At 39.2% G+C, this 72,089-nt stretch overlaps 2 pseudogenes; both read right to left on the bottom strand.

Moving 5' to 3' along the window:
• Nucleotides 1-22,598: 22,598 nt before the first annotated feature.
• LOC118653596 lies at nucleotides 22,599-29,510 on the bottom strand (annotated as a pseudogene).
• A 14,668-nt stretch (nucleotides 29,511-44,178) lies between these two features.
• Nucleotides 44,179-45,046, bottom strand: LOC118653333 (annotated as a pseudogene).
• Nucleotides 45,047-72,089: the final 27,043 nt, after the last annotated feature.

The raw sequence follows: 72,089 nt of genomic DNA, 5'->3' as shown, positions 1-72,089 counted from the left end.
CCCCAGCCCCCTTTAAACCAAGACCCCCCCACACACAGACTCACACCACCCCCCAAACCCCATTAGACCAAGATCCACCCCACACACACCGACTCACACCCCCCCAAGCCCCCATTAGTCAATACCCCACCCCCACACACCGACTCACACCATGACCCCCATTAGACCAAGACCCCACCCCCACACACCGTCTCACACCCCCAGCCCCCTTTAAACCAAGACCCCCCCCACACAGACTCACACCACCCCCCAAACCCCATTAGACCAAGATCCACCCCACACACACCGACTCACACCCCCCCAAGCCCCCATTAGTCAATACCCCACCCCCACACACCGACTCACACCATGACCCCCATTAGACCAAGACCCCACCCCCACACACCGACTCACACCGTAACCCCAATGCCATTAGACCATGACTCACCCCCCTCAGTCTTCTCCGGGTCTTCTACTCCACTCCTTGACCACAAATGAAGACTGGGATTTCTCTCTTTGACCGGAGTCCTAAGAGCCTCAGAGGAAAGTCTTCACTCCCGGAAACGCCGGAGAATTATAGAACGTTGGCCTCAACAGTCAGCTCTCAAGCCTATGAGCACGCATGCGCACGGGGCGGGGGAGGCGGGGCGGGTCAGGGCGTCGTGGGAGGGGGAAGAGGAGGCGGGGCGGGCCACGCGGGGGTCTCGCGCTGCATTCTGGGAAGTCCCCGTGGTTGGGAGCCTGGGAGTCCCATTTCCGCAGGTCTGAGAGCCCGCACCTGGTTGCTCAGCATCGCTTCTCTCCTCCAAGACCTGGGACCCTGGAGGGGGAAGTCAGCCGGCACCTCATGCTGACAGCTCTGTCCAGGGCTTTCTGGGATTAAAAGCTTGCCTGGGGCTCTGTGCAGTCCTTCTGTTCTTTGTGGGTTGTCCTGTTAGTCCTCCACGGGGAGGTAGGGAGGAGGTTGACCTCTTGGCTGCTCCCTGACAGGCTCCCTGGGAAATACCAGTTCTGAAACTGAGCGGTTTCCCTACTACAAATCTTTTGCAGAAAATGGGTAAGTGCCCCAGGTTAGATGTGAGAAGGGGAAATCTCAGTGCAAGACAGGGTCCGAGGATGGGTGATGGGCTGTAAGGAAAACACACTGATCCATCATAGCATTTGTTCACCAGCAAAACAGTCTTTAAGAGCCTTCTATGCTAAAGGATCTCCTTTCATTTTTTTTTAAATTTTTTAATTGTTGCTAGTATCACAGATATCTCCCATTTTCCCCCTCCTCCCAGCCCAACCGGCCCGCCCCCCTGCCCCCCGCCCCAGGTCTTCACTACCTTATTGCAAGTGTCCATGGGCTATGCATATAAGTATATAAGTCCTTTGGTTTATCTCTTCTTGCCCCCCCAACACCACATCAAGGTATGTCATTCTGTTCCATGCCTCCCTGCTTCAGGTCTTAATTTTGTTGATCTTTAGATTCCACAGACAAATGAGATCATGTGATATTTGTCTCTGAGTTAGCAGCAGCATTTACGATAGCTAAGATCTGGAAACAGTCCAAGTGCCCATCAGCAGATGAGTGGATAAAAAAGCTGTGGTACCTTTACACAATGGAATACCATGCGGCTGTTAAAAAAAAGACGGATTTCTTACCCTTTGGGACAGCATGGAAGGACCAGGAAAATATTATGTTCAGTGAAATAAGCCAAACTGAGAGAGGATCTCTTTTTTAAGGGGAAGAGGCTGTGCTACATGATTTTGGGGACCCAGATAATTTGACATTATCTAACAATGCTCCATCTGGCGTGGAGACTTTTATTTTTGACCCTCATTCATAGTAAGAAATATACTCATATCTCTAACAAGTGTGTGTGTGTGTGTGTGTGTGTGTGTGTGTGTGTGTGTGTATTTTTCATGAAACAATGCATATCCATGTTTGTGATACATTTTTTCCATTCCTTATATTTGAGAATAATATTAATTTTAAAAGCCTGTCCCTGCCCACTAAAGAGGTATCAGGTGGTTATTGCACAGCTTCTGGATTCATACTGTTTCAAACAACCCCAAACTTTGGTTCCACCCTGATATTATCCCATGGCCCTGGCATGCAGGCTCTGAGGAGCTGCTCTGGGTTTCTTCAGTGAAGCAGGAGAAATTCATTGCCCCAGGGCCTGCTGAGAAAAGCAGGGCTGAACTTTAAAATCTTTCCTCCAACAAATCCTGTCATCTGTCTCTCTTGCAGGCTACAGACCTGGCTCAACTCCAGGGCATGCCCACTAGTTCACTATAGAGTCTCTCCCTGGGTTTCTCATTTATGCTGTTTTGCTGTGGGTGATATTATTCTTTCATTCCCCCTTTCACAGTTTGTCAGGGTTGATTTCCCGAAACAGCAGCCCAAGCCGGGTAGCCATCTTTGAAGCTACATGTGAGGCAATGTCTTCATCAGTGTGGGCAAAGGAATAACAAAATACCACAATTGGGGTATCTTAAGAGAAATTGTTTTTTCTTCACAGTTCTGGAGGCTAGTAGTCCCAGACCAAGGTGCTGGCAGATACACATTCTGTTAAGAGCTCTCTTTTTGGCTTTGCATATGGCCATCTTCTTGTATTGTCCTCACATGGACTCTTGTCCATAAATGCACACAGAGAGAGTGACCTCTGGTATCTTCCTGTTCTTATAGGGACATGAACCCTATTGAATTAGGGCCCCACCCTTATAACCTCATTTAACCTCATTTAAGCCCCTGAAAGACCCTAGTTCCAAATACAGTCACATTGGGGATTAGGACTCAACATATGAAAAGGAGGGGGGAGGACAAATTTCAGTCCAGTCAGGTAGAAAATCTATAAATAAGGAGAATTGACATCTTGACAATATTCTTTTCCTCACGAATAAAAATAGTGGACTCCTGTATTTATTTGTGACTTCTTCCCTTAAATCTGTCAGTACATTTTAATAGTTACCTCCAAAAAGATGGTGTATATTTTTCTCAGGCTTCTTTTTATGTAAATTTTGGATAGTGCTGCTGTTTTGGAAGGGAATATTTTCTATTAATTTTCTTAATTAGTTACTGCTTTTGTGTGGCTAGGCTCCTGCTTTTGGCATGGTAATATTCTATACAATAGCTTTTGGAGTCTCTTATTCATTTGAATAGTTTGTGCCCTGGTTCATTTGGATTTTCTAATTAGAAGACCATATTGTCACCATTTATTATCTCTGTCCTTTCAATATTCCTTCTTCTTATTTATTTTGATACTTTTATTTCTCTGTTATATATTCCAGTCAACTTTTATTTATTTTTTCTTGATAAGAAAGGTATATTTTTAAAGTATACATTATTTTTTCTCTTCTAAATATAATATCAATTTTTTAAATTAAATGTATTGGGATGACATTGGTCAACATGATCATATAGGTTTCAGGTGTGGGTTTCTATGTTACAATCTCTGTATATTGTACCATGTGTTCACTACCCAAAGTCAAATCTTCTGTCGGCATATATTAGGATCCTTTCTATCCCCACACCCTTCCCTCTGGCAACCATCACACTGCTGTTTATGTTCATGAGTTTCAGTTTAATATCCCACATATGAGTGAAATCATATGGTTCTTAGCTTTTTCTAACTGACATATCACTTAGCATAATGTTCTCAAGGTTCATCCACGTTTTTGAAAATGGCACTATTTCATCCTTTCTTTTGGCTGAGTGGTATACCATTGTGTATATGTATCACATCTTTACCTAGTCCTCTATCTCAGGACACTTTGGTTGTTTCCATGTCTTGGCCACCGTGAATAACACTGCAATGAACATGGGGTGCCTCTACCTTTGCAAATACTTGATTTTGAGGTTTTTGGGTATATACTGAGGAGAGGAATTGCTAGGATGTATGGTATCTCTATTCTCATTTTTTTGAGGAATTGCCAGACTGCTTTCCATAGTGGTTGTACCAGTCTACATTCCCACCAGCAGTGAATGAGGATTCCCTTTTATCCACAACCTCTCCAACACTTGGTATTGCTTGTCTTGTTGATAATGGCCACTCTAACAGGTGTAAGGTGGTATCACATCATTGTTTTGATTTGCATTTCCTTAATTGCCAGGGAGGTTGAACATCTTTTCATACATCTATTGGCTGTTCATATGTCTTCTTTGGGAGAGGTGTATTTTCAGGTCCTCTGCCTATTTTTTGATTGGGTTGTTTGTTTATTTGGTGTTCTTTTCTTTATATATTTTGGAAATGAAACCTTTGGCAGAACTACTGTTTGCAGCTACCATCTCCCATCTGGTTGGCTGCCTCTTTATTTTGTTGTCAGTTTCTTTAATTGTACAGAAGCTTTTTAGTTTGATCTAGAACCATTCATTTACTTTTGCCTTTACTTCCCCTTGGGGTCAAGTTCATAAAATGTTCTCTATGACCAAGGCCCATAAGTTTGGTACCTATATTTTCTTCTATGTAACTTATTATTTCAGATCTTATAGTTAGGGCTTTGATCCATTTTGAATTATTTTTTGTACATGGGGACACACTGTAATCCAGTTTCATTCATTTGCATGTGACTTTCCAGTTTTCTCAGCACCATTTATTGAAGAGACAATCTTAACTCCATTGTGTGCTTCTGGCTCCTTTCTCAAAAATTATTCGTCCATTTACATGTGGTTTTATAGCTGGGCTTTCCATTCTGTTCCATTGATCTATGTGTCTGATTCTCTGCCAATACCACACTGTTTTGATTATTGTAGCTTTGTAGTATAATTTGAAGTCAGGCAGCGTGATACCTCTAGCTTCGTTCCTTTTTTAACAGGATTGCTTTGGCTATTTGGGATCTTTTGTGGTTCCAGACAAATCTTATCATTTCTCATTCAATTTCTTTAAAAAATGACATTGGGATCTTGATGGGGATTGCATTAAATCTGTATACTGCTTTGGGTTATATGGCCATTTGAACTCTGTTGCTTCTTCCAATCCATGAACACGGAATATTTTTCCATTTTTTTGTATCTTTTTCAATCTCTTTTAAATAATGCTTTGTAATTTTCAATATCTAGGTCTTTTGCGTTCTTTGTTAAGTTTATTCCCAGTTATTTTATTCTTTTGCTTGCAATTGCAAAATTATTTTTTTTTTCATTTCTTTTTCTGATGTTTTGTTGTTAGTATACAGGAAGGCAATGGACTTTTACACATTGACTCTGTACCTGAAATTTTACTGTATTTGTTTCTAATCATTTTTTTTACTGGAGCCTTTAGGGTTTTCTATATATAGAATCATGTCATCTGCAAAAAGTGATAGTTTATTTCTTCATTCCCTATTTGGATGCCTTTTATTTCTTTCTCCTGCCTTATTGTTCTGGCTAGGACTTCCAGCACTATGCTGAATAAGAGTGGTGAGGGTGGACATCCTCGTCTTGTTCCTGATCTTAGAGGAAAAGCTTTCAGTTTTTCACCATTGAGGGTTTATCATAGATGCCTTTATTATGTTGAGGTACTTTCCTTCTATTCCTATTTTATTGAGTGTTTTAATCATAAATGGATATTGTATCTTATCAAATGCTTTTTCTGCATCTGTTGATAAGATCACATGATTTTATCCTTTCTTTTGTTAATGTGGTATATTATGATTGATTTGCATTTGTTGAATCATCCTTTTGCCCCTGGAATGAACCCCACTTAATCATGATGCATTAATTTTTAAATGTACTGTTGTATTCGATTTTCTAGTATTTTGTTTAGGATTTTTGCATCTGTATTTATCTGATATTGGCCTGTATTTTTATTTTTTTGTGTTATCTTTGCCAGGTTTTGGTATCAGGGTTATATTGGTGTCATAGAATGCGTTAGGAAGGATTGCCTCTTCTTCAGTTTTTTGGGACAGTTTGTGAAGGATGGGTTTTAAATCTTCCCAAGTTGCAAGATCAATGCCCAGAAGGGGCACATGCAATCTCAACTGATTGATGTTTCTCTCTCACATCAATGCTCCTCTCTCTCTCTCTCTCTCTCTCTCTCTCTCTCTCTCTCTCTCTCTCCCCTTTCCCTCCCTCCCTTCCTCTCTCTAATGGTGCAGCCACTGTGGAGAACAGTATGGAGCTACCTCAGAAGACTAAAAATGGAACTCCCATTTGACCCAGTGATCCCACTACTAGGAATATATCCCAAGAAACCAGAAACGCCAATCAGAGAGGATATATGCACCCCTATGTTCATAGCAGCACAATTCACCATAGCTAAGATTTGGAAACAGCCTAAGTGCCCATCAGCAGATGAGTGGATTAGAAAACTGTGGTACATATACACAATGGAATACTATGCTGCGGTAAAAAAAAAGGAACTCTTGCCTTTTGCAACAGCATGGATGGAACTGGAGAGCATTATGCTAAGTGAAATAAGCCAGTCAGAGAAAGATAAATACCACATGATCTCACTCATTTGTGGATTATAGAGAACAACATAGACTGATGAAAAGGGACAGACTCAAAGACTGAGAAACAGCAATCAGGCTATCAATCCCCAGAAGGAAAGTAGGGGAGGGCGGGGGTAAGGGGAAGAGATCAACCGAAGGACTTGTATACATGTATATAAGCCATACCAATGGACATGGACAACAGGGGGATGGGAGCATGAGTGTGTGTGGGGGGGAGGTTGGGGGTTAATGGGGGGGATGAGGACACATTTGTAATACCTTAACTAATAATAAAAAAAAGAAAGAGAACGGAATCTTGCCTTTTCAACAAGTCAGTCAGAAAAAGACAAATACCTCATGATTTCACTTACATGTGGAATCTAAAGAACAAAATAAACAACAAACAAAATAGAAACAGACTCATGGATATAGAGAAGAGACTGATGGTTGTCAGAGGGGAGGGTGGTTGGGGAACTGGGTGAAAAAGGTGAAGGGACTGAGAAGTACAGATCGGTAGTTACAAATTGTCATGGGGATATAAAGTACAGCGTAGGAAATGTAGCCATTGTGATAACTCTGTATGGTGCCAGGTGGGTCCTGAAAATATTAGGGGGGGAACAGTTTGTAAAGTATATGATTGTCTAACTACTATGCTGTACTCCTGAAACTGATAGAAAATAACACTGACTATAAAAATGCAATTGAAAAAAAATGTTTAAAATTACCATAGATATTATATATTTTAGCTTAAAAATAAAACAAAATAGTGGCATATTGATAAATGGTAGTCTGTTCAATCAATTCTGATTTGGCAGTCCAGGGTAGAAACTTTCATATAAGTGATAAATATCTTACTGAAAGTGAATATGTAGTATGTATTCTGGAAAGCACAGGTAATTATTATATTGTCGTAGGCCTTCTTTATGAATATAACTGTCAGTTATTGCTGCCCAGACTGCATTGGGAAGCTTTGTAAGAGATACTTTTCTAGTTGTTTTTACAATACTGCTACAAACCGAACACTCATTTCATTTTTTTTCTTAATGCGAAATAAAAGATAAAGTGTCTGGACAGGGTCTGCCCTTGTGCAATTAAATGAGAACATTCAGAGATGAAGGAGCATAAATGCTGAAGGTCATATAGTTTGAATATGCCAGACCAGAAACATCTTCTGACTGTTTGTATTTGACTGTTGCTTCCAAAATATCTGTGTCCAGGACCACGCCCAGAGATGATGTCCTCCTCCCCTTCCCTAGTTGTTGCAATACACAACCTTTCTCCCCCTGTACTGAGCTGGTTTGCTTCCATTTGAGGTAGGAAGGATGACTCTGACCCTTGACAGATTTAGAACAGGATTTTATTTCTATTCTTGTCTCACAGGGGTGAGATTTAAAATACTATTTAAATACTTCTTAAATTAAATGTGCCAAAATAATATAAAGTTAGAAACTCTTTAAATGGGTGGTAATTCCAAGCAATCAAACATACTAGGAAATATAGATGAAGTCATTTTTCAAAGTTAAAAGTGTAAGAACACAACGTGTCTAATATAAACATTAATATTTTTTGTGTTTGTAATGAAATAAGTTCTCCTCTTCCTTTTTTCCTATACTATGTTCTGTCCGCCTCTTACTTCACAGTAATATATTCAGATATCCATCACAGGAGGTATGTTTATGAACCTCCTTAACTGAGCCAGGTGGTCTTGGAGGCAGATTGCCTGAAGAAGTGGCGAGAATTCCATCACAAATAATTAGGATTAAAGGTAGTGCTTGTGAGGATGCTCCTTAAAGCCCCAGAAGACATTAGGCAATGTCTGAAGACATTTTCAGTTGTCATAACTAGACCAGAGGTGCTTCTGTCATCTAGAGGGTAGAGGCCAGGGCTGTTGCTAAATATCTTCTATACACAGGATACCTGCCCCCTGCATTCCTCCCTCGCACACACACCAAATAATTATCTGACTTAAACTGTCAGTAGTACCAAGATTGAGAAAATGACCTAGGTAGGCATGGACCTCATTTTCTATTATGAAAATCTTGTAAAAAGCTTTGTATGATTAACCTCCTAGCAAGCTCTAACCAATTGGCAATGAGATAGATTTATGATTGAGATAAACTAACACACTGCCTACTATAGTAGTTGTTAGCAACATGTAATTATTTAAATTTAAGGTAAATTCATTATTGAACAAAGTTAAAGTTCCTTGGTCACACTAGTCAGATTTTGAGTGCTCATTAACCAAAGGTGGCTACTTTACTTTATTGGAACATTTCCATCATTACAGAAAGTTCTATTGCACAGTTCTAAGCTAGAGACTCCACATATGTACTGCATTAAGGGTAAAATATATGGTGGAGCCCTAGCTGGTTTGGCTCAGTGGATAGAGCATTGGCCTACGAACTAAAGGGTCCCAGGTTCAATTCCAGTCAAGGGTACATGCCCGGGTTGCGGGCTCCATCCCCAGTGGGGAGCATGCAGGAAGAAGCTGATCAATGATTTTCTCTCATCATTGACGTTTCTATCTCTCTCTCCTTCTACCTTCCTCTCTGAAATCAATAAAATATATTTAAATATATTTTGTGTCATATATATATATATATGACACAAAGATATCTCATGTGTGAGGGGAAGTGGAGGTGGCAAATACTATCTCTTCTGAATTTATAATTTTACTTTTAATGATCAAGCATGTACAGTGGGGCCTTGACTTACGAGTGTCCCTACTAACGAGTTTTTTGAGATATCAGCTGTCTCTCGGCCGATTTTTTGCATTGAGTTGATAGAGTAATTTGAGTTAACGAGCTCCTTAACGAGCTCTTTAACGAGCTCGGTCTCGGAACGAATTAAACTCGTAAGTCAAGGCCCCACTATACCTACAACAATATCTAGAAAGGTTATAAGAAATTGAGCAAGATAACCAAAATAAAGTAAAATGAAAATAAAGTTTTCCTGAGAATGATTGGAGCCAAAATCTAGAATTCAAACTGCAAAAAATTTAATACACACATGTATGTTCAACAGCTTATAAAGAATATATCATATGTTTTGAACAATTTTTATTTCCTTCTCAGGTAGTGAATTAGGATAATAATTAAGCAAGTGGCTTCCCCTTCTGAGTGTCTTTAAAAAAATATGTTTTTATTGATTTCAGAGAGGATGGGAGAGGGAGAGAGAGAGAAACATCAATGATGAGAGAGAATCATTGATCAGCTGTCTCCTGCATGCACCAAACTGGGGATGGAGCCCACAACCTGGGCATATGCCCTGACGGGGAATAAAACCGTGTCCTCCTGGTTCATAGGTCTATGCTCAACCACTGAGCCATGCCAGCTGGGCTCTTCTGAGTGTCAAAAGCTGCTTTGGGCCCACCTCATGCAATTTGCACCAGGATATAGATCTCTGCTTCATAGCTCTGATTGTGCAAACCTTACTGGATTTTCTAAGAATAGACTTTAATCATAAAGTCTGTATAATTTCCTTCTAAAAAATTACTGCATTCCTCTGATATGTTTGGTTTAACCTTGATTTTGGTCCTTTGTATAGCTGCAATATCTGAACTTATTTCACATAAAATTAGGGAGAAACAGCATTTGGTGTGCTATAAATGAAAAATCGCACCTGACCAGTTAAATAGGTAAAGAATATATTCAAGACTATTGCCTAGGTGGGAGAGAGATTTAATTCAACTCCACTGAAACAAAAGGTAGGAGGATTTTAAAGGCTGAGATGAGCTAATGGAAAAATACTAGAGGGCATTACAGGGAAGAGTGTCAATGTCATTGGGCTATCTGAGTTTGCTAATTGGTGCTTATCTAAGTTAAGTCTCCAACTATCAAAAAGTCTGGGAGAAAGGGGTGCTTTCTTGATGATTACATTTAAAGGGATGGCTCCCAGGTCCTTGAGAAAAACATTCTTTGGTTATAGAAGATTTATATCTCAAAGGGGCAGTGGAAAAAGTTTACAATTGCACGTTTTCAAAAGTAAATGCTCTACAAAAAGGAAGTCAGGCCTATTGTCAGGAAAAAGCCTGTTTAAAGTTTAGTTAAGCCCAGGGGAACATTAAGAACATCATGGTCAATGCACAGTGAACTACGACATTTACAAAATACTCTTCAGTGTTTGATTTTTTTTATTAAAGTAGAGTCGGCATACAGTATTATATTAGTTTCAGGTGTACAACATTGGGATTTGACATTTATATATCTTACAATGTGCTCACTACACTAAGTCTCATCACCATCTGCCACCATGTGAAGTTATCACACTATTATTATCTATATTCTTCTTCACCTTTTCCACCCATCTTCCCTGTGGCAACCGCAAGTTTATTCTTTATTTCTACGAGTCTTTTTTGTTTTTTTTCATTTGTTTTGATTTTTCAATTTTTAAAATCTCTTTAAATGAAATTTATTGGAGTGACATCAGTTAATAAGGTTACATAAGTTTCAAGTGTACAATTCCATAATTCATCATCTGTATATTGCATTGTGTACAAGTGATGGTTTGATACACGTAGTTTTTGTAAACTGATTACCACAAGGTTAGTTAATACATCCTTCACCTGACCTAATAACCATTTAAAAAACTATTTTACTGTTTCTCTGGAGAAGCCTGACTAATACACTCCCTTCAAAGCCCGCAGAAGGAACCAGCCTCGCTGACACACAGACTTCAGCCCAGTGGGACTGATTTTAAACTTTTGAACTCAGAATCGTAAGAGAATACATTGTGCTGTTTTAAGCTGCTAAGTTTGCAGTAGTTTGTTACAGCAACAATAGGAAACTAATAAATATGGGTAATAAATTATGTCAAATGCTGAATTGTGTTGTTCAGTGACTCTGTCTTGGAGGAGTACAGAAAAGCTACTCCAGAAAGTACCACTTTGGCATGCAGATTACAGTTGTTTCCCCTGATCCACGTTTTTGCTTCATGAGGTTTTATTCACTCATGGTCCATCACGATCCAAAAATATTCACCAAAAAAATTCCAAAAGTAAGTTTTAAATTGATTGCCGTTCTGAGTAACATGATGAAATCTAACACCGTCCTGCTCTGTCCCACCTTGAACATAAATCAGCATATCCATGCTATATATGATACCCGCCAATTAGCCACTTAGTAACCATCTAGGTTATCAGATTGACTGTTGTGGTATTGCAGTGCTTGTGTTCATTTAGCCTTTATTTAACTTAATAATGACCACAAGGGGCAAGAGTAGTGATGCTGGTAGTTAGGATATGCCAAAGGGAAGATTATATATATATATATATATATATATATATATATATATATATGAAAAAAAATAATATAAATAAGATTTGGGACTACCCATGGTTTTAGGCATCCACTTGGGGGAGGGAACTATTTAGATGGTTAATTAATTTAGCAATTATTTATATACATATGTATGCATATGAAATGTCTATTTTTTGTTAAATAGTATTTCTGTTGTATAGCGTATTGTATTTTGTGTTGGGATTACTTTTTTCTAAAACAAAAATGAGTGTTTAATGTATGTTTCTTTTATAAGTATGGTATATAATATGTTCATTGTAAGTTTTAAAAAAAACCGTGATATTCTTATATTAACCAACTCTCTCTCTCTCTTTCTCTCTCTATCTCTCTCTTCCTCCTTCCCTTTTCTCTTTCTGTCTTTCTCCATCTGTCTTTCTCTCTGTCTTTGTGATTCTGGATGAAATATGAATCTATTACTTTAACAGGCCTATATCCAGATGTCTAGTACTTTTAACAACTTATGAAAAGTTTGCATTTTTCTTATTTTTTAAAATTTTCCTATTTTCATTGTAATTCCTATGATTATATTTGCTCAATATATACCATATAATGTCTATTATATTGTCCAGGGTTCAGCAAACTACCTCCCATTGGACAAATCAATCCCACCACTTGTTTTTGTTACTAAAATTGTATTAGAACACAGCCACGCCAGTTCATTTGCACATTATCTCTGGCTGATTATATACCAGAATGACAGACAGAATTGAGTAGCTGTGACAAAGATCATGTGGCCTGCAGAACCTAAAGTATTTACTATCTGGCCCTTTGCTGCACAAGTTTGCTGTCTCCTATCCATTGATTGATAAACAGCTGGTGTGGAATATGAATATATATATATTCATATCTTAATTAAATGAATAGATGAATAGTTGCATACATGGGGAATGATAGAGAGATGTAGGCTTTTATAAGAGGAAACCACTTCACTTCATTTAGCATGTTGGGATCAAAATTGCTGTCTGGAACATGAATTAGTTATATTATGGTTAGAGAGAAAAGAGAATGTATCTCTTTTAAAAAAATATTTTTTTTTTTGATTACAGAGAGGAAGGGAGAGGGAGAGAGAGATAGAAACATCAATGATGAGAGAGAATCATTGATCCGTTGTCTCCTGCACGCCCCACACTGGGAATTGAGCCAGCAGTCTGCAACTTGAGCAGGTGCTCTGACTGGGAATTGAACTGTGACCTCCTCGTTCATAGGTTGATGCTCAACCACTGAGCCATACCAGCCGGACAGAGAATGCATCTCTTCATAGAAGCAATAAATATTGGGACAAGGTGGTAAAGTAAATGGAAAGATTTAATTCCTTGACTGTTGTAAAGAAAATTTAATTTCAAATTAGAAGAGTGTACTAATTCCTGGTTGCCTCCAGTTCTCAAAAACTGAATGCTCCAGAAGATCATTAAGTGTTATAGAGTTCACTATTACCTAATTTAAGAAATTTTCACGCCCCATTATGTTCTTTATCTTGAGGTAATTTCATTACTACTTCTATCTTCTCTGTGGAACTGTTAACTAGTCAAAACTGAAAATAAACAGTCTTAATGAATTTCTTTCTAAATGTTTCTATAAATTTTTTTAAGTGGAAGAGCTTGCAATGCTGGGGATTTTTTAATTATCAGAAGTGTATTACAGTCCTTTGAAATATAGATAAATGAGAGCTGCCTGAATAAGAAGTCTAATGGAAATTACACAGCAGAAATCCAGAGAAGGAGAAAGAATATAATTTCTTCAGTTAGTGAAACTTAATTTCTTGCATTTCTCAAATAAATAGTTCCCAGACTAGAATCCCTAGAGAAGTGGCTGGAGACCAGAAATTTTCATGGTTGATAGGAATTCATTTTCTTTGGTCATCTACAAAGCAATCTTAAAGATAGGCAAATACTAATGAAATGAAACTCTTAATCTTGATGTTTAAATTATATTGCTCTTGTGGCTTTAAAGCAGGTTTATAATTTTATATTATAATATATCTAGTATAAAAATAGAATGAATTATTGGATTCTTCAAAATATAGAACTGATATTTGTCTTATTTCCACACGTAGAATCCCTTATTTCAGTTTTTCCATTTAAATGCTCTCTGCCATGCTGTTTTACATTCATTTTATCTGCTGTTTTATTTCTATTTATACTTGTCTATGAAAATAGAAAATGCATAATAAAGGATGTGGTTAGCAATAAATATGCTGTGAGACTGCATATTTTGTAACCAGAGAAGCTCGGGGCATGAAGCAGAAGCCCTGAGCTTAAACCTCCCCTCTCTCTGGCCGCGGGGGACCACTGCATTACCTCCTGAATAAAAGAAGACTGGGTTGCGGAGCTGGGAGGACTAGAAAAATCTCTCTTCCCAAGCGCAGTGCTCCATTTGCAAGTTAAAGTGGAATATAGCTAGACAATAAATTTAAGAAGCAAATCTACCTGCCATAAAAAGCATTACTGCTTTTCAATCAAGGCCAGAGAAAGTAATAGTTGGGAAAGTCCTGATCTTAGAAATCGGCATTTGGAATACAAATGATTAACCCTGGAGAGAGAAATGCCATGCATAATGCTTGTATCAAACCACTTGGTTTGATGGATGAGGAAATCGGGCATATTTAGGCATGAGGTATTTGTGGGACAAAAAAGAAAAATATCACTTGTTAGAGTATCTTCCATTCTCCTCCAAATGGTAGAATTCAAGAAACCTTGCAAATGAAGAAAAAGAGACTGAATTGTCAAAAACAACCTACAACAGAACTGGCTTCTCTGTTTTCTTCTTTCTTTCCTCCCTCCCCCCTTCCCTTTCCCCCAATCCAAGCTGGTCCCCCCATGTCATGCTCTGCCTACTCCTAAACCAAAACTTGGCTGACTAAAATGGAAGGTCCACTTTTCATTTCATGTATCTTTACTTTATCGCTGCTATTGCTAATTTAAACTTTTGCCATATTCCCGTGTAGTTGGTTATTTAGGATAGTACTGCAAGGACATCTTTGGAAGATTGAGTTGGCTAGACATCAGTTCATAATGATTTGTTCTGACAGGTTCATTGTGTTAGCAATAGTCAGGATGAAACACACACACACACACACACACACACACACACACACTCACACACGGCCCCCTTGTGACCAAGTTCTGTTAAGGTAGCTTTATTGTGAACTACATATGTTGGCCTTGACACATTGGACTAGGAAGCTCCTCTCGAGCAAGCTTTCTGAACCTTGGCACTATTAACATTTTGGACTGAATAATTATTTGTTATTTGGACTCTTGCCGGAGCTGACTGGCAGACCCTGAGCGATGGGTGAATGATTCCTCCGACACACGTTTCTGTGAAAGAGAGGACTAAGCGACTGCCTGGCTAAACAAACCAGACAGCCCGGTTCGCCTGCCTGCTTAGGGTTTATTGTAGCAACAGCTTGGACTAAAATTAACTATTAGATACTATCAGCAGGGTAAGCATCCTTGAGAAAACACGTGCGTCTGCAGTGCCCTTTAAGCAAGGACATCTAAAGAACAAACATAAAGATTTCAGCAAAACACCCAGGGGCTCAGACTTGTTTGGAAATGCCAAGGCAGGGTCTGCCGCCTTCTCCAAGGTCCCCGTAGAGGCCTCCGACCTTTGGGGGAATCCTCCTCACAGACCTTCCAACCAAGTCCCATGCTTCCCCACAAACTCTGTCCTGTGCGCTGTAGAATGTGTAGCCACACCTTTGCCTCTGCCTACTAGATGCCAGTATTAATGTCATCAAGGTTCATTCATGTTGTACCATGTCCCAGAATTTCTTTACTTTTTATACCACATTGTTATGCATTGATGGCTGAGTTGCTTGCATATTTTGGCTATTGATGCTGCTTTAAACGTGGGTGTACAAGTTTGAGACTGCAATTATTATTATTATTTTTAATATATTTTGATTTATTTCAGAAAGGAAAGGAGAGGGAGTGAGATAGAAACATCAATGATGAGAGAGAATCATTGATTGGCTGTCTCCTGCATGCCCCCGACTGGGGATTGAGCCTGCAACTGGGGCATGTGCCCTTGACTGGAATCGAACCTGGGACCCTTCAGCCTGCAGGCCGATGCTCTATCCACTAAGCCAAACTAGCTAGGGTGAGACTGCAATTATTTTGGCTGTATATATATCCCAAAGTGGGATTACTGGGTCACATAATAACTCTATTACTTTTTCTATCTTCACTCAAGAACATTTTCATTGATTTTGTTTTAGAGAGAAGGGAAGGGAGAGAGAGAGAAATATGGATCAGTTGCCTCCCACACATGTCTCAACTGGGGCCAGGGATTGAAGCCACAACACAGGTATGTGCCCCGACTGGGAATCAAACCTACCAGTATGACCTTTCAGTGTATGGGACGATGCTCCTACTAACGGAGCCACACCAGACAGGGCTAGTAATTTCATTAAAAAATTTTAAGGAACTTTCATACTGTTTTCCATAGCAGATATACTATTTTACATTCTTACTAACAGTGCACAAGAACTCTAATTTATCCACATCTTTGACAATTGTTATTATTATTTGTATGGTAGCCATCTTAATAGGTATGAAATGGTATCTCATTGTGACTTTAATTTGAATTTCCCTAATGATTAGTGCAGTTGAACACCTTTTCATGTGCTTGTTGGCCATTCACATTTCTTCTTTGGAGAAATATCTATTCAAATCCTTTACCTGTTTTTATTTTTTTAAAATTTTTTAAACATATTTTATTGATTTTTTACAGAGAGGAAGGGAGAGGGATAGAGAGTTAGAAACATCGATGAGAGAGAAACATCGATCAGCTGCCTCTTGCACACCCCCTACTGGGGATGTGCCCCCAACCAAGGTACATGCCCTTAGCCAGAATCGAACCTGGGACCCTTGAGTCCGCAGGCTGACGCTCTATTCACTGAGCCAAAGCGGTTAGGGCGATCCTTTACCTGTTTTTAAATCAGATTGTTTAGTTGTTGGGTTGCAGTTTTTTTTAGTATATTCTGGATATTAACCCCTTATCAGACATGTGATAATTTGCAAACATTTCCTCCTCTTCTGTGGGTTGCTTTTTCACTATGTTGATTGTGTCCTTTGATGCACAGTTTTGAATTTTGATGTAATCTAATTTATCAACTTTCAGTTTTTATTTTATATCTCAAATCTAAATCCAATGATTTGCATCATTGATCTTCAAACTATGTCATGGAAGAAGTCTAGGAAATCAGCCAAGAATGTTATATTAGTATATGTTTGTCTAGTTTGCCTAAATATATATATATATATATATATATATATATATATATATATATATATATATCTATAACACACACACATGTTAATGTTGTCTATACCCAGTTTTCAAGCCCTGGCTAGAGACCAGTCAGTTCCTCTTCTTGAGCAGCTAATTAAGTCCACACACCAAACACTTCTCTTTTTATTTATTTATTTTTGTTAATTCTCACCCGAAGATATTTGATATTTTTCCATTGATTGTCAGAAAGAGTAGAAGGGAGAGGCAGAGACAGAGATAGAGAAACATCGATGTGAGAGAGACACATCTATCTGTTGCCTCCTGCATGTGTCCCGACCAAGGCCAGGGATCGAGCCTGCAACTGAGGTACATGCCCTTGACTGGTAATCGAACTCGGGAGCCTTCAGTCCTCGGGCCGACAGTCTATCCACTGAGCCAAACAGGCTAGAGCACACTTCTCTTTTTAGCTCTCACACTTTGAGCCACTATGCACCAGCCCCAATCACTCTGTGTTCAGGTACCAGACAACTAGTGCAGCGCCTACCCCGGAGTCCTTGAAATTATTCAAATTACCCAATCCACAGGGAGTTTGAGAAATCTAGTTAACCTCACCCTGCTTGTCATACATAAACAGCCTCCTATAGTTCAAGCTTGCTGTTACCCTGTCCCTAGTGTAACCTTTTGTGTGCCCCTGCCTGGCAGCCTTCTTTCATTTGAAGTTGTAAGTAACAAAAGTTCTGCCTTTCAGTACCATCCAAGTGTTTTTGTGTTCTGTCCTAACCATCAAAAGAACCTTTATATCTTATAATTACTGACCAGGAAAAAGGAGGGTGCCATCAAATCCTAAATTAATGATGTCATGGTAAAAATGTCAATTCTGGTCATGACAATAGAGAAAACATATGATGCATTTTCCATACTTCAAAAACATAAAAAAAATTTAAAAGTAGAAAATAAAAAAAACAGCAAGCTTAAGGAAGCTTAAAGTACATACATTCATTCATGGACCAACGATGAAACAAAAAATATTAAGCTTATGCCATGAACCTGCTAGTCTACAAGCCTGGAGGCAATAACTAGTGGTTATATGTCCACATCTTGTAAGATAATGTTGTCAAATTATGCTCTACCTAGATGGATCAAAACCTAACAAAGGCAGTGAAAATATGTCTCTAATGGATAGTGTCATAAAAATCTTTAGCAATATATTAGCAAGTTGAAATCAACTCTTTGAAAAAATACTGAATAAACAAATGTTATTTATCCAAGGAATAGCAAAAAATAAAAAAGCTCAAGATCATTAGTCAGCTAAGAAATTACAATTAACATCACAATGAGATCCTACTAAAGCCTACCAGAATGGTTAAGTTCAGATTGATAGCACTTAATTTGTCAAGAATGTGTAACAACTTGAACATTCATTGTTGGGTAAGGGTGTAAAATGTCACCCTTGGAAAAAAGGGTGACAAGTACCTTGGAAAAAAGATCAGGCAGTTTTAGTTGAAACTAAAGATATGCCTATGCTGCAATCAGGAAGTGTACTACCAGATATTTACCCAAGTTATATGAGATCATGTTTATACAAATCCTTGTACAAGAATGTACACAGAGCTTCATTCATAACAGCCAAAACTAGAAACACAGTGTGGATCAATAGAATAAATAGAGTGCAATATATTCATATAATGAAATACTACTTAGTACTGTATTACAAAGTAAGATCTTTACACAGAGAGATGATTGTCAAAAATATAATGCTGAGTGAAAGAAGCCGTAGAGAAGAGTTCATAGAGTATGATACAATTCTTAGGAAGTGCTGGAACAAGCAGAGAAAACTAATTTATGATGGAAAAAAGTCAGAACAGTGGTGACCTCTGAAAGGAGGGGTAGGGGTTGAGACTGAGCAGAAAGGGGCATATGAAAACTTCTCTGGGGTGAAGAAAATGCTCTATATTGTGAAAGAAGTTGTGTTATTTGTCAAAACTCATCAAATCATATGCTTGGAATTTGTACATATCATTTTAAGTAAACGTTGCTTCACATTAAAAAACTGCAAACAAGTACTGAACTTGCTAACATGTTTAGGACTGGATTATACTGATGTGTGCAACTTATGATAAAATGCCTACAAAAAATAAGATGGCTTGATGAATAGGGGGATGGGCAGATAAAAAGATATGTGATAAAACAAGTATAGCAAAATGTTAATTGTCGGCTATTGGTGTTGGGTATGTGAATGTTCACTATAAAATTCTTTCAAATTTTCTGCATGCTGGAGATCTTTCATAATATAATGTTGGGCAATAAGTTGTGAGCCTGAGTCCTTTAAAAACTATATACCCTTAACAACAGAAAGTGGCAACATTTTCTCTGGTTCTATGACTAAATCTGTTACCCACCATTTCTGCAGAGGCTGGGACACTGAATCATCAACATGATGGAAGATTTATGCAGGGCCACTGAGATGGCAACTGCTAATGCGAGTCTAGAAGAAAGAAAAAGAAGAAAAAATCTCATTCAAAAGAAAACTCCTAATCAAATGAAAACATGAATAAATGGTATGTTAGGAAATAAAACCACCAAATCGAACATTCAAAATAGTAGTTCAATAAATTCCACGAGGGAGTCTGCAAAGCCCTAATGAAAGACAATCAGGTACTCTTGATGGTTTTTATTCCTTCTAAGAAAAAAAAAGTATAAATTGCACATTAAATTGTCATTTTACAGCATGACGTGTTCCTGATGGGACTTTGGATTGATAATACTATTTTAAGTATAAAAAGAAAGGTACCAGAGTGGGTGGGTGGGAAGACATCAATTAAGGACCTTGTATGCATATATATGAATAACCCATGGACACAGACAATAGGGTGGTGAAGGCCTGGGGCTAGATGGGGTCAATGGGGGAATAAAGGGGACAAATGTAATACTTTCAACAATAAAGATTTTAAAAAGAAAGAGAGAACGTTAACAGAGAAACAAATATATCCAATTATGAATTGTTCTTGGAATACTTCAGAGACTATTCAACTCTTGCTGGATTAAATCAGTGCATTCATTCCCTCAATAAATATTTATGAAATACTTAGAATGATCCAGGTACTGTCCCTGGTATGCAGTGATGCATAAAGCAGCCAATGGCAAGGCCCATAATGAGAGTACTTTCTGGAGACTTAGCTTTACTTCTGAGGCATGGTGGAGGACAAATGCATGAAGGGATGAAGGGTTAGGCTAGAAATAAAATACTTATTGGGCCTCCAGCATTAGCTAATCTAGTTAGCCAGAATAATGTTTGCAATCTAAATATGTTAGATGTTCTTTTTTAAAAAAATATATTTTTATAGATTTCCGAGAGGAAGGGAGAGGGAGAGAGAGATAGAAACATCAATGATGAGAGAGAATCATTGATCACCTGTCTCCTGCACACTCCACAGTGAGGATTGAGCCTGCACCCCGGGCATGTGCCCTGACCGGGAGTTGAGCTGTGACCTCCTGGTTCATAGGTAGATGCTCAACCACTGAGCCACGCCGGCTGAGCAGATGTTCTTTTTCATTTTGTCTCTACATGAGGCTAACAAGATATTGGCGTGGACTCCTGGCTGCCATTGAATGCAAAAAACATTTTTATTGGGAGACCTTAAGATAGTGATTTCTTATATGAAGTCAGGAAGGATTTTTATGAGTGGGATATATGGTTTCTCAAATAGTTATGGTGTTGACAAAATCAGAGATTTTATTAATTAATAATCTACATGTTGAAAGAGAAATGTAATGCTCTTCCCTCAACTAGCTTCAATACAGACCTCACTATATCTTCATTTTTCCTCCACATCATACAGTCATGTCAAAATCATTTATCTATTTAAAAAGATTATTAATCAGTAACCATTTTCTCTGCTAAGGTTTCTCTGCTAAAAGATAGGAACACACTTGTGATTAAAGTTGATATGATTCTAGACTTAATGGGGTTTATATTCTTTAGAGGAATACTGACAATAACTAAAGAGACAAAACCCAAGATAACTATGATATGTGCTGATTTATATGTAATAAATAAATTATGTGGTACCTACTGACTAGAGGAGCCTTCTTACTTTGATGCAGATTAATCCAGCAGAGGATTTTTGAGGCCCCTTTTTTCGCCCCTCAAAAAGAGAAACAGGAAGACTTTTCTTTATTTTAAACATCGGATCTCTGGTGTTATGAACTCACTTGACCCATGATATTAAGGCAATATTTCTAGGCAACTCTCAAAAGTTACCAACAATATATAGCAAATGAAGTAAGTAAAAATGTGAAAATATCTTCTAGCGGGTTTGGCTCAGTGGATAGAGCATTGGACTGTGGACCAAAGGGTCCCAGGTTCAATTCCAGTCAAGGGCTCCTCCCCAGCCCCCGATCGGGGCACAACCAATCAATGTTTTTCTCTCACATGGATATTTCTTTCTGTCTTTCCCTCTCTCTAAAAATATCAATGGAAAAATACCCTAGCCTGAGGATTTAAATAAATAAATAGATAAAATAAAGAAAACTAAATAAAACCTTTCTGAGTAGAGTTATTGATAATAAGGTAAGGGACACGTGTGTCAATACCACCAAGTGCTCACATTTTGCCACATTAAACAGGTAGAATTCATCTCACCATTTTACTGTGGCATAAATTCTTTCTTACATTACATGTATCACTAGAGAAAAAGTAAAAATGTGAGCATTAGTTCTAATACTAGTTCAGTCAATAATTTATTTGGTGAGCTTGGATAAATTGTGTAATCTCTGTGAGTCTCAGTTTCCTCATTGTCAAAATGGAGACTTTAAAAATTGTGTTTATACTAGAGGCCTGATGCACGAAATTCATGCAAGGGGCTTGGCCCTCGCAGCCCCAGTTTCATCTGGAAGGTTGTCTGGACGGCCGTTCTGCTGTTTAGTCTAATCAGCATATTAGCTCTTTATTATATAGGATTCTCTATTTCTTGCCTTTGAAAGTTTCTTATTCTTCATGTATTTTGATGTTCACACAAAGCTTGGCACAGAATAGACATTTACTACTAACAAATAATTGTTAGAAAAACTGGTTGAATTAATGAATAGTTATTTACCTGAGGGATTGTCATGAAGAATATATAAGGTAAGATAAACAAAGTAAATGTTACAATACCTGACTTATCACAGTTGCTCATAAATATTAGTTTTCTTCCCTTCCTTTTCCTGGTGTTGAGACACAGACCATTTAGTGTACCTGATGCTTTGTCCACCATTTCTCACTCTGAGTCTTCGTTATTCAAATCCTTCCAGAATTCTCTTTAAGAAATCTTCGATGATTAATCCCTTAGATACAAAATCAGCTTCACTGTGTGTGCATAGCACGGTGCTAGAATACCTTGCTCTTCTTTGAATGTCCCTATGTGGTTTTTCATATTTGCTTGTCCTCTCTCCTGCTAAGGTTTCATTTCCTACAGTGTCTACTACTGCCTATGACACAATGCACATTCATTAAATGGGATAATGATTCTCAGACTTAAAAAAATGTACCTGCTTGGAACAAATTGGAATCTTCCCTTCCCTGGTTTAAAGAGAAGTTCATATCTACTCAGTTGTGCTCTTCATATCCACCCCGCCCCCCCGGCAGGTTTTACTAGAACTCAATGAGGACATTCACCCATGGGGGGTTGTGAGGTTGAAAATCAAATGTGATGGTCACTTGTGGTGGAATCACACATTCCGGCTGTGCTGAATGAAAGGGAGCCAGGCGCCAGGTTGGCTGGTAGCTGCAAGGCCTGACTTTGCTGCTGGTTGCATCTGCACTGGAAGTGGGGGTGGGGTGGGGGGAGGCAAGGAGTGAAGAGGCTGGATTTGGAGCTTGGGATGCATGGAGTACAGGGAGGATGAGTCAGAGAAGCCAGTCTGCTGGTTAGCACATTCCATTTGCTTTTGCAAGATCAGGGCACCCACCACCAGGCTGGACACACCCTGTCTGGGTGGGATGAAAGTGGCTGTGCATGGCTTAGGGCTGTGGCTGTGGCTGAGACAAGGGCTGCACTACAGGAAATGCTGAAGGCGCTCTGAGCAGCTGACTAGGTCTATAGGATTGTTGAGTGGGTCCAGAGTGAGGTGGGAGCTGAGTAGGCCCATAGGCACTGCCTGGGCTGCGTTGGCATTGCCTGTGCTCTGGGTTCCCTGTGAAAGCCGCTGGGTCCACAGAATGCCGGGTGGTAAGCACTTGGAGTGGGGACATCTGTTAGGCTCCATCAGTGCCATGAGGGTGCCTGCAGGGCAACTGAGTGTTCCGGGGCGCCCCTGCACGCTGAGGAAATGAGTTCCTGTGTGTCTGCAGCTGAGGTCAGAGTGGTCAGACCACTCTGCTCTTTTCGCCTCTTCATCTATAACTTTTTCTTCCTCATCTACAACTTTCTTCAGCTGCAAGAAAAGCAGGTGCGTCTCTTCCTGTAGGGCCCAGAGCTCCTCTTGCAACTTCCGGATTCGTTCCTTGGTCTCTGCTAGTGACAGCCTCTCTTCCATCTCCTTTTTCTTCCTTCTCTCCTGTGCTTCCTTCATCTTCTCTTTCCTCACCTTGTCCATCTCTTCTTTCTCTTGCTGTTTGTGCTCCAGCTCCATGGCGATGTGCAATGCTTGGGGCGCTCCAGGAGCCCAGGCCAGGTGCTGCCTGCAGGGTCACGTGTCTAGCCCCTGCCCCCAGGCCCAGCCACCGGAGGAGGAGTCTGTAGCCTGGGCATTCCTGCTCTTTCCAAGCCAGCCTGGCCTCCAGACCTTCCCTCCCAATATCCATTGATTTTTAGAGAGAGTGGAAGGGAGGGAGGAAGAGAGAGAGAGAGAAACATTGATTTGACAGAGACACATGGATTGATTGCCTCCCACAGGATCCTGACCAGGACTGGGGATTGAGCCTGAAATCAAAGTATGTGCCCTTGACTGGAATCAAACCAGGGACTCTTCAAACCACAGGCTCACGCTCTATCCACTGAGCCAAACCTTGAGGGCAGAAAACTTAGTATTAAAAACTTGTTCCTAAGCATAATGGGTATTGAAATAGCAGTTCATTGTGCTTTTAATCTGCATTTTATTGACGTTTAATTGGCATTTCTCTAATAACTAGTGAATTTGAACATCTTTCCATGTGTTTATTAGCTGTTTGAGTTTCCATTCTGTGAAGTCTCCCATCTTGTGATTTGTACTTAATTTCGTCTATGGAATTTTTATACATTTAATTTTTTTAACATTGGAGATTTTTTTCCTCATCTTGTTCATACACCCAAAATTTCAACTTTCTTCAATTTTTTCAAATCTTATATGTATAGAAACCCAAGTATTTAGTAGACAAGAAGCACCCTAGTCTTTGGAGCCTATACATTTTAGAAAGTGCTCAGTTTTAAGATTTAAAATGGAATCTTCTGCATAGCACAATTTTTCAATTTAGATAGATGTCAGATAAATAATGTAGATTTTGTCAAGTGTATTTGGTTTCCATTTACTCACCACAAGGATAGACAATGTGTGCAGTATGCCATAGAAAACAAAATGGGGGAGATTGAAGCCTGAGTTGGAGAAATTCTGGAGAGATTTTTAGAAAACACACACACACACACACACAAAACAGCACAGATATTCCATTATTTGCTTTAACTTTTTTATTGCAGCTCTGTAAATCCCCCCATCTGCCCCATATTTCATTAAATTTTGCTACACAGCACTCTGATGTGAATGAAGGATAAAAACGGACTTCTATAGCTCAGCTAACATGATGTAGAACAGGAAAAGCATGAATGACTCTTTAGGTGATCATCACCTGCATCAGTTTAGGGGAGAAACAGATTTTAGGGTCAGAAGTGACCACGAGAACACGACCTGAGGAGCTTCATAGAAATGGAAATTGGGCTTTCTACATGCCATTTCCATGGATTTAAGATTATCCTATATAATAAAAGGCTAATGTGCTAAGTGTCCGACCATTCGACCATTTGACCATTCTACCAGTCGCTATGATGTGCACTGACCACCACGGGGCAGATGGCCGATCGGGACCTGGGCGAGATTGGTCGGACATGCCCTGGAGCCCTCCCGTGGTCCCTCCCTGACCCCAATCTTGCACCGGTGGGGTCCATTAGCCTAGCCTGCACCTTCTCACAATCCGGGACCCCTTGGGGGATGTCAGAGAGCTGATTTTGGCGCTATCCCGCAGGCCAGGCCGAGGGACCCCACTGGTGAAAGAATCCATGCACCAGGCCTCTAGTTTTGTTTGTTTGTTTGTTTGTTTTTTAAATATATTTTATTGATTTTTTACAGAGAGGAAGGGAGAGAGATAGAGAGTTAGAAACATCGATGAGAGAGAAACATTGATCAGCTGCCTCCTGCACATCTCCCACTGGGGATGTGCCCGCAACCCAGGTACATGCCCCTGACCGGAATCGAACCTGGGACCTTTCAGTCCGCAGGCCGACGCTCTATCCACTGAGCCAAACCGGTTTCGGCCTCTAGTTTTTATTATATTTGGAGGAACAGGGCAACTCCAGATTTGGTTCACTACATTTAGTTTTCCACACCCAAGATCAGAGAAGAGTTGAGATATCTAAGTAATGCGACAGAGTAGTGGAGTGTTTTAATTCTATTCAAATAAAGATTTTTGTATGTTATTAGGCATCAAACCATTCCGTTCACCTCATCTTAGTATAAGCTGCTTTAATTAAGTTTTATGCCTAGACACACAGAAAGAAAAAAAATACTTTAAAACTGATCATAGAGACCAAAATGTCAGTGAAAGGGAAAATTATAGTTAAAGGTGATAAGAAGAAATGAATTCCAAAACAATCCACCCCACACAACACAAATGAAATGTACATAATATTAGGGGAAGAACGGGATTGGAATCTGAGCTATTCTCCTTTAGATCTTGTGGGACAGGTAGATTTTAATAATCCTATCCTTTTCAAGCACAATATTCACTAAAATTGCAACTACCTATTATATAACTCAACCTCAGTATTTCTCAAATCTGGTTTTATTTTATTATTTTATTTTTAAAATATGTTTTTATTGATTTCAGAGAGAGGGAGAGAGAGATAGAAACATCAATGATGAGAGAGAATCATTGATTGGCTTCCCCCCTGCATGCTCCTATTGGCGATCCAGCCAGCAACCCAGGCATGTGCCCTGACTGGGAATCGAACCAAGACCTCCTGGTTCATAATTCCATGCTCAACCACTGAGACACATGGGCCAGGCATCAAATCTGGTTTTATTTTAGAACCACATAGGAATTCTTTAAAAATAAAAATAGCTAGGCCCTATTACATATCAATTAAATAATTTCCTCTGGGTCTTATGCATTAGTATTTTTCAAGCTTCCTAGATGATTGTAGTATGAAGAGTTAACAATTAACAACCCAAGTCTTCCAGGCTGAGCAAACCTGGGCAGGGGAATAAGCATTCTGGAAATTTCTCTGCATTTGGATATTTTGTAGACTTTGCGCACAAACCACCTTCCTGGAAGGTGAGCAGAGCTCACTGGTGGCAGTAAACATTTGCTTGCAGGTTCCATAGTTAAAGTGAAATAAATTAATTTAGAGAAGTGTTTCTCAAATTTGGGTTTTCTAAAGAAACAGCTAAGGAGCTTGTTAAAAACACATTAAGGGGTCTACCCAGAATCTACTAAATCAAAATCTTTAGGGATCTTCAAGAGAGGAGTCCTGAACTTGCATTTAAAACAAATATCCTAGGTAAATCTCATGGTGAGGCAAATTTGCTAAACACTGCTTTAAAAGAATCACTATTACAATTAGGATGTTGGACTATCAATTCCACTTGTCTTCCCAAGAGGGCATCCTATTATCTCCTCGGTATATGGGCTCAGTCTACCCTCCCTAATATCTAGCAATTTTTTGAGGTAAAGCTAAGACAGATAAACAGTCAAAAGGCAAGTGGGATGCTACCTTCTCTTTAGGGTTTAGCAATATTTTCAGGGCTGTGTTAACAAATATGACTAATTCCTTTTTGGGCACCTATTCCAAAGAGAACGACCAAGCTAGTTTCATTTGTAAACACTACTGAAAAATGTATGCATGCACTGCACTGTCTGTATCAATTAATAGTTGAAAACAGCAGTGGGCTAACCCCAATAATAACCAATTTTTCCTAATTCCTCACAATTGAAGTGGGGTCATTTGCATAGTCACACAACCAGATATCTTCCTTGAATGCTAAGGACTTAAATGAGTCTAATTTCAAATAATATATGAGACCTGAGCTAGTGGAGAAATGATGCTGAACCCCCAGTTGGGAGTCATCCCCTGCATGAGTAACTATATCTGGCCAATGGGGAGACTCACCTGGCATCAGATTTAAATATACAGATGCCTGAGCTAAGGAAGAATAAACAAAACTCAACAGCAACAACAGCAATGAAACTAAAAGTAAGAAGGCAAAATATTACAAATTTATTATAGAAATTTCCAAGCATATGCGAAGTTTGAGAAACTAGAATATTAAACAAAGTCCTAAGATCATTGTCCACTTTTTAAAAATTTATTTGTTTACTTATTTAGTTAGTTCGTTAGTTATTTATTTAGTTAGTTAATCTTCACTCAAGGATATTTTTCCATTGATTTTTCAGAGACAGTGGAAGGGAGGGGGAGAGACAGAGAGAGAGAAACATTGATGTGAGAGAGGCACATTGATTGGCTGCCTCCTGCATGCCTCCCCACTGGGGGTGGGGATGGAGCTCGCAACTGAGACAAGTGCCCTTGACCCTTGACCTGAATCAACCTGAGACCCTTCAATCCGTGGGCTGATGCTGTATCCACTGAGCCAAATTTGTCCACTTTATTATGTCCAAAATTTTAGGAAGTAGAAATTTTAAAAATAAATCCCAGACATTATGTCATTTTACATGTATATGCTTTATTATATATATTTAAATGATAAAGATCTTTTGATTTTTAACACAATGATTATGCTATTTTCATACCTAACTGATTTTACAATAATTTCTTAATGACATCTAATGATCAGACAATATTCAAATGCTCTGACTTTCTCAAAGATGATTTTTACAACTAGCTGTTTGTTTTTGTTTTCTTTTTAATTAGGTTCCAAACAAGATCTGCTTATCATGTTTGGCTCTTTTGTCCTTTAAGTCTCTTATTCTATAAGAGATACACATCCCCACTTCCTTTTCCTCTTGAAATTGATTTTCTGGAGAAACTAGGTCATTTGTCCTATAAAGATTCTTACATTTTTTTTTAGTTCCAAGCTTTCTAGTAGTATCATTTAACTTGTTCCTTAAAACCATATATTTTCTATAAACTCTAAATTAAATCTAGAGGCCGATTTGATCTAGGTTCAATTTTTTTTTTTAGTAAGGATAATTTATTACGTCACATCATAGGGCACATGATATCTGGTTGGGTTAAGATTGATTTTAGTGGGTCAGGTGAAGCAATGAAGAAAATAATGTAAGAATGAATTCCATTATAAGTGTGTAAGATATACCATTCCATTCCATTATAAAAGTAAGTCAAATAAGAGAGAAGGAAGAGATTTCTTTGGTGATTTGTGATTCACCACCTCTCCCCCCTTTGTCATGTCTAGTTGGGTACTTTCATATGGACACTCCGTCTGTGTCTGTAGTACTGAGATATAGAGAAGCTGTGCTTGACTCCTGCTTGAGAAAGCTTAAAGTGTTTGTAACCACGGGATTTTGGTGGCTGCATTGGGTTCAGTCTACAGTCTTTGGGAGTATGAAATTTTCAAGACTGGCCTAGCCAGCGTAGCTCAGTGGTTGAGCCTCGACCTATGAGCCAGAAGGTCACAGTTTACTTCCTGGTCAGGGTACATGCCCGGGTTGCAGGCTCGATCCTCAGTGTGGGGCGTGCAGGAGGCAGTCAATCAATGATTCTCTCTCATCATTGATGTTTTTCTCTCTCCTTTTCCCTCTCTCTCCCTCTCTGAAATCAATAAAAAAAATATATATTTAAAAAATTTCAAGACTATCCTGTGGTCTAGATATAAGAAAGAGCCAACATGAGTCCTGGTCAGGTGTATCATTACATTATCCCACTGAATAAAGTGGGCAAGGTGAGACCGAAATAAAATTGTATTCTGTTTACATCACCTGAGTTGTACTGTCTATATTCTGGTAACACACACGGATGCAAATTGAATAAAAATGCAGCTATTAGAGATGATTGGAAGATGAATAAGTGAAAACACAATGGATAGACACTTCTCAGAAATTTGGCTGCAATGGGGCCAGAATAATGGAGTGCTCACTGGGGAAAATGCAAGGTTGACTTTAATGTAGTGAAGGCATTGGATAGCGACAGACTGGCCAATACGGGGTCATTTAGAGGGAGACAGATACCAGAATCAAGGTACTGGATGTACATTAGATATCTAGAGTTTTGAAAGTGCTAAAGGGATGATTTGGCAGGGTGAGAAATCCAATTTGACCAAAGAAAATGCAGGAGTGACCCTAATAATACGAGTTTCCAAAGAACTCAGGAAGTTTTCCCAAGAGAGAAATCAAAGTAGGAAACCTGATGACCACACTTTGGATACATACAGAGCATTAGCAGCCATCATTCTAAAAGGCTGCATGTTGGACTCACTTGACTTAAACCCAGAATAATCCAATCAGGATCTCTGGGGGGTATTCCAGGCATTAATATTGTCTTAAAGATCCCTAAGTAATTCCAATATGCAGTGAAGTTTGAGAAACACTGTCATAACTGATAAACTCCCAAGGAAAATCAAGTTTCAGTAAAGGTAACCATGTGGTGTAGTGATTTCAGAGGATGAAGTATAAAGGGAAAAAGAGGAAGACAGCAGTGGGAAAATATTTCAGAGATTATAATGAGCATAACAGCATGGGGATAATGGCAGGCTTAAAGTTTGGTCTTTGGGTTGTCAGAATCCTAGGTTCGAATCCAGGCTCTACTACCTTTTACCTTTCTGATTGCCAGCAAATTATATATCTTAGCTCAGATTAAATCTCATTTACAAAATAATTCTGTTACTAGTGTCTATCATGTTTGTTTTATCTGTTTGTCATCTAACTGAAATGTCAACTCTATGAGAATAGGAATCATGTCTATCTTTTTCAAAATTGAATTCCCAGTTTCCAGAACAGGGCTTGGCCATGCAGTAGATGCTTCTATCTAGTTTTTAAATGTATGAATGGAAATACTTTATATTTTTACTAGAGACCAGTGCATGAATTTGTGCACCTTGAAAGGAACTGTGGGCCACAGTAGGCGCAGGGGTGAGTCTCAGCCCATCCTCTGCGCCTCCGCCCAGCCCCTCCCACCATGGCCCCTGGTCCCCTGTCTGCCGGCAGGCCTGCTCCCGCCACTACCCCTCCCACGCACTGACGGTGCCAGCCCCACTCATACCTGCTGATGGCTCATAGCTATTGGGGCTGGCGCCAGCAGCGGTGCGAGTGGGGCCGGTGCTGTCAGCGGGTGTGAGTGGTGGCTGCTGCCCTGATTGCCCCTAAGGAGCAGGGGGGAGAGGAGAAGTCTTCAGAGGTGATCAGGGCCAGCAGCCGCCGCTCATACCCGTTGTGGCGCCGAGTGATTGGGACAGGCACTGGGCACCAGTAGGGAGTGTGAGCGGGGCTGGCGCTGGCAGCAGGTGTGAGTGCCAGGTGGGGCTGCGGCATGCAGGAGCACAGCATTTTCAGTAACCACCAGAAGCTTACCCCTATGTCAGCGACCAGTGCCCCACCTTGGTCTGGGGCCCCGCTCATCTGCTCCACCATCCCGCCAGGGCCATCGCCCACCATGTTCCACACACCCCCCCTGGTGGTCAGCACATGTCACAGCGACCAGTTGTTCAGTTGTTCTGGTTGTTCCACTGTTCTATTTGCATCTTAGCCTTTTATTATATGGGATTGTTTACTATATGATGGGAACTTTTTTCCAAGCACTTTACATCCATCATTTTATTCAATTCAACCCCAGGAGATGGTTACCACTATAATTTTCAATTTTCAGATGAAGATAATTAGGCAGAGGTCAATTAACTAGTAGATAGTACATGTGGTATGATGCATGGAAAGCACTTAGATCATCTAAAAAACCCTCACTAGCCCTGGCTGGTTCAGGTCAGTGGATAGAGTGTCAGCCTGCAGACTGAAGGGTCCTGGGTATGATTCTGGGTCAGGGCACGTACCTAGGTTGTGTGTTCGATCCCCAGTGGGGGGCATGCAGGAGGCAGCTGATCAATGATTCTCTCTCATCATTGATGTTTCTAGCTCTCTCTCATCCTCTCCCGTCCTCTCTGAAATCAATAAAAAGATATTTAGAAAAATAAAATATTTTTAAAAAACCTCACTAAGTGATAGTGAACAATGAGAAAATGATAAGAAGCATATTAAAATGAAATGCCCTTAAGATTCTGAGAGGAACTCAGATGTTAGGTTGTGTCCATAAGGTCCTATGCATGGGAGCTGAACATAGAGATATCAAAAGCAAGGCATGGTTAGGAAGTATGCAATCTTTGTTTACATTCCAGATAAAGCATGAGTGAAAAAGGTATCTCATGCTTCTACAAAGCTAGCAGAAGAGAATAGGGCAGTGGTCAACAAACTGTGGCTCATGAGCCACATGCGGCTCTTTGGCCCCTTGAGTGTGGCTCAAAATACCACATGCGGGCGCGCACGTACAGTGCGATTGAAACTTCGTGGCCCATGCGCAGTAGTCGGTATTTTGTGGAAGAGCCACACTCAAGGGGCCAAAGAGCCGCATGTGGCTCGCGAGCCGCAGCTTGGTGACCACTGGAATAGGGTAACAAGTCTTATATACCAAAAGAGGTTGGATTTAGGCTCAATCTCTTGTATCTATTATTGGAGAATCACTGGATCTCTGTCAAATTTTATCTTTGATTATTATTACACTAGTGGCCCAGTGCAAAGATTTGTGCACATTGAAAGAAATGCATTAGAAGGTGGCTGGTGTGGCAGGACTGGGCTAGATGGGCCAGACATGCCCTGGAGCCAACCTCCCTCAGTCCCTCACCAGTGTCTGCAGAGTGAGCAGGGTTCCTCTGGCAGGTGGGCTCCCTCGGCCTGGCCTGTGGGGATTGGGCCAAAACCGGCTCTCTTACTTCCCCTGAGGGGTTCTGGAATATGAGAAGGCACTCTGCAAAGTTGCTGTTGTACAGGGTGTGGAATGCAAACACAAGTGTGCAGTAAACCAGATTCAGGGCCGACAATGCCCCAGCAACAACATAATCCATGGCCAAAAGTAGAATCGGTTGGCCCTGAAAGGAATCGGGCTCCCTCTTCTCTGGTTTTGGGGTGCATCATCTGAGAACCACCGCTGCCAAGTCACTGCAGCTCAGAGGCTCCTGCATTGAGCATCTGCCTCCTGGTGGTGAGTGCATGTCATAGTGACTGGTTGGACGGGCAGAGAGACACTTAGCATATTAGCCTTTTATGTATATAGATGGAAGGAGGCACTGAAGGCAGTGATGGTGTTTCAAGCCAGGAAATATAATATTCCTTGGAAAAGCTTGGACTAAGCAATTTTTCATCTCTTAGTAGAGTAGAAAAAATGTCACACGAACCTCACCTCCATCAGGTTCTATAAAAGCTATTATGTGACTTCTCAGCACTTTCTAGCTTCAATATTACTAACTATAGGAGTGAAAGGTATTTCTGTCCACAAACCCATCTTTTTTTTTTTTTTTAATCCTCACCAGGGGATATTTTTCCATTGATTTTTAGAGAAAGTGTAAGAGAGAAGGAAAGACAGAGAGAAATATCCACAGGGCCAGGATGGGGAGGAGCCTGCAATCAAGGTACGTGCCCTTGACAGGAATTGAACCTGGGACCCTTTGGTCTGTAGGCCAATGCTCTAGCCACTGAGCAAACTGGCTAGGGTCACAAATGCATCTTGAATCTAGCCAATCTGTTGAGATTTTCAACAATGCAGAAAAGTATTCCCTCGAATATTTTCATGGGTAGGCTTTTTAAAGTGGAGTATTTGCATTATTTTTAAAGTGTCAAACTTCATTGTAAATCACAGCCTATTTTATTTTGAGTTGTAACATTGTTCCTTTTGTACATATGCTGTGCCCTTAACTTGACAATGTAGTCAAATGATCTTTTGCAGTTCATCCATGTAATCACAGCATAACAGATGACCATTAGAGGATCAGAGCTGAAATGTATGGGAATGCACAAACAATCTCCAGACAGGACTAAAATCAAATTGTCTGCCAACTTGGTACCAGTCGGGATTGCTTTGCTTTATGTACTGTCCAGAAAACTGCATGCCCTATTTACCAAAAGAGATAGAGAGAACTAAATAAAAAATCATATCTATTCATATAATCCTTTGGTTTCCGTAAGATTTCTACTTCTTGAAATAATGTAAATAAAATGACATTGTTGAGAAAATGAATAATTAATGCTATCAGAGACACATATTATGGATTTGAAATTTAATCCTCTAAAAGAAAACATATTTTTCTTTTGTAAACATATATTTGTATTGATTTCAGAGAGGAAGGGAGAGAGAGAGAAACATCATCGAGAGAATCATTGATTGGCTGCCTGCTGCATGCCCCCAACTGGTGTTTGAGCCCACAACCCAGGCACGTACCCTGACTGGGAATCAAACTGTTACCTCCTGGTTCATAGGTTGATGATCAACCACTGAGCCACGCCATCTGGGCTATTTTTCTTTTCTTTTTTTTTAATTGGACACTCTCTTTTATTTACATGTATTTTGATAAAGTCTTTTTTATTTTTTAAAACTACTATATATATATATATATATATATATATATATATATATATATATAAAATGTGAGTATTATAGAATAGAAAAAAGGCATTTCCATAGTTTCATCACTCAAACAAAACATTTGTTCAAGTAAACATATTTTTCTAAGGTGTACTTTTTTATTAGCCTAATAATACACCCATAGTTCTACTATAGGATCTTTACATATTCACATCATTTTTAAAGCTACATGTAGTATGCGGCATCTTAAAATAAAGTTGGTTAAAACAACTTTTCATATAAGAAAGCACAGCTACATATCCAATGACTGAAGAGGAAAGGAGTAGATTTAATTATTGTTCCCAATTCTTTTTTTTCTTTAATCCTCACCTGAGGATATTTTTCCATTGATTTTTAGGGAGAGTGGAAGAGAGAGGGAAAGACAGAGAGAAATATCGATGTGAGAGAAACACATCGATTGGTTGCCTCCTGCACGCCCCCCCCCCCCCCAAGGCCTGGGCCAGGGAGGAGCCTGCAACTGAAGTATGTGCCCTTGACTGGAATTGAACACAGGACCCTTCGGTCCGCAGGCCAAAGCTCTATGAACTGAGCCAAACTGGCTAGCCCAGTAGTTCTCAACCTTGACTGCACATTAGAATCACCTGGGAATCTTTTTAAAATTCTGATTTCTGGGCCTCGTCCTCCGGAAATTCTGTTTCTTTGTTATGGGGTGGGGCCACAACATTAGTAACAAAGAAACAGAATTTCCGGAGGATGAGGCCCAGAAATCAGGATTTTAAAAAGATTCCCAGGTGATTCTAATGTGCAGTCAAGGTTGAGAACTACTGGGCTAGGGCTATTCCCAATTCTTCATTCCTTCCTTCTAATAAAATTTTTCACACATGCTTTTACTGTGCAATTGTGTAGTGCCCGTTAATAAAAGAGGTGGAATTTATGTTTCTGCCTCATTGACTCTAAGCTTCTCCATATGACTCGCTCTGGATAATGAATGAATAGTGAGTAGATGTGACGCCAATGAAAACTTTAACTGTGTTGCTGTGCTTTGGCTTGGCCTCTTGTCCTTCTGTGCATGAGCCACAAAAATAACTGCTCCTCACAGAATGAAACACTTGTGGAGACCTAGATCCAACCCACAGCCTGAAACCAAGCCAACCTGATTGACCTGAAAACCTGTCAGCAAGAGAAAATGTTTTAAGCCATTGAAATTTAGGAGTTGTTTTGCAGCATCATTGTAGCAGAAACCTGATATTTTTTTAAAATCTTTATTGTTGAAAGTTTTACATATGTTCCGTCTCATTTTCCCCCATTGACCTCCTCTACTAGCCCCCTCCCCACCCCATCCCCTGCCCCAGGCCCTCACCACCGCATTGTCTGTGTCCATGGGTTATGCATATATGCATACAATTCTTTGGTTGATCACTTCCCACCCACTCACCCTCCCCCACCTTCCCTCTGAGATTCTGCCTTCTGTTCTATGCTTCTGGAGACCTGAATTTTACAAGGAGAACTAAGAAAACAGAGGCACAGAGAAAGAAAAGAAACTTTCTCAAGGTTATGTAGCAAATCACAAGACACTCAAAGGTAAAACCTACCTATTCTCATTTATTCCAAGTACTTTATCCCCTTGACTAATCTATTAATTTTTTGCCAAGGAGAGTAACATTTTCTTATATATGTCTGTATATATGGCATCCACAAATTATGATGAACTTAAAGTTTTGGGAAGGAAGAAAAGTTAAATTTTAAATACCTATTCAAATGAAAAGAGGTAGCCCTGACTATACTAGAAGTCAGAAAATCTGGCTTAGATATCCACATAGTGTTTTACTATGTATTTGTTCACTGTTCTGCCTTATTTTCTCTGAACCCCAGTTAAATTGCTGAAAAGAGTTACCATAATTTTTCAAAGGACCTGTGAAAAAACATATTTTGAGTAATGACCTAGTAAGCGACAGACCATGGTATGTCATAAACATTTTGTATTAAATATAAATTTATTTTTAACATCCTAAGATATTATATGAAAATAAAATGTGATTGCTCATTTATACTTTAAAGTCCATCATAGCTGATCACATCTTCTTTAGAGCTTGTAACCTAAGGTAAGTGTCATCAATGTAGATATGAATTGGATAAAATTTTATGGGTTCCCAAATATCATCTACTGTTAACAGAAAGCTGAAATCTATTAAGCAGCATTTCATTCTTCTGCTTCATAATTAAAAGTGCTTTGAGCCCTGACTGGTTTGGCTCAGTGGATAGAGCGTTGGCTGAAGGGTCTCAGGTTCGATTCCTGTGGATGTCATGTACCTTGGTTGCAGGCGCATCCCCAGTAGGGGGTGTGCAGGGGACAGCTGATCAATGTTTCTCTTTCATCGATGTTTCTAACTCTCTATCCCTCTCCCTTCCTCTCTGTAAAAAATCAATAAAATATATTAAAAAGTGCTTTGATATTACAAACAATTTTGTAGAATAGAGAAAAAACAAGGAAATATGCCATATAAAGCAAGGTGTAAAGAATTTCTCCTTCATCAGCATTTTTTTGGAGTTTTGCTACTCCTGGAATCAATAATAGAAGTAGTAGAGTTGCAACTGTTCTTTAACAATTTCTGAAAGGAAATTTTTCTTTATGCTATTTGAATTTAATGAATAGAAAATATCACAAAAAGGTTGCTTTTCATGCTCAACTAAGTTGACAGAACTCAGAATAAAATACTTTCCCAGTTATTTAAGAAATCTGCTGAGATGCAATTTCACAATTGATACAACTTTTGAACTCATAGTCTACAATACATATGTCTTTCTTACAGTTTAAAGTAAACTTTATGGAACCTTATTAATAAGTAGAATATTTAGAGTTGGTTAATATTATTTTCAATATGCCTGAAAATTAGAAATAATCAGTAGTGGATATTTCCTAACAGGGTCTTTAGGTAGATATAATTCCTCTGCAATACAAACCTAAGAGTGAATTGATGTTGATCAGCCAAAAATAAATAAATAAATAAAATAGGCAATTTAAGTATTAATCTGATTGTGATCATGTATTTTTTAGTTAAGTTTCCAAGCCCAGAGGCCTACAAGCAGTGAAGGGAATAAAACAGGAAATGCAATGGTGTTTCTTATGCTATTTATGGTCTGGCAGAAAAAAGTTAACCATCTAGTACCCTTACGCCTTAAATAAACTTAAGTATTTCAGATGAGTAGGCAATATATTCCCAGGGAAATGTAGCTTCTTATGAGATCATTTAAACATAAATCTATTTTGAAATTTCCCTGATTTTCACAATTGTTAAATTAATGAATTTAATAGTAATTAATAAATTAATAGGTTAATAAAGTTATTCTGGGTAATAGTTATATTTTATTGGTATATACTGAAATATGTATTGGTATTATAAACATACAATCATTTTTCTTAAATGTAAGTCACATAACATGGTGTAGAAAAATCCTAATTTTTCCTGAGAAAAATCAAGGTCATAGTCCCAAGTTAGCTCTTATTCTCTAAACATTAGGATTGCAAAAATAATAAAAATGAGGGTAAAAATAAAAATAATGCTAAACACTGGAATTAGAAAGATTAACCATGATGAATGCCTACTGTTTAGAATACATCTATGTTTGGAAGCATTTGGAAAAGTCTTAGAAATTTCCAGAGGTCTCAAGTTTTCTTCAGTGTTTGCACTAAACTTGAACAAGTTTAATAAAACATGGAAACTTGCAAAGTTTTCACACTGTTCCCTTTCTTCTGTGTAGAAGTTTGGAAATGATTCAAAAGTCATATAGATGTAATCCCAATTTATAAAATTAATATTTAAGAAACAATTAACTTTGACCAAAGAAAAGGTGACAGCTGAAACACTGAGAAACATTTTAAAATTGAAACTTCCTTTTATTCTGGAAAACTATACAATATATGTTTATGGTTTATGGCCTCCTCTCCAGGTTAATTGCTCACCCCTCCCTTATATATAGCTCACAGGCACACTGAACAAGTTTGGTTCTTACATTACCGACAACCTTTGCACCTCACTTTGATGATTCAAGTCAAGGACTACATCTGAAAAGCTGCCCTTCCCTGACCCCCACTCATTGTTATGGTCCCTCTTTTGTGCACTTATTGAATCCTATCTTCTTGTTAAAGCAGTTCTTCTCACATCTTCTGTATTATTATTTTCCTGTCTACCTCTCCTCTAAGCAAGTGCTCTCCAAACTTCTATGATAGCCCACTCCAAAACTTAAATTTTTTAAAAAACTATTGATTTTAGAGAGAGAGGAAGGGAGAGGGATAGAGCCACAGAAACATCAATGAAAGAAACATTGATTGGCTGCTTCCCACATGTCCCATACTGGGGATTGAGCCTGCAACTCAGGCATGTGCCCTGACCAGGAATCGAATCGGCAACCTCTTGGTTCATGGGTCGAACATGACTACCACTGAGCCATACTGGCTGGGTAAACTTTAAAACTTTCTTAACATGTACTTCTAATAAACATATGCATTATTTTGCATATGTTTACATGTATATATATTGATAAGAATATCCCTTGAAAATATTTCACTCACATATATGCATCCTACTTGGAAGAATTTTAAATAAAATTTAAATAGAATTTTATTTAAAATTCTTCCAAGTTTAAATAAACAGTGAATATAGAGTGTAATTTTAACATATCATTCCTTTAGTTTTGTGTATCAACTTGGTCTCCTCTGAGGTGTAAGCACTCACTTTATGGACCACCACTCTAGATGATCATTTCTTTGAAAGCAGATACTTCAAAAAATCATATATAACCCTAGCACTTGCGTTTGATATATGTCAAATGCACAGCCCTCATTAAACGATATCCATGGTAATAATGGGTTGATTTGGGGTAGCTGCACTAGAAGTTTCTAATTCATGGTCTTGAGAATTACAGAAACGGACCGGAGCCTAAAGGTCACCAAATGTGATATCCTGATTGTATAGATAAATACACTCAAACTCGGACACGTTAAGTAATTTACCTGGTCTCACACATTCAGTGATTGGAAACTGGAGCCTCTGCTCCCATTTCCAAGTTCCCCATTCCAGTAGGATGCTCTTGCTATGATCTCCATATAATGGTAGAGCAGTGTTCCCAACCTTATTTTGGCCACGCCTCACCTAAGCATCTCTAAAATCCTGATGTCCCCCTGTGACATATAATTCTGATTATTCAAAAAGTGACTCCTGTTCACTTGGAGGAAGCCTAAAAGGCCATTCACTTTATCTAAACAAACTTCCAAAGAACATGGCATCCATGAAAGAGAAAAATAAAAGAATGAAAGGACAGCTGAAGCACTGAGGAAGAAATCACTAGAAATTGTTAAAAAAATAATAATAATATGAAGTGATATGAAAACATAGCAAATAAAGTTTCAAAACATATAATAGAGAGCTGAAATGCATAAATATGTCACAATATATATTTATATACTGTACATGAGGCCCCTAGAACCATAAGAAATGCAAAATATTCACTGTTAAGAACCCATTCTCAAATTGCCCCCTTAAAAATCAAATTGCTCCCCCCTCGTGGTGCATGTGCCCCACGTTAGGAACCATTGTGGTAGAGGAATGTGAGAAGAGGAGGCATTTTATTTTACTTTTCTTCTTACACTTCTAACCTACATGAAATAGTTTGATATTTCAGAAATAGACCAAGTGCACTGGGAATAATCCCTTGAGTTAAATAGATTTTCTCTTTCAACTGGTTATCCTGGTTCACTGAAGCTGCCAGTCTGATCCAGAAGGTGTTGAAACTGACCATTTCAAAGCCTAACTTGGAATATAGTAGTCTCTAAACAACTGCTGTCCCGTAGAACTCTTTGTGATGATGTAAATGGTCAATATCTGAACTATCCAATATTCAATCTGTACTTTAAAATACGACTACAGTGATTGAGGAACTGAAATTTAATTTGTATTTAAAATATTTTTATTGATTTCATAGAGGAAGGGAGAGGGTGAAAGAGATAGAAACATCAATGATGAGAGAGAATCTTTGTTTGGCTGTCTCCTGCACACCCCACACTGGGGATCGAGCCTGCAACCTGGGCATGTGCCCTGATCAGGAATCAAACCTTGACCTCCTGGTTCATAGGTCAATGCTCAACCACTGAGCACACTGGCCAGGCTTAATTTATATCTTAGTTTATTTAACTCTAAATTGCTACATGTGGCTGGTGCCTACTGTATGTGAGCGTGCAGCTCTAGACCCAGAAAATAAAATGCCAAATGTAAATGTAGAAAAAGTATTTGTGTGGAGATGATAACTTTTTAATTTGGTGTCTGTCTACAAGAAGCAAGAAAACTAGCAAATGTTTCAAGTAATTTGAAGAGTTAGCATCTAGTCAAAGATGAAAGAGAGTAGTGAGTAGGAAAAAAAAGAAGAGTAGTGAGTATATCAAAAGCAAAATAGGATAAAAATTTGTTTTTCCTTTTAGAAAATATTTTTGAACAGTGTTTCCCAAACTTTAATATGCATATTATATGAATCAGTTGAGGAGGTTTTTTGTTTGTTTGTTTTTAACACAGATTCTCAGTAAGTCTGGGCAAGGTTTGAGAGTCGACATTTCTAACAATTTTAGGAAATTTTGATGTTCCTGGTGAGTGTTCCACAATTCAAGTAGCAAGTATTTAGAAAAAAAAAAAGGTTACACCTGTTGTAAAAATATTTGGTAAACAAAGTATAAAAAGGCATTGTAAAGTAATCACGAACCATAAAAAACTGGATTTAGGAGAGCATCCTATACAAATTCAAATGGGATTATCTCCAGAAACCATTAAATGACTCTCAATTCCCAACACTACATACATACATCAAATTACATCTTCCATGAGCTATGATAGCAACAGGAAAACCCTTTGCATGTATCCTTGTGTCACTGTGGTCCATAAAAATGTTTAGAAAGGGAGAAAAGAAAAGGAAATTGATTGTTTCTGAAAAGGGATTGGATTGGGGCTCACTGAAGGAAATTTCCCAAGGAGCATTTCAATCTAGAGAGAATCAGAATCATGTTTATGGCTGGGAAAAGGATACAAGTAATCATTAAATGACTTATATAGTCTGAATGAAAACAGTGAGACTTCCTGCTTGATATAATTGAATACAGCTGTATTATTTTCATAGCTTTGGTTATTTTTGCTGATATATATTAGGAAAATGATCTATACTTATTATTTCTAGTAGCAACCTGGATAGACACATCCATGGATTTGACTGTTCCTATCAAGAATTTTAGGAAACAAAACCTAGCTGTATGAAGTAGATAACTAGTGAAAAGAAAAAGGTTTTAGAAGTTTGGGCTAGGTTAAAATAAAAGGAGGCTAGTCTAGATTCATTAATTTCTGGCTACAAATGTAGATTTCACCAAGTTCAGATTTGCCTTCATTCATGTTTATGACTGAACCACAAACAGCACAATTTGAGTGGATGCAGACACCACATTCCATGCATCCATAGTTATTTCTGGAGGCAAACCTGGAATTTGGAAAGCTCTGTATGGAAAAGGAGTGAAGAATCAATCAGGCTTTAAAAAAACAAAGAAACCATGAGCCTAATGCATTTTATACATTAGTTTTTGAGAGGGGATCATATCAACATTCAGGGGTCTACATATTACTTGGGAAATTATTTGATGTTCCACCTCTATACATAAAAGCCTAAGTGACCATTATGACAGAATGACTGGAATGACTGGTCGCTATGACATGCACTGACCACCAAGGGGCAGACCTCAACATAGGACCTGCCCCCTGGTGGTCAGTGCGCTCCCACACCTGGAGAGCTGCTCAGCCAGAAGCAGGGCTCACAGCTGGTGAGCGCAGCTGCGGTGGTAGGAGCCTCTCCTGCCTCCACAGCAGCGTTGCTAGCCCAGCAGTAAGGAGTGAGCGGGCAGGTGAGCAGTTAGGAGCGAGCAGTCCCAGATTGTGAGAGGGATGTCTGACTGCCGGATGTCCGACTGAAGGAATCAGGCCTAAACTGGCAGTTGGACATCCCCTGAGGGGTCCCAGATTGTGAGAGGGTGCAGGCTGGGCTGAGGGACACCCTCCCCCATGAAAGAATTTCGTGCACTGGGCCTCTAATAGTTATATAATATCAAGTTCTAGCACTAGCTGGTTTGGCTCAGTGGATAGAACATTGACCTGCAGACTGAAGAAGGGTCCCAGGTTTGATTCTGGTCAAGGGCACTACTGTGGTTGCAGGCTCCTCTCCAGCCCAGGCCCTGGTCAGGACTCATGCAGGAGGCAACCAATCCATGTGCTTCTCTCACATCGATATTTCTCTGTCTTTCCCTCTCTCTTCTACTCTCTAAAAATCAATTGAAAAATATCCTCGGGCCCTAACCGGTTTGGCTTGGTGGATAGAGCATCAGCCTGTGGATTCAAGGGTCCCAGGTTCAATTCCGGTCAAGGGCATGTACCTTGGTTGCGGGCACATCCCCAGTGGGGCGTGTGCAGGAGGCAGCTGATTGATGTTTCTAACTCTCTCTCCCTCTCCCTTCCTCTCTGTAAAAAATCAATAAAATATATTTTAAAAAAAAGAAAAAAATATCCTCGGGTGAGGATTAAACAAACAAACCAACTATATATATATATATATATATATATATATATATATATATATGTATGTATATATGTAAAATTCTAATTCTTATTCCTTTATAAAGCCCACAGCGGTTCTGACAAAGCTAAATCTTCTGATGGTCATATCTTCTATTTTACAGTAAGAAAAGAAATGATCAACAAACCAAACATTTGTCATCATAATGTCTAAAGTTACTGACGACTTGTCCAACTACTTCATGTTGTTAAAGTATTTCTATATTTACAGAATTTAAACTACCAGAATGATTGCTTTCCCTTAACCAATAGTCAGAAACACTGCAGTGATAGAGGTCATAATTTGTGCAATGGTGTAGACATATTCAAAAACAGTGTGTCATATCCCCTTCTACTCAACCACTCAGCTCACACTTGTATGTATCACTTGGGATGCTGGGAGTTGTTTGCAGTTTCTACAGTTTAATATTTCAAGTCAGTTCTCAAAATGAGGTCATCTGTAGAACTGCTACTGATGTTATTTAGATAGGAAGCCTGTAAGTATGCAGAACAAGATTTGCTATTTTTGCTATGGGTTTGTAGAAAATGAATTATGTTGTAGTTGTGGAAGTTCTGAATTATAGATGCTAAGATATTTGGGAGAAACTTTTAACTTTACCATTTTTCCCCTTCAGAAATATATCATTTATATTCTGTAATTTGATAGGATCAAGTTCAAAATGTTAAGTTTACTTCTTTTCATACTCATATATGATGATCCCGAATGTTTACTTTGACAGAAGTTAGTACAATTGAAAACAGAAACAAAATCTCATCTATCACAATCAATGATGGTTCTTTGGCAGAACCAAATTGCATTTCTTCATTCTATGTTGCTTTCCTTGACTGCCTTCTCTTGCCTTCAGCCCCAAGAAGAAATAATCAAGCAATATACAGATGTCAGAAATTAATTCACTCTTTTATTAAATATCCAATAATAGAAAGTTTTAAAATAAATCATACAGAAAATATAATACAGCAAAAACATTAAGAAAAAATCTCCTCTGTCTATCTATGTGAATGTGTGTTCGTATATACAGAAATAATGGATAAGTGTAAAAAAACAAATATATAGATATTTACCTATTGATCCACTGTTTGTCCCATGTGCTCTTATAGATCTCAAAACTAGTGTTTAGTTATGTTCTTGTCAAGCAATGAGAATACTTGACTACACTGGGGATTTTATTCATTGGTTTTTCTAAAGTAAGAAGGTAAAGGGGCACCCTAACTGGTTTGGCTCAGTGGATAGAGTGTCGGCCTGCAGACTGAAGGGTCCCAGGTTCAATTCCAGTGAAGGACATGTACCTTGGTTGCAGGCACATCCACAGTAGGGGGTGTGCAGGAGGCAGCTGATCGATGTTTCTAACTCTTTATCCCTCTCCCTTCTTCTCTGTAAAAAATCAATAAAATATATTTTAAAAAGAAGGTAAAGGGGAAAGGCCAGAGAGGATGTTTGAAGCATAGGAAAAGCATAAGTGCTTTTGTTTTTTCTTCAAATTTTAAGAGATGAAAAGTAATCTTTTTAATATACACAAAACCTATCATCTCAATGAAAAAGGAATTCAAAATTTCTAAACAAATGAAAAGGTTCCATTCTTCCAATATAAATTATCTTTAGATGCTTAAGGATTTTTTTTAAAGATTTCTGATTACTGTGGGTAACACCAACTGAATACACTATTAATTCTATTGTAGCCCCATTTTCTTTTTTTTATTTGAAAATTTAAGGTCAGCTCATTAAGTTCAATGATGAAAGCTGTCAGAAGAATATTGTTTTGAAAATTATTTTTTCTTAGGAAAAAAAAAAGGAAAATCAACAGTCTGCCAGCATTGCCACAGTTGCGGTGGCAGTCAAGCCTCTCTGCAGGCGGGGATAGTCCATTAATCAGTCATGTCACTTTCTGGGTCAGCAGGATTGTATTCTGAATCATCCGTATCATCTTCCAGCCCCAAGTCATCCATTTCCTGGAACACAGACTCATCTACCTCCACAGTATTTCCAGCATCCTCTAAGAACTGAGTATCAGATGTGTCAACATTATGGTCTGTTTCAAAGAGCTGTTTTCCACTTAAATTCTTTTTTATTTTTTTAACATATTTTTATTGATTTCAGAGAGGAAAGGAGAGGGAGAGATAGATAGAAACATTAATGATGAGAGAGAATCATTGTTCGGCTGCCTCCTGCATGCCCCCCACTGGGGATCGAGCCAACAACCAGACATGTGCCCTTGGCCAGAATCAAACCTGGGACACTTCAGTCCACAGGCCTATGCTCTATCCACTGAGCCAAACCGGCTATGGCTTAATTTATTTTTTCTTGCTTGTTCTTCTACTTTCACTTTTTTTTTTTTTAATTTCCAAGAGTTCTGCATCAGACTTTGCTTTCCAACTTAAGAAATTCCCAATTGTATCAGGAGTGCCATAAAATAATTGTTTTTCAGTTTCTTCTGCTCTTTTTCTTTCTTTTTGCTTCTGGTTTTTAAATTTGATCCACTCTATCATTTAATTTTCTTGCACAGCTGTCACTAAAGTAAAGATCCTCACCATACCAAGGTTTTCTTCTGCTTGTAATGCTAAGAATTTCAAATGCCTGAGACATCATTATCTTCTAGATTTTGCTGGGAGAATACGTAGATGTCATAGTAATGGTGAAGCTGGGAGCATTTTTTGCTAATACTGTAAAGAAATCTGGGTAGATGAACTCCAGAGCCTCCAGGTCCTTGTGCTGCTACTCGACATCATCTGTCATTGTGACCCTCACTGCTTGCTGCCCATGGATTGCCCAGACTGCCCCGGGACCACCACCCAGCTGGGAATGTGGGCAGTGGTCGGGTGGGTGCAGACACAGAATCCCCACCTGGGAGGCCCAGAGACCCTATATTCCCATGTTCTAGCTCTGTGACCTTTGTGGATAGTAGTCAGTAAATGGCATCTATTATTATTATGACTGACTTCTTATCCACCTAATAATCATATTTTTCTCTCCAATTTTCTAGGAGGAAGTTCACCTCATATTATAAAAATACTAGAGGCCCGATGCATGAAATTAATGCAAGGGCCTTGGCCCTCACAGCCACGGTGGCTTGTCTTGACCCTTGCAGTTCCGGCTTCATCCAGAAGGTCGTCTGGAAGGACGTCTGGAAGGTTGTCTGGAAGGTCGTTTAGTTGTCTGGTCTAATTAGCATATTACACTTTTATTATTATAGATTTTACTGGCATCAACATACTACAGAATGCCTAACAGAAAGATCACTATGTGAAACTAGTGTATATGTGTGTGTGTTGGTGGGGGATGGGGGGTTCCTATTACTGGAGACTCTGTGTGACTTAAAGAAAGTATTTATTTTCCAACATCTACATATTTATCTGTGGCATAATAGGAAATAAAGAAAAGTCCAAAATGCTTTTATATTTCAAAAGTTAAATGACTATTACAAATACCCCATCATTCCCACTTTTTCACCTTAGCTATAGAGTTTTGATTTAGCATGGCTAGTTTAGGAATGCTAAGGCTAAACTGACCCTCCTTCCATGTCCAGAATATGTTTTGAGAAATTGGGAAAACTGCAAACTTCAGTCATTCATATTAATAGAGAAGAGAGAGATAATGAGCTGCATGAATAAAATCAATATTTTTGTTCCTACTGTAATAGGCCAATTGGAATTATAATTAGAGAGTACCTTAGAGTTCTATCAGAATTAAGGACCTGTCACCATTTCCACTCTATTTTCATCTTTTTCAGAGGTTAAGATTTGGCTCTTAAAAGAAAATAATCCTTTAGACACATAGTATATATTCAAAGTGATTCTAAATGGCATTTTATTCATAACAAATATGGTTGGTTCCACATTGATCATTAATAACTTGTAGATAATTGAGATCAAAGCCTGCGTTAAGGGTTTTCATTCTTCTTAACTTTGGCTAACACTGCCCTCCCTAGGTACTTCCAAAAGTATTCATAGAAAAATATCTCACATTTATGATTCATTTTGGTAAATATTTTGTATTGTTTTATAACTAATATATAACTTTTATAAGATACAATTTTGAAATATACACAAAACATATTTTTGCTTCCTTTTTTCCATTTTTTCTGTTGATCATCATTTAATTTTAATTTGGTATTGTGTAAACAGATTAAAAATAGAGGCTCAATTATGCTCCCCTTCCTGAATACTTACTCTTTGCAAACTCACTTTGATGTTTCTCCCATTAGAAGATGCAGTTGATTATCCCAAATCTAGAATCTGCGCTGTTCCCCTTATTACTTTGACCCATGGAATGTGGTAGAAGTTACATTGTGCTATTTCTGAGTTTAGGCTTCAAAGAAAACTTTTCTTTCTCTTAAAAGAAAAAAAATCTTTGCTTTCTCTTGAAACCCTGTCCCAGCCACAAGAACAATAGAAGCTAGCCTCTGGAGAATGTGGAACAGAAAAATGTCATCCTAGCAAAGGTCACTGAAAGCCAGGCAGCTCCCAGTTAATCTGCCAGCTGATCAGAAACCCATGAAGAAGCCCAGCTGAAACCAGAAGAATTTCCCAGCGTAGCCCAGCCTCAACTGGTGGTTTGCAGAATTGTGAGCTAACTGGTTCTTGTCTTAAGCCACTAAGTTTTGGAGTGGTTTACTATGCAGCAAAAGCCAACTGATACAAATATTCAAAACAGATATGCACAATTTTGATAATGGATTAATTAAATAGAAGTTATAGTAATCTACAAAACTCATACCAACATTGATTTTACACCTTAAGATAAAAACAAGACTAGACATTAGTTCATAAAAAATGTAAATTAAAGATGAAAATGAAGCTTTTATACATTGTGATAATTATAATGGCAGATATTGTATTTATTGTTTCTTTATGACTTGCCTGTAGATACTTCATAAATAAGTTACTCAACCTACCATAATCTTTGTTCTTAGGTATTTCATACAACTTGACATATGTTTCTCCATGTTTACTACAGAAAATTTATAATGAAGTACCACTATATTCTTCCTTTGATATGTCTCATTATAAGCAAATCCTATAGTTATAGTTTGAGTTCCATCAGACGCTGACCCTGAGTCTAAGGATTGAGTGAAAATAATTTAATTTGGAGATTAAGGAGATAACAGTGAAAGACTGAGGAAATGAGACAGGAAAAGGAAGTCAGACAACAGAAGGTGATTATTAAGCGACTTACCATTGTAGATGAATACAGCTTATTTCTCCCAAAGACACACATCTCAGACTTATCCCGATTGAGAGAGATGGAAAGTGGGATATTTATACACTGACTCCCATCATTTTTTGGGTAAGGGCTGTTTCTGGGAGTTACTAGTTGCCCATCACTTTTGGCCTGCGGCCTAGCTGCAAGCCAAGCCCCAGAGACAAACAAAACAAAATGAAACAACCCACCATAGCAGTCTGATAGTTACAAAGAAGCCCAAACTAGCCCATGTAGAGACTACATGGAGAAGCTCAGAGATTCCATGAGGAATGACAGATACCTGGGCAGTCCCTAGGTTCAGTACCGTGCTATTCCATGTTCAGTCATTGTCTGACTGCAGCCATATTAAAGATCCCGAGCCAGAACCACCCAAAGTAGCTCTTCCCTAAATTCCCGACATACAGAAACCATAAGAGATAATAAAATAATGGTTCTTGCAAGCTGCTAACTTTTGTAGTGATGTGGGGTAGCAGCTAATTAAAACTATATTCATTAAAGTACACTGAGTGTCCAGATTATTATGACCGGCCAGATTATTATGACCACCCCATCAGTACTTCATTGACACTTCCAAAAGTACTGAATATTGAAAGCTTCCTAAGCAAATACTCTCAAGATTTTATTATTATTATTATTTGCATAACTAATTCACTTCATTGTACTGATGGGGGTGGTCATAATAATCTGGCCAGTCATAATAATCTGGCCACTCAGTGTATATTGGTAAAGTGTTAGACTATGTTAGGTTATAGTCACCAGATGGTGCCCATTTGTCCTCTTTTTATGTGATTTTATGAAATTGGGTACTTTTTAAAAATATATTTTTATTGATTTCAGAGAAGAAGAGGGAGAGAGAGGTAGAAACATCAATGATGAGAATCATTGATCAGTTACTCAAGGAAACATGAGTTGAGGAGCATGTAGAGGAAAGTCTGATGCCACTACCTTTCAAGAAAGTCAAAGTTTATGATGATGCAATTGTGGATGACTTTCTGTCTTTCCTAAAGTATTACTTTTCATTGCAATATATATATGATTCATGATCCTGAGTTTTTGCTTCAACAGATTTCACCCAAACAAACCCAGATATGCTCATTTCTTCTTTTGTCCACCCATGTGTATATTTTTCTTTTTTAAAAATTTGTTAGGGTGGTATTGATTCATATCATCCCACACTGGGGATTGAGACCACAACCTGGGCATGTGCTCTGACCGGGAATCGAACCATGACCTGGTTCATAGGTCAACGCTCAACCACTAAGCCAAGCTGGTCGGGCCATTATTGGGTGCTTTTTAACCATTTGACTGTCTGTGGACTTAAATGACATATTTGCTTGCAAAAAAGATGCCTCCATTTGTGGGCAAAGTGGGGGGAAATAGGGGAGATCTATAATAGTGTCAAGAAATAAATAATAATAAAATTGCCACCCCCCCAAAAAAAAACCATCATAAGTTCAAGAGCTGACAGTTTAAAGTCTACAGATATTAACCAAGATGGCAATGATGAGAGTATATGAGTGGGACACCAACTGTGTCTGCTACAACTATTACCTTACAGATTCAGTCTAGGGTTTGAGTCAATCTAGTCAGATTAAAAAAGAAATCAAGCAAACACTTTCCATTGCATTAGGATCCTCAAATCTTTTCTTAACCTTTCAAAAATAGTGTACAATCAGCATGTTTAATGCAAGTAAATCTATATCCAGCATTGATCTTAGATTCCCTATAGAGCTCCTATTATAAAGAAAATGCCACTAGTTTATGACCTTTGCTTATGAAAAGGCACAGTCAATTTGGACTCTATTATATTTTGCTCCACTCGCCTTGCTTCAAATTACTGTTACATTGTACTTTTAATCTAAAATACAGCTCTGAGGGTCTTAGTTTAGGTCCTAGTCCCCTAGTCTCATTCAAACAAATTGCTGCATCTCCCTTTTCCTCATTTTTCCTCAATTTACACAGAGCTTCCCATTCAACATACATTTTTGGCCCTTTCTCTTTTCCTGGCTGCATTGTTATTTGCTGAGGGATTACTTTATTTTTATTTTTTTGGCTAATCCTCACCTAAGGATATTTTTTTCCCATTGATTTTTAGAGAGAGTAGAAAGGAGCGGGGGAGACAGAGAGATAGAAACATCGATATGAGAGAGACACATTGATGATTGCCTCCCACATGCTCCCTGGCCAGGGCCAGGGATCAAGTCTGCAACCTAGGTATGTGCCCATGACCTGAATTGAACCCAGGACTCTTCTGTCCACAGGCTGACACTACCCACTGAGCCAAACTGCCTGGGTCCCCGAGGGATTACTTTAAAAGCTTCTTATCTCCTCGGGTCACAAAGTTATGGGCATGATGGCAGAACAGTTGTTGTCGTTGGCGGGATTCAAGGAAACATGAGTTGAGGAGGAGCATGTAGAGGAAAGTCTGATGTCACTACCTTTCAAAAAAGTCAAAGTAAATGATGATGCAATTGTGGGTGACTTTCTGTCTTTCCTAAAGTATTAACTTTTCATTGCAATATATATATATATATTTCATGATCCTGAGTTTTTGCTTCAACAGATTTCACCCAAACAAACCCAGATATGCTCATTTCTTTTTTTGTCCACCCATATGTATATTTTTCTCTTTTTATTTGAATTTGTTAAAGTGATATTGATTAATAAAACCATACAGGTTTCATGCCCTGGCTGGTTTGGCTCAGTGGCTGCAGCCGTGGGCAAACTACGGCCCAAGGGCCGGATCCGGCCCATTTGAAATGAATAAAACTATTGAAATAAAAGACCGTACCCTTTTATGTAATGATGTTTACTTTGAATTTATATTAGTTCACACAAACACTCCATCCATGCTTTTGTTCCGGCCCTCCGGTCCAGTTTAAGAACCCATTGTGGCCCTCGAGTCAAAAAGTTTGCCCACCCCTGGAGAGCGTGACCGAAGCGTCCCAGGTTCGATTCCAGTCAAAGGCACTTGCCTGGGTCGCAGGCTTGATCCCCACTAGGGGGCGTGCAGGAGGTGGCTGATCCATGATTCTCTCTCATCTATGATGTTTCTGCCTCTCCCTCTCTCTCTGAAATCAATAAAAATATATTTTATAAAAACCATATAGATTTCAGATGTACTGCTCTATAACCTGTCATCTGCATACTTCATCATGCACTCACCACCCAAAGTCAAGTCTCTTTCTGCCACAAAAGTTGCTTGATGCATATGTAGAGCAAGACTTTCCACGTACTGATCTCTGTCTAATTCTACATCCTCTCCGCCTGTAACATTCTTTTTTAAAAAATATATACTTTTTTATTAATTTCAGAGAAGAAGGGAGAGGGAAAGAGAGATAGAAACATCAATGATGAGAGAGAATCATTGATCCGCTCCTGCACATCCTCCATTGGGGATCAAGCCTGCAACCTGCGCATGTACCCTGACCAGGAATCCAACCTTGACCTCCTGGTTCATAGGTTGACACTCAACCACTGGGACACAGCAGCTGGGCCTTCCTGTAACATTCTTAACATAACCCAGGAGGGAAAAATTTTGCCCTTGCTCAAACATACTATATTGTTTGATGTTCCCATCCCTAATACCATCAAGCAGACTGCTTCCCCTGTTGGGATGTAATATTCCCCCCATTTCTATGGTAAACTCTTACTTTTTGACAACAATATTAATCACCACTTCCTTTGCAGGGCCTTTCTTGACATTAATGGGTTGAGTAAACTACTTCCATTTTTTGTACTTCTGTATCATGTTTTCTATCTACATTGCAGTAACTAGATTACTAAATTATATGAGTTAATTTCAATAATAGTCTCCCAACTAGACTTTGAAGTTCTAAAGATCTGAAACTGGGTCTTATTTCCTTCTAACACCAGAGCCAGGAAACATCTGTCACAAAATAAGAATGCAATAAATGGAGTTCACTGTTGAATTACCATTTTATTGGATTCTCTCTAAGAATTCCTATGCCTTTATGACTTTCTACATTATAAAGTTTACATAGCAGTCATCACTGAAAATTTTTATTCTCCTTAAAACAAAAATAAAAGGGCATATTCAACTTTTCTTGAACCTCCTGTGATTCCTTCTTTTTCAAACCAAAGAAAACCTTGGTAGTCATTTTTTTTTTTTATAAAGCGAATGCTTACTTTCCTCATTTGAAAATGGTCCATAATTGGGTACATTTCTGGAAGTTATTTATATAATACTCATGGTAATTTCTTCCTTATAAGTTCCTCCCAGACATCAACTGTATCTGTTTAAGTGCTTTGTATTCTGTCTATTATGGTAATTTGCATAAAAGAAAATAGGAATCGCATATCCAAGCAGGCAATTAGTAACATAACTACCATCATCAACATAATCTTAATTCTCCTTTTCCAAATACAGTTTCATTATACTGTTACTATGGCTAGTTATGTAGGTGAGATCACTGTGGGGTGGTAGCAGAAACACCAAATGACAGTGGAGATATCATTGTTCTAACTCGGTACGTGCACGTTATTGTGTATCCTGGAACGGGCTGCATAACTCCTCAGATCTTTAATTTCCTCAGCAATAAAATAAAATGGCTGGTAAAAATCTGGAGGGTTCACTGTAGCTCTAAATGATATCTGATCCTAACATATAATGACTATTCTTTTCTGATTTTTGATACCACTGTATTTGTATGCTGTACATATAAATTACATCAAATGAGTGAATTTATAGACTAGAGACTTACGTTCCTAGGATCTTAGAAAGATATAAAAGTGAAGAAGGTTGCCTTTAAAAAACACAAAAACATATATATATATATATATTTGATTTCAGAGAGGAAGAGAGAGGGAGAGAGAGATAGAAACATAAAAGATGAGAGAGAATCATTGATCGGCTGCCTCCTGCATGTCCTACACTGGGGATCAAGCCTGCAATCCAGGCATGTGTCCTGACTGGAAATTGAACCGTGACCTCTTGGTTATAGGTTGATGCTCAACCACTGAGCAATACCAGCTGGGCACCTTTGTAGACTTAAATGAGAAAGAAAAATATCTAGGTGTAGGTCAAAGAAATGAAACACTAGTTCTCAACCTATGGGTCTTGACCCCTTTGGGGGTTGAACGACCCTTTCACAGAGGTCGCCTAAGACCATCTTAATTACATATATAATTTCATATTGTTTTTGTGATTAATTACTATGCTTTAATTATGTTCAATTTGTAACAATGAAATTGGGGGTCACCACAACATGAGGAACTGTATTAAAGGGTCTCGGCATTAGGAAGGTTGAGAGCCACTGCTCTAGAAGATGATGGCTTTTAATTTGGGCTGGATTTCCTTATGTTGTGGCCATGGGGATGTTGATGACACCTTTATTGTAGTCAGTCTTACTGGGGTAGGATCTAGATCCTTTTAATAATAATAATGATAATAATAATAATAATGGAGAAGGAGAAAGAAGGGAGGGTGAGGGGAAAGAGAAGGAGAAATCTAAAGGAGAAGATAAAGAAAAAGCTGTCAAAAAAAGAAAAAAAGACATATGCTGCTTCTCAAATACCCCTTCATGTGAAAATAAGCTGAACAAGAAAGAGCAAGTTTTCCTTAAGGAGCAAATACCACACAAGAAGTCTGTTCAATTACACCAGTTTATGAAGCTCTATGATCATAGTACAGTGCCTAGAATGGTCCTTCAATTAAGGGTTTAGGAAACTGGAATGCTATGAGAGTCATGAGAAACCTAAAGGTGAAAAAAAGAAGATCTCAACACTTCCTTTGTTTTATTCTAACATTACAAAAGGGAAAGAAACCATTTTAAAATATTGATTCCCTTCCAAAGCCAATTTAATAAAGTGGAAAGATCCTAAAAATCGCGTTTCAGATCTTAGTGAAATTAGAAAGAGATTTAAAAGACCTTTGGATAAAGTTTTACTTAATATACTAAGAAACTTGAAGACTACACTAAAGATGAGGAATCTCATCTTTTATATAATTTGTCACATTTAAGATAAAAATAGGGATACCATACAGAAAAGATGTTACTGAATTTGTGGAAAATATTCTGCAAATGTTTATTAGTGGACCAATACATATTTCACTAACACTTAAGAAATTAACAAATGTAAATCACGTGTTGTCATTTCCTAAGCAAATAGGAATTTACTTCAGTACATCTCTCCTTAATCACAATTGCAAATGTTACTACAAAATGAATTTGGATGTGCGAGCTCTGTCTTTCACTCCACATATTGTCTAGTTGATAAATTATCAAGTAAATTCTTATTTGAAAAATACAGCTCAGAGAGTTCTTACTGACTCATTCTGCCCTGGCCTCAGCCTATCTTCAGCAAATGTGAAGTTACTTTCTTTTTTTAAAAAATATTTATTTACTGATTTCAGAAAGGAAGGGAGAGATAGAAATGTCAATGATGAGAGAGAATCATTAATTGGCTGCCTCCTGCATTCCCCACACTGGGATTGAGCCTGCAATCCAGGCATGTGCCCTGACTGAGAATTGAACTGTGACCTCCTGGTTCATAGGTCAACGCTCAACCACTGAGCCACACCAGCCAGGCAATGTGAAGTTATTCTCTACAAGCAATGTCAATGAAATGCTTCCTATGAAAATGTCTTTCAGATGTAGTAAAGTCAATATTTTCTATTTACATGGTGTCATAATTAATTAACTGTAACCCCTGTAATGTTTTTTAAATTTTGAAAAAGTGAATTTTAAAACTATGGCAATAAAGCAATGCAGGGAAGTTCCCCCTATTTTGTAACATTACTTCAGCTGAATTGCATGTATTCTCTTATCTGGTCTCTCTGCTCCTGCCCTAGCCCCAAGGCAGTGTCTTCTCAGCCAGAGTGAACTTTGAAAAGTGTTTGATCATATCAATTCTTTTCTCAAACCTCACAGCCTCCTTTTTTTCCTTCCAAAATTTTTATTGATTTCAGAGAGGAAGGGAGAGGGAGAGAGAAATAGAAACATCAATGGTGAGAGAGAATCATTCATCGGCTGCCTCCTGCGCGCCCCACACTGGGGATTGATCAAGCCCACAACCCGGGCATGTGCCCTGACTGCGAATCAAACTGTGACCGCCTAGTTCATAGGTTGACACTCAACCACTGAGTCACTCTGACTGTGCTCTTTTTATTTGGGGTAAGGACAATTACCAAACACAAATGGCCCCTCTAATTACCAGGTGAATTTAGGTTGAACTATGTGTGAGAAAGGGTGCTGTCAAGTCCTCTTAAATAAGGACTAGTTGTTTATCTTTGGAACAAGAATATAATGGGCTGTATCTAGATGGCTATATACAAGGTTGAGGTTTCTGTCTGCAATCTTTTTAGATTGCCGGTGATGGGCATCACATTCCAGTTTAATGCTTACTCAATAATAAAACTTGTTTCTTTTTCTTCTAACTTTGTAGTGAAGCTTTCTGAGTTCCCAGAAGATTTTTTTTTGTTTCTAATTGTATTCCCCCAACATAGGTAAATGCAAAATCACATTAAAAACAGAACAAGAGGAATTTTTGTTTCCACTGGGGAAGTAGAGCGTTAGAAAAGCATTATTTTTACAACCACCACCACCAAACTGGACAAACTGCAAGTTTGCAACTTTTCCCAGTTATAGGGTAACTAATTAGTTCAAAATCTAAAAAAAAAAAAAAATCAGTTGGGATTGTTAACAAATTGGTAGAGGACACGTGGGGGCAGTCAAGAGAATGTGGATCCCTTGGGGTTCATAGATAGAGGGGGATTCTACTTATATGACTTTCTGGGGGAAAAAACAAAGCTATATGAATGGATCAGTGATTGCTGGGAGTTCAGGGTGGGGGAAAGAGTTGACCACAAAGGTAAAGAATTAAGAAATTTTATTTTTTTTAAATGTATTTTTTATTAATTTCAGAGAGGAAGGGAGAGGGAGCGAGAGAGATTGAAACATCAATGATGAGAGAGAATCCTTGACCGGCTACCTCCTGCATGCCCCCTACTGGGCATGGAACCCGCAACCCAGGCATGTGCCCTTGACCAGAATGGAACCCGGGACCCTTCAGTCCATAGTCCCACGCTCTATCCACTGAGTCAAACCAGCTAGGGCAAGAAATTTTATTAGTTGATAGAACTCTTCTGTGTTATGACTTTGGTTATAAAGACATGATTCTTTACATTTGTCAAAATTGATGAAATTGCGTATCACCAACAGTGAATTTTACTGTTTGTAGTATAAAATAAATTTAGAAGGAATAAAACATAATACTAATTTGATAATTTGTCATACGTTACTAATAAATCTCAGCAGTGGCACATTGAATCACATAAAAGTTTCAGATTTATTAAGAAAAACTTATTTGGTTTTCTTGTATCAACAATGGATCAAACAAAAAGCCATATTATATTAAAATCAAGGACAAACTGAAAAAATATAAAGTACATATAAAAGTATATATAAAAGATACTTTATTTTTTTGTTAATCCTCACCTGAGGGTACTTTTTCATTGATTTTTAGAGAGAGTGGAAGGAAGAGGGAGAGACAGAGAGAGAAACATCGATGTGAGAGAGACATTAATTGGTTGTTTTCCACATGCTCCCCAACTAGGGCTGGGAATCGAGCCTGCAACCAAGGTAAGTGCCCTTGATCAGAATCAAACCCTGGAACATTCAGTCTGAGAGCTGACGCTCTATCCACTGAGCAACTGACGAAGGCATAAAGTATATTTTTTAACAAAATTATTAGGCCTGTCTCATTAAAGGGAGGTAGTATCATATTTGGAATAGCAGGCTTACCTCCAGTCTTATTAAGCTAGGAAAATGATAGTAGAGATGGAAAGGGTTAGGTTAGAAGGCACAGAAATATTTCAGTGTTGTGGGTATGAATTATAAAGATAGATTAGTCAGAGTTGACTGATAGAGTTAAAGAAATGAAATTGTGAGATCACTGCATGGTACAGAGATTTGAAATAGAAAAGAATGGATTGATTCTAGTAAGCTGTTTGAGCCAGTGTAATAACTAATTAGAAAAACAAGAGTTTTATCGATCAAATTTGAGAAGGGGATTATTCTATAAGCAATTCAGGCAAAATTTCCTTACAAAATGGTACTCAGACTATAGAATTACCTGTCAAAATGTTTTCTATAAAAGAAAAAGAATTTGATAAATATGTATAAGTTATAGCAAGGGCTTAAATAAGAAAGTTATTGACAGACAAGGTACAATTATAAATAATTAGAAACAAGGAAGTGGAAATTAGAATTTAGCTCAAAGCAGGTTACAAACAATTGACATGGAGATTGTAGAGTTGTTTGTCAGACAATAGGCCAGGTTATCCAGCACATTCAAATGTTTGTCAATCACCTAGGTAATTTGATCAATGTAAGGAGCCTAGTTCAAAGTGACAAAGTAAAAAGGCCGGCATAATTATCCCTTGGAATGTAACATTTAAGCAAGACTTTTGCTTTTGACTATTTAGGATTGAATTGCATTTTATTTATGAATAAAAACCCAACATGCTCAAGTGCAAATTCATTCATTTCACTCAAATTGTACTTACATACAAATCAAATGGCTATTCTGAAAGGGCCATTATGATTTTCTCATTTGTCAAATGTTTATACAAATTGTATTTGCCTCCTTAATCTAACTGTTGCAGCTCCAAATATAACTCCATTTGGCCTTTTTTTTCCTGAATACATGCAAAAGTTACTTATTAAAAAACACTCTCATACATTATTGATAAAATTTTAATTGGTACAACAGCCAAGAGGATACTATTAAAAAAAGTAGGTAACTGCCCAGCTGGTGTGGCTTAGTGGTTGAACATTGACCTATGAACCAGGAGGTCACGTGCTTAGGCCGCAGGCTGGATCCCTGGCATTGGGTGTGTAGGAGGCAGCCAATCAGTGATTCTCTCTCATCACTGATGTTTCTATCTCCCTCTCTCCATCTCCCTTCCTCTCTGAAATCAATAAAAAAGTATTTTAAAGGGGGCAAGGGGAATAGATTCTGTTCTCAAATATCTTTTTTCCCTTTTTTTTATTTTCCCCATTTATTGATTAAGATATTACAAATGTGTCCTTATCCCCCCCAATATCCCCTCATCCCCCCAATCCTGCCCTCACCCTCACCCCCTATTGTCCACATCCATCGCTTATGCTTATAGGCATGCATACAGGTCCTTTGGTTGATCTCTCCCCCTCACCCCCACCCTCCCCTGCCTTCCCTCTGAGTTTTGAGCATCTGATCAATGCTTCTCTGTCTCTACATCTGTTTTTGTTCATCGGTTTATGTTGTTTATTATAATCCACAGATGAGTGAGAGCATGTGATATTTATCTTTCTCTGACTGACTTATATCTTTTTTATTATTGATTAAGATATTACATATGTGTCCTTATCCCTCCATCCCCCCTTTCATGCCCTTACCTCCCTGGTGTGTGTCCATTGGTTAGGCTCATATGTATGCATACAAGTCCTCTGGTTGATCTCTCCCCTTTACCCCCACCCTCCCCTGCCTTCCCTCTGAGGATTGAGCATCTGATTGATGCTTCTCTGTCTCTGTATCTGTTTTTGCTCATCAGTTTATATTGTTCATTATAATCCCCAAATGAGTAAGATCATGTGATATTTATCTTTCTCTGACTGGCTTATTTCACTTATTATAATGCTCTCCAGGTCCATCCATGCTGTTGCAAATGGTAAGAGTTCCTTCTTTTTTACTGCAGCGTAGTATTCCATCGTGTAGATGCACCACAGTTTTTTTAATCCACTCATCTGCTGATGGTCACTTAGGCTGTTTACAAATCTTAGCTATTGTAAATAGTGCTGCTATGAACATAGGGGTGCATATATCCTTTCTGATTTGGTGTTTCTAGTTTCTTGGGATATATTCCTAGAAGTGGGATCACTGGGTCAAATGGAAGTTCCATTTTTAGATTTTTGAGGAAACTCCATACTGTTCTCCACAGTGGCTGCACCAGTCTGCATTCCCACCAGCAGTGCACGAGGGTTCCTTTTTCTCCACATCCTCGCCAGCACTTGTCATTTGTTGGTTTGTTGATGATAGCCATTCTAACAGGTGTGATGGTACCCCATTGTCGTTTTGATTTGCATCTCTCAGATGACTAGTGATTCTGAGCATGTTTTCATATGTCTCTGGCCTTCCTTATGTCATACTCTTTCGAAAAGTATCTATTTAGATCCATTGCCCATTTTATGATTGGGCTGTTTATTTTCCTTTTGTTAAGTTGTATGAGTTCCCTGTAAATGCTGGAGATTAAACCCTTATCAGAGATAACATTGGAAAATATGTTCTCCCATGCAGTGGGCTTTCTTGTTGTTTTGCTAATAGTTTCTTTTGCTGTGCAGAAGCTTTTTATTTTGATGTAGTCCCATTTGTTTATTTCCTCTTTAGTTTCCATTACCCTAAGAGCTGTATCGGTGAAGATATTGCTTTGGCATATGTCTGAGATTTTGCTGCCTGTGAATTCCTCTAAGATTTTTATGGTTTCCCATCTTACGTTTAAGACCTTTATCCATTTTGAGTTTATTTTTGTGTATGGTATAAGTTGGTGGTCTAGTTTCATTTTCTTGCATGTATCTGTCCAATTTTCCCAACACCATTTATTGAAGAGACTGTCTTGACTCCATTGTACTCTCTTGCCTCCTTTGTCAAATATTAATTGAGCATAGTGGTTTGGGTCAATTTCTGGGTTCTCCATTTCTGTTCCATTGATCTATATGTCTGTTCTTGTGCCAGTACCAGGCAGTTTTGAGAACAGTGGCTTTGTAGTACATCTTGATATCTGGTATTGAGATCCCACCTACTTTGTTCTTCTTTCTTAGGATTGCTGCAAGTATTCAGGGTCTTTTTTTATTCCAGATGAATTTTTGGAGAGTTTGTTCTAGGTCTGTAAAATATGCCGTTGGTATTTTAATGGGGAATGCATTGAATCTATAGATTGCTTTGGGTAGTGTGGACATTTTAATGATGTTGATTCTACCAATCCATGAATATGGTGTGTTCTTCCATCTGTTTATGTCTTCCGCTATCTCTTTTTTCAGTGTCCTGTAGTTTTCTGAGTACAGGTCTTTTACCTCCTTAGTTAAGTCTAGTCCTAGTTATCTTAATTCTTTTAGTGCGATGGTAAATTGGATTGTTTTTTAAAATCTCTTTTTCTGTAAGTTCACTATTGGTGTATAAAAATGCCATAGATGTCTTGGCATTAATTTTGTATCCTGCTACATTGCTGAATTCATTTATTAAGTCTAATAATTTTTTGATGGAGTCTATGGGGTTTTCTATGTACAATATCATGTCATCTGGGAATAATGACAATTTTACTTCTTTTCCAATTTGGATGCCTTTTATTTCTTCTTCTTGTCTGATCTCTGTGACTAGCACTTCCAGTACTATGTCGAACAGGAGTGGTGAAAGTGGGCATCCCTGTCTTGTTCCTGTTCTTAGGGGGAATGGTTTTAGTTTTTGCCCATTGAGTATGATGTTGGCTGTAGGTTTGTCATATAGGGCTTTTATTATGTTGGACTATGATCTCTCTAGTCCCACTTTACTGAGTGTTTTTATCAGGAAAGGATGTTGGACTTAGTCAAATGCCTTTTCTGCATCAATTGATATAATTATGTGATTTTTGTCTCTCAATTTCTTTATGTGATATATCATGTTTATTGATTTGCAGATATTGTACCATCCTTGCATCCCTGGAATAAATCCCACTTGGTCATGGTGTATGATCTTTGTAATGTAATGCTGGATCCGGTTTGCTAGAATTTTGTTGAGGATTTTAGCATCTATGTTCATTGGGGATATTGGCCTGTAATTCTCTTTCTTTGTAGTGTCTTTATCTGGTTTTAGGATTAGGGTCATGCTGGCTTCAAAGAAAGAGCTTGGAAGTGTGCCTTCCTCTTGAATTTTTTGGAATAGTCTGAGAAGAATTGGTTTTAGTTCTCTGAATGTTGGTAAAACTCCCCTGTGAAGGCATCTGATCCAGGGCTTTTGTTTGCTGGAAGCTTTTTGATTACTGTTTCAATTTTATCAGTAGTTATAGGCCTATTCAGGTTTTCTTTTTATTCTTCCTGATTAAGCTTTGGAAGCTTGTATTTTTCTAGGAATATGCCCATTTCATCAAGGTTGTCCAGTTTGTTGGAGTAGAGTTGTTCATAGCATTTTTTTTTACAATCCTTTGTATATCTGTGGGGTCAGTTGTTACTTAACCTCTTTCATTTCTGATTTTGTTTATTTGGATCCTCTCTCTTTGTTTCTTGGTGAGCCTGGCTAGAGGTTCATCAATCTTGTTTATCCTTTCAAAAAACCAGCTCTTGGTTTCATTGATCTTTTGAATTGTTTTTTTGGTCTCTATGTCATTTATTTCTGTTCTGATCTTTATTATCTCCTTCCTTCTGGTTACTGTGGACTTTTCTTGTTACTCTCTTTCTAATTCTTTAAGTTGAAAGGTTATAGAATTTCTTATCATTTTTTCATGTTTTTTTGAGGTAGGCCTGTAGAACTATGAACTTCCCTCTTAGGACTGCTTTCATTGTGTCCCATAGATTTTGGATTGTTGTGTTTTCATTGTCATTTGTTACCATGGTGCTTTTTATTCTTTGATCTCTCTGGGAACCCAATCATTGTTTAATAGCATGCTATTTAGCCTCCAAGTGTTTGATTTTTTTCATTGTTTTTATTGTAGTTGATTTCTAATTTTATGCCATTGTGATCTGAGAAGATGCTTGTTATGATTTCTATCTTCTTGAATTTGAAGAAACTTTGCCCATGTCCTAATATCTTTTCTATCTTTGAAAATGTCCTGTCTGTACTTGAGAAGAATGTATATTCTGTAGCTTTGGGGTGAAATGTTCTGAAGATGTCAATTAAGTCTATCTGATCTAGTGAATCATTTAGGATTGCTGTTTCTTTGCTGATTTTTTGTTTGTTTGTTTAGAGGATTTATCCAGTGGTGTCAGTGGGGTATTAAAGTCCCCTACTATGACTGTATTGCTGTCAATCTCTCCCTTGATATCTTCCAGAAGTTGTTTTCTATGTTTGGGTGCTACTGTATTGGGTGCATATGTTTACCAGAATTATATTCTTGAATTTCTCCCTTTAGTATTATGAAGTGGCCCTCCTTATCTCTTGTTATAACATTTACTTGAGGTCTATTTTGTCAAATATAAGTATTGCAACCCCAGCTTTTTTTCTCATTTCCATTTGCATGAAAATTTTTTTTTTCATCCTTTCACTATCAGTCTGTGTGAATCCTTTGTTCAGAAGTGGGCTTCTTGCAGACAGCAAATACATGGGTCATATTTTCATATCCATTCAGCTACCTTATGTCTTTTGATTGGAACATTTAATCCATTTACATTTAATGTTATTATTGATAAGTACTTGTTTGTTGCCATTTTTATTCTTTGTGTTTGTGTTCCTTCTTGCCTTTCTGTTTCTTCTTTTTACAACAGTCCCTTTAGCATTTCTTACATTACCGGCTTGGTGGTAATAAAATCCCTTAGCTTTTTTTTATTTGTGAAGCTTCTGATTCCACCTTCAATTTTGAATGATAGCCTTGTTGGGTATAGTATTCTTGGATTCAGTCCCTTGCTTTGCATCACTTTGTATATTTCATTTCATTCCCTTCTGGCCTGGTGTGTTTCTTTTGAGAAATCAGTTGATATTCTAATGGTAGATCCCTCGTAGGTAACTTTCTGTCTCTCTCTTTGGCAGCCTTTAAGATTCTTACTTTGTCGTTAATGTTTACCAATTTAATTATGATGTATCTTGGTGTTGGTCTTTTTGAGTTGTTTGTGACTCTATGTGCTTCTTGGGCTTGCATGGTTTTTTTCTTGCCAGTGTCAGGGAAGTTTTCTGTCATTATTTCTTCAAACAGGTTTTCTATTCCTTGATTTGCTGCCTCTCCTTTTGGTACCCCTATTATGTGGATGTTGTTTTGTTTTGTGTTGTCCCAAAGCTCCCTTAGGCTCTCTTCCTGCTTTTTAATATTACTTGCCTCCATTTCATTTAATTCCCTTTCTGGTGATTTCTCTTTTTCTTTTCTTTGGGAATTTTTTTGTCTCCCCATTTTTTTGCTGTAACATTTTAATTGTTTCTGTGTCTTAGAGCCAACTGCTTTGCTATCCAAGTTCTTTTAGGGGTGGTGCTAGTGGTGCAGTCTCTCAGGTCTCCTGGGATTGGTGATCTAGTGGGGCTTTGTACTTGAGCTATTTGGGTTCTCTTCATGTAGTTGGATCTTGAATGTTAGTTCCTTATTCGTGGATGAAATCTCATCACTGATTGGCAATGTGACTCACCCCAGTTTTGTTGCGCAAGAAGTTTTGGATGTGATCATGATTCTGGCTCTTGTGGCAAAGGTTGTCTGAGTTCTCACTGGTATGTGCTCACTGTGGGTTCCCAGAGTCCATGGCCTAGGACAGTGGCTGGCAAACTGTGGCTCTTGAGCCACATGCGGCTCTTTGGCCCCTTGAGTGTGGCTCTTCCACAAAATACTGACTTCTGTGCAGGGGCCACGAAGTTTCAATCGCACTGTACATGCGAGCCCACACGTGGTATTTTGTGGAAGAGCCACACTCAAGGGGCCAAAGAGCCGCATGTGGCTCATGAGCCGCAGTTTGCCGACCACTGGCCTAGGAGGAAGGAGTCTCAGGGCCTGAGGCTCAGGTACTGTGACTTTGGCTGCTGTCGTGCGACTCTTGCTGGATTAGCATCACTCTGTACCTCACTATGAGGGGCAGTGTCTCATAGTCTGTGGTTGAGGCAGAGGGACTCTGGATAAAGTGATTTCCCTCTCTGAATCACGAGGGGGTTCAGGATCCAGCAGCTGGGGATGTGGGAATCTCGGAGTCTGTGGTTGAAACAATGTGACCTTGATCAGGGAGACAAATCCTGAGCAACTCACCAAGCTGTCCAGAGGTAGGTAGCCAGGAGGGGGATGTCGTGGATCCTGCTGAGGGAGCTGTGCGCCATTGGTTGGAGAGGCAAACATCCAGTGGCAGTTCACAGAGGGGCCCAGGAGCTGTCTGCAAGGGGTGTGTGCTCGTGGGTTCCACACACTGGTTGTGGTGTGCAACCGGCCCTGTGGAGGGAGAAGTCCTAGTTTCTGCTTTGGAGGATGTGCGCCTTTGGTTGGATATGTGTGCTCAGCAACTACTTATAGAGGCACCTAGGAGCTGTCTGCTGGTGCAGTAGGCTCAGGGGGCCCGTGTGCTGGAGTGGCACTACCTTGGGAACTGGATGCCAGCAGCTGGGGTTGTGCCTTGCAGTGGCTCAGCGAAGCACCCAGGGGCCACCTGCTGGGGCTGCGGGCTCAGGGTGTTTGCATGCTGGGTTAGTGAGACTGCAGTGACCAGAGGTCGGCCACCAAGGAGGGGGGAGTCCGAGTTTCTGCTGCTGGGGCCTTGTGCCCTTGGTTGGATATGAGTGCACCTAATGGCAGCTCACAGAGGCATCCAGGAGTCACTTGCTGGGACAGCGGCCTCAGGGGGCCTGCGTGCTGAAACCACGCAACTACAGTGTTTGTGGGTAGGCAGTTGGGAAGGGGAAAGTCCAAATTTCTAGTGCTGGGTCTGTGTGCCCTTGTTTGGATACAAGCACACCTAGCAGGGACTCAAGGAGGCACCCAGGAGCTGCCTATAGGGGCAGTGGGCTCAGTAGGCCTGCGTTTTGGCAAAGAGCAACTGTGATGTCCGGAGGTCAGCAGCCGGGGAGGGGGAAGTCCCAATATTTGCTGCCTTGCATCCTTGGTTGAATTTTCGCATGCCCAGCGGGGGCTCATAAGGCACCCAAAAGCTGCCTGTAGGGACAACAGGCTCAGGAGGCCTGCATGCTGGAAAAGTGCGACTGTGGTGTGGTGTCTGGAGGTCAGTAACTGTGGAGTGGGAAGACTCAGTTTTTGCTACCAGGGTGCTGTGCCCTTTGTTGGGTTAGCACGCTCCCACTGGTGACTCACAGAGGCTCCAGGGGGCCTTTTGCCAGGGTGGTGCACTCAGAGAGACCCTTGCGCTAAAGCTGCATGACCAAGGTGTCTGTGGGCAGGGCAGTTGGGAAAGGGGAAATCCGAATTTCTCCTGCCAGGGCCCTGTGTCCTTGTTTGGATAAGAGTATGCCCAGCAGGGGCTCACATGGCACCTAGGAGCGGTCTGTGTGGCAGTGGGCTCAGGAGGTGCAACTGAGGTGTCCAGAGGTCAGCAGCTGGGGAGGGGGGAAGTCGCACTTACTGCTGAGGGAGACGTGCACCCTTGGAGGTGGACATCCTAGGGTCTGCAGGCAGCAATATTTTGGCTGTAGTGGCTGCAGGGTCATGGGCAGTGCCCAAGGCCAGTCCAGGTGGTGGTGCTTATGAGTTCCTAGAAAAGGCCCTTCTCCTCTTCAAGATGGTGTGGGCTTTGTGCCTGAGTCCCACAGCCGGGGGAGTGTCCGCAGCAGTGGTACATGTTCCCTGTCCAGAGAGCCTGGTCTGCCAACGCCTGCTGCTCCTGCCGAGTTTAACTATCCCTCACTCACTCACACACATGCCACACACATCCACACACTCTTCGTTCACCCCTCACTCACTCACATCCTCTCCCTCACCTCCATCCTGCCAGCTGCCATCTTCCTCGTCTGAAATACCTTTTTAATTAGTGAAGGAGTCAGATGAATTTTTAAAATATGAAATGATACTGTCAGGGTTTAAAATAGAATTGATAATATCTATAGCCTAGATAAGAATGTACATTGTTCTTACAGGGATAAAGAACCTTGAACTTGATGGTGGACATCAGGCATATGAAAACAATATTTAATTTAAAAATAAAAAAAGAGAAGAAAATCACTCTGAATTTTAGTGTTTTTTGGTGGAACAATTCTTCCCTTGTCCCTCCCACAACCAGCAGCTCTGCCTTCAATTGTCACCTTTTCTAGGGGAAAATCCTTTTTTGAATGTTTATTTAGCAAATGTCCTCTTCATGTCTTCAATGAGTCAGACTCTGTTTTGGACACAGGAGCTACAGTGATGAATAAGACAAACTCCTTCCCCTCATGAAGCTTACATAACTTGTGATGGAGTCCAAATATAGGCAGATGAATGCACAAATAAACTTAGATATTTTAGAGTGCTATGTGCAAAGTTGCAAGTAGAATTTTAAATGGTTTTGTACAGAACACCAAGTAGAGTCCAAAACTTAATTAATCATGCCAAGAATATTAGTTCCTTCTTCTTACCTTCCAGTCTCCCTTCTTTCCTCCCTTTTTCTTTCCTATCTGCCAGTGTTGCCCTTTCCCTTCTCTCCCAATTTTCACTTGGTTCTCTGTCTGTATAACTTCTGCTATGCTTATTCCATCATCTTTAAAAATTACATTATTCTGTCATGGTTTTTACTTTTGAGGATAACTGCTAGAAACCAATCCCAGTTCAGCGTGCCAGCACTTGGATGGGCCTTTTTGTTGTGCATTAGAATGTCAACCGGGCAGCCCATTTCATATTTATTTTCAACCTCCATTTTTTAAAGCTGATGCTATTTTTTTTAGTTTAATGTATTTTAATAGCAAACTTACAGGAACAGCACAGAAGACAGACAGCATTAAAAACATATTTTCAATTATTAGAATCTATGTCTGGCCTGAGCAACTCAGTACCAATGACTTTCCACCCCAAGCGCCACTGAAACCTCTCTCTCTCTCTCTCTCTCTCTCTCTCTCTCCCTTCTGTTAATCCTCACCCAAGGATATTTTTCCCATTGATTTTTAGAGAGCGTGGAAAGGAGGGGGGGAGAGAAAGAGAGAGAGAGAGAGAGAGAGAGAGAGAGAGAGAGAGAGAGAGAGAGAGAAGCATTGATGTGAGAGAGACACATTACTTGGCTGCCTTCCGCACCTGCAACCAAGGTACGTGTCCTTGACCTAGATCAAACCCAAAACCTTTCAGTCCTCAGGCCGATGTTCTATCCACTGAGCCAAACTGGCTACGGCTGAAATCTCTCTCTATATTCATATCTGTCACTGTTCTCTGGAAATGTGATTTTTTTTTAACTCTCCCTCTTAATATTTTAGTTGTATTTTCGTTTTTCTCAAGCAGAGAATTCCTTGGATTAAAAGACACCATCAAGCAAGAATGCAGATTACATTGGTTTCCTCTTCCATCTGCAATCCTTTCACACACCAGGTGAAACTGTAATGTGGTGGATATTAAAATCTATTTCCTTGCCCTTTATGCCTGGTTATGCCATGCTTTACACACCCTGCACATCGACTCTTCACATATATGTAAATAGAAGAACTTATATATTAGTAGACATTCAGATATTATTGCCAGTGGAATAAAAAAAGATATAGTAAAATTATTCCTTTTCCTAGAAGTGCTTATATTTTCATGCTCTAAGTGAACATCCACGTATGTGGATAGAAATGAGTAAAAATATTGGCTTTTAAGAATCGTTCGCTTTTCCTTTCAGGCATTTTACTAATAATCTCCACCATGACTGATGTATAAAATATTACAAGGTGTTTATCCTCCTTTTTCTTATTTCTACAGAAGTTGTATGTCAAATACTTTCATGCATTAAAAGCAGAAGATTTAAAGGCTGATCTGGAAACAAAGGTAAGGGACAAAGCCGAGGACTTACTGGCAAAAACGGGCTTCTACACTTAATCAATAAGAGATACTACAGTTTGCTTCAGAAATAGCCTTTGTTTAAGCCATGGTAACAATCCAGATAATCATGCATTATAGTCCTTTCTAGGACTGCTTAACTCATGAATCACCATAACAACTCATCCTAAATAAAAAAATACCATGGCGGTGCCCTAGCTGGTTTGGCTCAGTGGATAGAGCATCGGCCTGTGGACCTAAGGGTTCTGGGTTCGATTCCGGTCAAGGGCGCATACCTCAGTTGCAGGCTCTTCCCCAGCCCCGGCCCTTGTCAGGGTGCGTGCAGGAGGCAACCAATCGATGTGTTTCTCTCACAGTGATGTTTCTCTCTGTCTTTCCTTCTCTCTTCCACTCTCCCTAAAATCAACGGGAAAATATCCTCAGGTGAGGATTAAAAACAAACATGGTAGTGATTTTAGGGGGGGGGGAACAATAGGTGCTTAACTCCCAGCTATCATAATTCCTGCTGAGATTTTCTAAAAACCTGGGCCATTTCACAGGTGTAAGAATTTACCAACATCCATATTTGTGTCTACAGAGCTTAGCTGATTAATCATGATTTACATCATTGATCCCCATTCTAGCCACAAAACCCAGGGTGTTCTCCCCACAATTAACATTAAAATGGTTGCTTCATCTTCAATGCACCCTCACTCATTACTGGACAAGTGCATATACCTTTGCCTGATGCATTTTTTTCTATACCCCACATCTTTATGCACCTTCAAATTTTACATAAAATATCTCCCTTTTATGGTTTCTAAGCCAGAACCCATGTAGGATCTCTCACTCCTATTATTTTAATGATATTTATATTCTCTCTCTCTCTCTGGATATTTCTCATATCTCAGTTTTATTTTAACTTCCTTGTATGTACAGCACTTAGTTCTTTTTGGGGACAGATATATGCAGTTGGTGATGTGCATGCTTATATGTTCCTGTCACTTGAGCTTAAAGGTATTTTTCTATATATCACTTGTCACTTACTGATTGATATGGCTGGCAGATGGCATTTTTTTTTGAGAAGTATCATCAGCGGCACAAAATATGCTGACATCTCTAGTAGTAAATAATGCAAGACAGTCACAGTTTAGAAAGCACAGTTGCTGTTCCTACAAAAAAAAAACACAAAAAAAACAACAACAACAAAAAAGGAAAATCATAAGGTAGAAAGGCAGACCTTAATTTAGAATGTTCTAGAAAATGACCCTGGTACTTAATAGTAAGAATTTGCAGAGAGCATTGCCCTTTCCTTCATATTTGCTGTGTGCATTCCAATCACTGTCCAAAGCACTCAGGAAATCACAGTGAGTAAGAAACACAAGGGCCTTGTTTTTATAAAATTCGCATTCTTTGTGGAGAGAGCAAACATAAACAAGCAAGCAAATATAAAGAAGATAACTTTGATAGTGACAAAGGAGAAGATATAGAGATGTGTGGATAATCGACAAGCAGTGTAGACATATAGAGTGTGTATGTGTGTTTGGGGGACAGAGGTGTGTGATGCTATGAATGCCCTGCCCTGTGTCTCCTTGGCCTGCCTTTGAATTCACCTGCAATTATGGTAGAACCACCATCTGAAGCCTCAAGCACCCGCACATTCCTGCTTCTGTATTCTGGGGGCTTTCTCTGGCACCACAGCAGTATGCTTACACAAGCACAACTCAGAAGTGCCGGGGGTGGAGTTCACCTCAATCCTCAACCAATGCCGGATGAGAGCTAGTATATATCAGGGAAACAGTGGCTCTAAAGGACACTCTGGATCAGATGGATTTAATTGATCCAGCCTCCTTCTCTGGTGGGACAATTCTAAGGTGCATTCCACAGATTCTTAGTTTCCCAGAAGAAAATAGCCCCAGGTGCTCACAGCAGCAACCTTGTCATTAAGACATATTTTATATGTTTGCTTTACTTCTCTGCTTCACTTTCCCCTGCCCTTCACTTGTGTTTCCTGGAATCAACCCCTAAAAACTACTACTCCCAGATCCTTGTCTCAAGATTTGCTTTTGGGAAAAAATAAACATGACAAGAGAGGGAAATGGAAAAATTTACATGGTAATTAAGAAAGATCTCACTAAAGTAGTGTTGTTTGAAATGAGATCTAAATGACTAGAAGTTATCATCCCTGGGAAGAGAATTCCTAATGGAAAGAGCAACAGCAAGGCCCTGAGATGAGTAATGCTCAATGAAAGCCATGAAGACCAGAGTGGCTAGAGCAGAGTGAGCAAGTGGTAAGTGGAAGGGACTATGTCAAACGGGCAAGTAAGTGATATGTTTTAAAGGATTGTATAGGTGATATTAGGTGATATTAAGGAGTTCTAGCTTATGTAAGTAGGGGCCCATTGCACGAATTCGTGCACCTTGAAAGGAATTGTGGGCCACGAGGCTATGGTAGGCACAGGGGCAGGTCTCAGCCCATCCTCAGTGCCCCCGCCCGGCCCCTCCCTCCTAAACCCCTGGTTCCCTGTCTGCTGGCAGCCCTGCTCCCACTGCCACCGCTCCCACTGACTGATGGCCCCACTTGCACCACTTGCACTGGCCCAGCTCACACCCACTGACTGTACAGAGCGATTGGGGCTGGCACCAGCAGTGGTGCAAGTGGCAGCTACTGCTCTGATTGCCCCTCAGGAGCAGAAGGAAGTGGAGAAGCCCTCAGAGGCAATCAGGGCCAGCAGCTTGCACCTGCTGATGGCACCAAGTGATTGGGTACGGCGCTGGGCACCGGCTGCGGGTGCAAGTGGGGCCGTTGCTGGCAGTGGGTGCAAGCAGCAGCTCTGGTGCCAGCAGCAGGTGTGAGTGCCAGGTGGGACCGTGGCATGCAGGAGCAAAAAATTTTCAATAACCACCAGAGGCTCGCCCCATTGACAGCGACCGGCACCCCACCTTGGTCTGGCACTCATGATCACCTGCTCTACCATCCTGCCATGGCCACTGCCCGCCATGTTCCACACATGCCCCCTGGTGGTCAGCGCACATCATAATGACCAGTTGTTCGGTTGTTCCGGTTGTTCCACCATTCCTCCTATTTGCATATTAGCCTTTTATTATATAGGACTAGAGGCCCGGTGCAAGGACTCATGCACTGGTGGGGTCCTTCAGCCTGGCCTGCGGGGATCGGGCTGAAACTGGCTCTCCAACATCTCCTGAGGGGTGCCAGGTTGTGAGAGGGCTCAGGCCAGGCCGAGGGACCCCAGGCCTCTAGTATGCATATAAGATCTTTGGTTAATCTCTTCCCACCCTCCCCCTTCCCTCTGAGATTCATCAGTCTGTTCCATGTTTCCATTCCTGTGGTTTCTGCTCCTGTGTTGAGTGTCATTCCCCTGGTGGTCAGTGTGCATCATAACTGCTGGTCAGATGGTCAAACAGTTGGCTGGTCGGCTGGTCACTTAGCCTTTTATATATATAGATTATAATCATATTTTTGGTTGTTGTGTGTTCATTTTCATTTGTTTCCAGGAAGTTTTTGATATCTTCCTTGATCTCATTGGTAACCCATTCATTGTTTAATAACATGCTATTTAGTCTCCAGGTGTTTGAATGTTTTTGAGTGTTTTTACTGTAGCTCATTTATAATTTTATGCCATTGTGATCTGAGAAGATGCTTGATATGATTTTAATCTTCTTGAACTTGTAGAGACTTGTTTTGTATCCTAACATATGGTCTATCCTTGAGAATGACCCATGTGCACTTTAAAAGAATGTATATTCTGCAGTTTGGGGGTGAAACCTTCTGTAAATGTCAATTAAATCCATCTGATCCAGTGTGTCACTTAGAGTAACTGTTTTCTTGTTAATTTTTTGTCTGGATGATCTCTCCAGTGAAAGCCATGGGGTGGTAAAGTCCCCTACTATGCCTGCTTTGCTGTCAATGTCTCTCTTAAAATCCTCCAGAAGTTTTCTTTTTATATATTTAGGTGCTCCTATATTGAGTGCATACATGTTTACCAGGCTTATATCCTCTTGTTGTATGGATCCTTTTAGTATTATGTAGTGACTTTTATTTTCTCTTGTGCAGGCCTTCATTTTAAAGTCTATTTTGCCAGATATATGTATTGCTACCCCAACTCTTTTTAAATTCCCATTTGCATGGACATTTTTTCCCATCCCTTCACTCTCATCCTGTTTGAGTCTTTTGTTCTGAGGTGGGTCTCTCATAGACAGCATATATTTGGGTCATGTTTTCTTATCTATTCAACTATCTTATGTCTTTTGATTGGAGCATTTAAGCCATTTATGTTTAAGGTTATTATTGATGGGTACTTATTTATGCCTATGTTTCTCTTTCTATTTCTTCTTATTTCAGCAGTCCTTTTTAGCATTTCTTGCAATACTGGTTTGGTGATAATAAAGTCCTTTAGCCCTTTTTTGTTGTCAAGGAAGATCTTTATTTCACCATCTATTTTGCTTTTCATTACCTTGAATACTTCATGCCATTCACTCCACCCCACACCCGTCCCTTCTAGGCCTTTGTTTATTTGTACAGTGAATATCATAAGCAGGTGCGGTAAAAGGGGGCTACTTTCATCCTTTTGCTTTCTAATTTATTGCTTTAGAATCCTATCATTTACTGTGCTCTAGAGTGGGTTGGTAATTCATTTCTCTGGCAGTTGTGGGGAAGAAATTGGCAGTGAGATCTGTCTGCAGGATGCTAAGTAAAATAAGCCAAACACAAAAGGACAAATACTTCAAAATCTCTTTTTTATGTGGACTCTAACATAGTCAGACTCATTAAAGCTGAAAGTAGAATGGTGGTTGCCAGGGACAGGGTGGAGGAGGAAATGGGGAAATGTTGATCAAGGGGTACAAAACTTCAGTTATACAAGATGAATAAGTTCTGTATATCTAATACTCAGCATGGTGACTAGTTAACAATACTGCACATACTGTATATAGTAAGTCTTCACTTAAAGTTGTCATCCATAAGTTCTTGAAAACAGCAACATTAAGCGA

Source organism: Myotis myotis, unplaced genomic scaffold (assembly GCF_014108235.1).
Source record: "Myotis myotis isolate mMyoMyo1 unplaced genomic scaffold, mMyoMyo1.p scaffold_m19_p_4, whole genome shotgun sequence".
Lineage (NCBI taxonomy): Eukaryota > Metazoa > Chordata > Mammalia > Chiroptera > Vespertilionidae > Myotis > Myotis myotis.
This window is presented reverse-complemented; position numbering and strand designations above follow the sequence as displayed.